This window comes from Glycine max, chromosome 8, assembly GCF_000004515.6.
Source record: "Glycine max cultivar Williams 82 chromosome 8, Glycine_max_v4.0, whole genome shotgun sequence".
Classification (NCBI taxonomy): Eukaryota; Viridiplantae; Streptophyta; class Magnoliopsida; order Fabales; family Fabaceae; genus Glycine; species Glycine max.
Window position 1 is genome coordinate 2,848,777 of NC_038244.2, and position 60,948 is coordinate 2,909,724.

The 60,948-nt window shown below is 30.6% G+C and overlaps 3 protein-coding genes and 2 pseudogenes across 5 annotated transcripts; 2 read left to right on the top strand and 3 right to left on the bottom strand.

The window, feature by feature from the left end:
- Positions 1–14,321: 14,321 nt before the first annotated feature.
- Positions 14,322–16,768, top strand: LOC102665312 (polyprotein of EF-Ts, chloroplastic). 2 transcript variants are annotated; one of them, XM_006584756.4, is made up of 2 exons: positions 14,322–14,427; positions 15,392–16,768. In XM_006584756.4, the coding sequence occupies exon 2, from the start codon at positions 15,777–15,779 to the stop codon at positions 16,566–16,568; it is 792 nt and encodes a 263-aa protein (XP_006584819.1). In that variant the 5' UTR covers positions 14,322–14,427; positions 15,392–15,776; the 3' UTR covers positions 16,569–16,768. The 2 variants fall into 2 exon arrangements, with proteins under 2 accessions (XP_006584819.1, XP_006584820.1); XM_006584757.4 differs by having other exon boundaries at positions 14,361–15,277.
- A 347-nt stretch (positions 16,769–17,115) lies between these two features.
- On the bottom strand, positions 17,116–20,249 carry LOC100795749 (auxin-responsive protein IAA27-like). 2 transcript variants are annotated; one of them, XM_006584509.3, is made up of 5 exons: positions 19,480–20,249; positions 18,453–18,682; positions 18,184–18,325; positions 18,013–18,074; positions 17,116–17,548 (listed from the first exon to the last, which is right to left on the bottom strand). In XM_006584509.3, exons 1-5 carry the CDS (start codon positions 20,079–20,081, stop codon positions 17,511–17,513), a joined length of 1,074 nt encoding a protein of 357 aa, XP_006584572.1. In that variant the 5' UTR covers positions 20,082–20,249; the 3' UTR covers positions 17,116–17,510.
- An 18,830-nt stretch (positions 20,250–39,079) lies between these two features.
- On the bottom strand, positions 39,080–41,961 carry LOC100818662 (embryonic abundant protein USP92). Its single transcript, XM_003530563.5, has 2 exons — positions 41,581–41,961; positions 39,080–39,774 (listed from the first exon to the last, which is right to left on the bottom strand). The coding sequence occupies exons 1-2, from the start codon at positions 41,625–41,627 to the stop codon at positions 39,324–39,326; spliced, it is 498 nt and encodes a 165-aa protein (XP_003530611.2). The 5' UTR covers positions 41,628–41,961; the 3' UTR covers positions 39,080–39,323.
- A 2,427-nt stretch (positions 41,962–44,388) lies between these two features.
- On the top strand, positions 44,389–45,907 carry LOC100794679 (unknown seed protein USP-like; annotated as a pseudogene).
- A 1,585-nt stretch (positions 45,908–47,492) lies between these two features.
- On the bottom strand, positions 47,493–51,619 carry LOC102665801 (NADPH:adrenodoxin oxidoreductase, mitochondrial-like; annotated as a pseudogene).
- Positions 51,620–60,948: the final 9,329 nt, after the last annotated feature.

Genomic DNA, 60,948 nt, shown 5'->3' on the forward strand with positions numbered 1-60,948 from the left:
ATATTCTATGAGTTGTTTGTGTGGTGGAAAGTGAGAATCCTCCAATTTGTTAGCCAGACATGTGAACCCATTCAAATTACAAGAAACCCCACTAATCCCCACAAAAAATATGTCATTAGTTCCTTAAGCAGAAAACAGATTGTAACATATAAAGTATTACAGTTAAAAAGAATACATATTTTAATTTAAAGAAAATATTATATATAATAACAATGTAAAGAATTTTTATACTATACTTTATTACATATTATTTCATACCATAAAATTTAAGACTTTTATTATAATATTCTTAAAAATTATACCTACTACCATATATAGTTTTCAATTGGTTAGTAACGTAATTTTTTATGATCTTAAAGCAATAATTAAATTTTTCATTTTTTGTGTTCTATTTTCTAATCTTTAAAAATTTTATAATTTTAAAGCAATAATTTTATTTTTGCTCATAATTTTTTTCTTTTCTTATCATTTATTGACAAAAAATCATTTTATATATTTTCATTTTTTTTTTTTACTTTTCCATGGACCAACCACTTGTTTGAGTTTTTACCCCTTTTTAACTTTAGTATATTTTTTAGTCCTAAATATTTTTTTTGACTGATTTTGACCTTTTAACTTTTTTTTAAAAAAAATTTACTTTTAGTCCTGAAACTAATTAAGACTGATACTAAGGACAAAAAATAAGTTAAGAAGAATACAAGTAAAAATGAAAAAAAGCCTTCGACCAGTGAAAATACTTAAAGGACTACAAATAAAAATTTAAAATGTTTAGGTGTTAAAAATATAGTAAATCCTAGGTTTTTTTTTTCTATTCTTCCATACCTAAGACTCAGTGAAAATTCATTAGACGATCTATTTTTTACTTATTATTTTAGAAGATTTGTATATTAAATATTTTTTATCTTCAAATAAATAAATTGTAAATTATTATAATGGGAGGTAATTATCTATTTCATTTTCAAAAAAATTATTAGAATTTTTGTTTATTTTTATTATTTTTTGTTTTATTTTAGCTAGTTAATAAAAGACTGAGTATTATATATTTATTAAATCAAGAAACAAGACCAAGAGTGAATTTGGATATTACTCAACGCGTGAATTAGTTTTTATAACACTAAATTAAAATACACCTTGCAAGAAGAGAATAAATAGTGTAAGAATATATACTAATGAACTCTCCAAGTTAAGAATTATATCAAGGAATGGAATAGTCACGGTACTCCATGTCTCCATGATCCATCAGTTAATTCACTATATTTATTTTTTTCTATTTTCCCCCCTTTGAGTGTGACTTTCCATCTCAATTCTTGAGAGTGGTAAATATAAATTCTTACGGTCCTTATCTTCACGTGATTTATTTTAATTTAAATTTGTTATCAATACAAATTAAATTTATCATTAATATAGTATTGTCTATATCATCTATTTATTTAAAATATATTAAAAACAAAAAATTATCAATAATATAGTAAAATGAATTTCTTATTATCTAATATTATTTACATGTTTTTATTTTATTTTATATTAAGTTATATACAATAAGAAAACAAATAATAAATTGAAGGTGTTAACAGGAAGCAATTAATAAACTCAATTATTAATTTTATATAATTTTTAATTGAGAAAATAAGAAAAAGAATAAATTGTGATGGTGATTTGATTTCCACAATTTTTAAATTTACTTTGAGATGTGTTGGTCTCCTAAGACTTGTTCCTTGGGGATTACTAGTAATGATTGTGATTATATTGTCCATGAAGCAATTGGATAAGATAAATTCTGTCTATTCACTCATGATTATGTTAAGGAAAGCATGTAATTAATTAAACCCAGTCGTGAAACAGATGACTCGCCACTCATGAGATAAGAATTAAAAAGCTACCGCATTTATAATGCTAGAGTGTGTCATAAGTTTAAGTTGCACTTTCTAATTTGTATTTATTAATCACCTATGTACAAAAGTTTATTCCGCGAGTTGAATCTGCAATTTTTATTGACATTATCAGATCGAAACAATTAAACCATAATGAAAATAGCTTTTTTCATGATAGAGTTCCGTACGTATTTGTCATATCCTTTAAATAAATTTTCACTTATATATATATATATATATATATATATATTTAAAAAAGCAAAAAAAAATTCATAATATTCTATTATGTAAAAATTTAATACCATGTTCATCGATTCTCAATTTTTAATGGATATTGGTTTAATTAGTAAAAAAGTTAATTAAAATACACTAGCAATATAATTTTATATTTTCATTTAACAATAAGTTAAAATATATTAAATTGTTTAGAATAAAGGGTTTTGAATAATAAATAACACAACCATAAAATTATTGTTAAATTAACATGTAGGTCCTGAACTATTTGATAATTCTTAAGTAAGTCCCTATGCAGAGGCCTAATTAAAAATAAATACAAATTTAGGAATCTAATTAAAAATAAGTTTAAAAATCTAATAAAAATTTAGCATCCCACATAATAATTAAACCTAAAATTAACAGCGAGCTATTGCAATAAATGAACTTGAGTTAATAATTAAAATTAAAAATCCACCCTTTGTAATATCAAATGTTTAAGCTTACAAAAAGAATAAGCATAATATATATATATATATATATAATGATTTCTGAAGAAAAACAATCTTAATAAATAATCTCTGGCTAAACCTTGTAGAAAGAAATTCTTATATTGTCAAATTAGTTTGGCAGGTCTAGTCACCCTTCTCCTAGCTTATAATGTAAGGCATTGAATAAGTCTATAATAAGAAAAAAATGCCCACATATCTTCATAATGAGCTGCCTCGATATGACATTGAACAATAGATAACGTGTGTGAAAAGGAACATAAAGTTCAAATTTCGGTTGAATACACGTAGCCTTAATTATTTTTTTAATAATAATATTAGTATTACAGTATTGAGCACATGATCTTCTGTTTCTCTATTTATTAAGTGAGCTATAGTGTTGTTTGATATTGTCATAAGAGAAATTAATAATAAATACAAATTCAGTCCACGCTAATTTCAGTAATATAATATAGTAAATTAAAATTGAAAGTTCATTATATATATGTTAGTGCAAAAAGGTTAATGGTTATCAAGGTCTAATTTGCTTTTATCATATATCAGCATGAAATCAGACTTAAATGATATAAGATCAATAATAAAAAATAAAAATTCTTCTAAGACATATATCAAGGAAAAAATTCATAAATTAATGTTTCAAAATATTAATTACAATAATATTCTATTAAAACACAACATTTTTCTTGTATGTTACAAAATTCATCTATAACTAAATCTATACTAAAATTTTTAATGTCTCGCTCAACGCACAACTCTCGCTCAGCGCAGGCTTAGCACGAGAAGGTCCACGAGGAAAATCCCAGTGTGCGCTTAGCGCGCAGATGCACGCTCATCGCGAAGTCAACGTGAAAAATAAGTTATTTCAAGCCTATAAAAGAAGTAGAAAAGGAAAAGACACATTGAGTCTCAGAGCTCTCCAGTGCAAAAATTCAAAGTCTGAGGCTCTCTCTTAGGGGAAATCTTCTTTCATTAGTCATCTCCCATTTTCTGATTACTAGTCATCCAACCCTTTCTTTCATTAGCCTCTGAAGTGTAAAACATTTCATGGTTATGGGAGGCTAAACACCCTCTATTAGAGCCTAGCAGTCAGTGCCCTTGTAATATAACTGTTCTTTTTATCTATTAATGTAATTTCAATTTCTATTGTTCTTTTTCTGTGTTTCATTGTTATTGTGTGGTTTGGTCATCCATGCATCTGTTTTTAAGGATTATTCATTGGGAAATGGTAATGTCTAAAGAATTGGAAAATGACATCTCAACATTGTATTACTAGGGATAGAGTGACTTTATTGTGCCTATACATGCATCTTTATACTTAATGTTGTTTATGATTTCATATTTGCAAAGGGATTTGGGAGAGAAAATACATAAATTAGGCTCTTCATCATGAGGGACCAGGGAAAAGCATATTAGTAGATGTGAATGGAAATTGAGAAAACCATTAATATTATATCAAAGGTAGTTAGGCATGTTAAGCCCCAACATAATTGCATTATGAACTCATCTTTTACATTTAAGCTATTGTTTAATTTTCTTATTATCTTTTTCTTTTGTCCTTTTACCCTCAAATTTTACACTTACAATTTCTTTCCTTTTCACCTTCTTCTATTGCTTACAAATTAGATATTTACCAATGCAAGTACAAAACAAAGTCCCTATGGACTCGACGCTCGATTTTCTGTTTAATCTTTATTACTTGTGATAAAATTGGTATACTTGTCAATCTGTTAACACTCTCCATCTGTTATTCAATTGTTTCTCTTGCTTCGCTTATTCCCCATTTTCTCTATTCAATTTTTCCATCACTTAATTTGCTTCTGATTATCACCAGTTTTAATATACAACAATTTTGAATCAATCCCCATTCCCAAATCCACAATCTTCTTAATTCTTCCCTAAACTGTATGTTTTATATTTGATTGGTCTGAATTGATTTATGTTAATTGCTTTTTATTGGAATTAAGGGGCTTGAACATTTGTTCATACATCATTCTTGGAACAATGTAATGTTTGCATCGAGAGTGTGTTGGTGAGAGCATAAAAGGAAACTAATCTTTGTCATGATTGTAGTCCTTCAAGTTTCTTGTTTAGTTTTTGGATTTGGGCATGTTGATGTTTTTGTCTGTTAGCTCAGCAAATGAGAATTAAGAGGGGATAGAATTGATTCAGTTGTTGACATTATCTCATATTTAATGGTGAAAATTCTGAGATTGGTGGTGTTTTTTTCCTTTTTGTTTATAATTTCTATATTCTTAATTGTGTAGCTTTTAAATTTCTTTAGCCTTGTAACCTTATGAGTTTGGTTTGGGTTGCCACTTGCTTGTAATTAGGATTTTGGAAAATATATATCCACTTTTAAATTGATATAGGGTCTTCCAAGAGCATATACTGAGGACATAGTTTTCAAAGCATATCCAAAATGTAAGATAATGCCATGTGAGGACTTTGAGACTTCATTCAAGGTCTCATTGCTTGTTTCTTAATTAGCATCTCTTTCTCTTTCTCCACACACCAACATAAGAAGCTCACCAATGCTCAGAGATCTGGTCTAAACCAGATATCCAATCAAAGATTTACACCATTGCTCACCAAGACATCTATTTACAGCAAGGATAATCTTTGAAGATATCCCTTATTCAAATATTCAGAGCTCACTTGTGGTAGAAGATCCATTAAAGTGTTGTTATGGATCTCTATCAGGTTTTGGATCAAGAGTTGGATGCTTTGGAGATTGAAACTATTAAGAAGGAATCAATCCAAGGAAAAGCTACAAAATAAATATTTCTTGTGTGGGCATTCTTCTCTTTGTTGCCTATAGATGGCCAATGTTAAAGCCTAGTCGTGTAGCTGAATCTAAGGATGTTTATGATCATAAGATAAGTAATAAGTATTGGATTGATGTTCAGCTGCGATGGGGTGATTATGACTCTCATGATATTGAGTGTTACACTCAAGCCAAATTTATGGACTACACAACATATAACATTTTGATTATGATGTTTTATATTGTAGTAACTTCAATTTTTATACTCTAAAAAATAGTTGCTACATAATTGTCATTTATTTGCTACTTGTAAAGTTATATGTAGTTTTGATTCTACAGCTTTCTATTTCCTTTTGGTATTTATGTCTTAAAACATGATGCATTCACACCTTTTGGTATTTATGTCTTAAAACATGATGCATTCACAGGTGGAGGTTGCATTAAGTGATCTTATAATATCAAATCATGCAAAGAAAAACAATGTGAATACTTCAGATTTGATTTAGTCTGATTTTCGTGATATTATACTTGGAGTTGAGATCACTCCACCTTTTCAACAATGACAACAGATTGCAAAGATCAAGAAACATGTTAAATTATTTTTTGCTTCTTCTTGGACATAATTCTTAAGATTATTTCCTCCCTTTTTATTCTTTTTCATTGCATAGACTTGATTTTCTCACTATTTTGTTGTTGAATTACTTACCTGACTTTTGTATTTATTATTTTGAAGGCTCATGAAGCAAATAAAGTGACAATAGTAACTCTTGCTATTATTATTATTATTATTTTGCAACAAACAACATCAGTTTTTTCATTATTGATGTAAAAAACACTTTAGAATACACAATATTGATCACATTTCTACATGAATTTCAACCAGAATCGATATGGATAATGATTTTTAACATTAATTTTAAAATTGATGTTAAAACTCCTAAATAACCAAAGTTAAAGCTCTTTTATGTAATGATGAATGTCTAAAACATGATGTGATGCCCCATATTTGGCCAATAACGTGAAGACAGTGTGTTTGACTAGCCTATCATATCATTTTATAGTACTTAGTTTAATTGCAAAAAAATTACAATGCAAATTAAAAATTAATTAATCAAAAGTTATATATATATATATATATATATATATATATATATATATGTTCCCCTCTTAATTGACTATTTATACATAATTTAAGGATGTACATATTTATAATTAAGAATTGTGATTCAATAGGTTTATCATATCGGTTTATTGTATATGTATTGATCATGTAAAATAATTTTAGGTAATTATTTGATAAAAAATTATCTTAAATTACTTTAAGATAATAATTTTAAAACTTTTAAAGATTCCAGAGCATAACCTTCTTTCTGTTAGTATATATCTTATCATGATGCATCGAAGACAAAAGAAAGTGGAAAAGGACGGTTGGGATATCTATTAGTGATTTGTGGACACATGCAGATCGACTTAGGTTATTCCACGCGATTCGCAGAGAAAAACGATCCCACGGAAAACGCTTGTGTAGAAGAAGAGAAGCCAAACAAAAGTTCCCCAGCACAACACAACCGGTTGGTCCCGGATCTACACAGAATCAGTCACAATCCCATATTATATTAGATTTTGCTTTATCTTTTTTTTAAAATTATTTTCATTCACACACGGGGACTTGAACCTACCTCTCGCCATCTCGCTGAGACTTCTCAATAATATATATTGTAGATATATAGAGGTTTTGTTACCGTAGAGTTCACTTCTCAATATTCAGATCACATTAATATTATACACACACGGGGACATGATTATTTTTAATTTGTTGACAAGAAAAGTAACTTAGTTAATTGACGTATCTTTGTATAAAATACAGTATTAGTCATCTTTTATATATATATATATATATATATATATATATATATATATATATATATGTGTGTGTGTGTGTGTGTGCAAGTGGCAAATGCATGCCTAGACTGAACATATTTAATAAACCTAAAACTGATGAGTTTGCTGTCACAATTAAGTACGTATAGTTTTGTAGCTACTTTGGAATTCCCAAAATAAATCCTGAACTTTAAAGTTGCGGCTACCTCATCTCATGACGACCTAGATCTCTAATTCTTGATAAATATTTTGATGCCCACGGAATACATGTTTTGCTTAGGTGGAAGATTTTCTTAACAATATAAAACTACAAGAAGTCTCTACGGATCATATATATAAATATGAATTAGCACAACTGTAAGGCGACCTTGGAAACTACGTAGGAAATGGTCCTGACCACCACATGCGAAGAGGAACTACAAAATTCAACACTTGGCTTGTCTTTGGATACGTAACCCTTATTATAAAAATTTTCAGTTTCATAAAGGTCCCAGTGATTACTTGGAAATGTGGCAATATTAATGGGATTGGTCCTCCTTGTCTCCTAACCGTATATTTTATTGATTCAGAAAACCAACATCCCAAGTGCTCTCATGATCTATCTTAGATATGGTTTGATACATTTGAGTATGATCATATCAGACATGATTGTATCTGATCTTAATTTCATTATTTGTTATATATGTGCACTGTATTCATTAGAGTACTGTCTGCTTTGTATCTTCCTATTGATCAATCATATGGTATTTCTATCTTTCCAGTGGAGGGCATCAGAATAAGATTCTCTTTTTACTTTAATTTAATTTTGGTTTGATGTATAACTGGAAAGATTCAATGGCACTGGTATATTGGTTATTGGCATCATAATCTTTCAGGGGAATTATAGTATTCCTTTTGCTGTAACAATGACATGAGCTTTTCAGAGCTTATGGCATCATATGATCAATTTATGTCATACTTAATTTTTGTCTTTCAAGAAATCTTAAGTTCCAAGATTGTATCAAACACACATATTGACGATCAATTAAGATATGTACGTGGTGGCTGCAGGTGCTTGCCAAGGGACCCCATATTAAACTATGAATCTTATGTATAATGCCGCATGGTAATAATATTTGGCCTGCTTCACCAATGATAGCTTGCAAGTTAATTTTGAATTACAAGTACATTGTTTTAGAAATAGGGCACACACATATGACATATAAGACGTAGTAATTATATAAACCAATTTTTTTTTTAATTCGTTAACTCTAAATCTTCCCTGTACATATGTACATATATTTATATAAATACTTGAATTTGTTTCCTAATATTTTAATTTTTGTATTATTTTTATATTGAGTTTTTAATAATTTTTTTTATTTGTTATTAGTCTTTTCTAAAGGAAGTAATAACAAATGAATTTTTTTTATGAAGAATCATATAAAAAAATTAATTTATAGGAACTAAAAAAATGTTTCAAGAAACAAAAATAAAATTATTATTTTATCACATAGCAAAAATAAAAAAATTATTAAAAAATAAACAAAAAATTAATATTTATTACGAATTATAAATATATTTTAGCTATTTGTTAAATTATATTAATTTGATCTTTTTCTTTTTTAATTAAACAAATAGTAGAAGTCATATTAATTAAAATAGCTACAATTAGTTAATGAATGTGCAAGTCTTGAATGAGTTGAATCATCAAGAGTCAGCCATACTGAGTCATCGATGACATATAATTCCTCTGCTTTTCACGTGTTATTGAGATTTCTTCTCAGAGTAATTTGGCTGTTTTTGAATAAAAGAGAGTATCTTCCGTTAAAGTTCTGTTTAAAGAACAGAGTTGGTGCTTGGACTATACTAGTTTAACGCAATCGATCTCTAGCACACCGATGATGTCATTCTCCTCAATCTTTAAATTATTACGGGAGTTTCACACATGCTCATCGATTATTTTATTGATTATGAGGTTGTTGAATTAATCCTTAGATTTACCTTACCCAACAAAACCAATGCATAACATCTCGTTTTTTTAAAACAAATTTAAAAAATATTTTATCTAAAAATAAATAAAATTTTAGAAAATAATGAGATTTTTGTAATTAAATAAATAAGGAGAAATAATTTTAAGGTAAATAAAATAAATATGTGTTTTTAGAAAATAAAAAGATGTTATATTCATTAATTTGATAGGAAAAAAATAAAGTTCATTTTTATGAAACAATAAAATAAATATAGTATATAATAGACTTAGAGTATATATTCTAATTATAAATAGACACATGTTATATTAAGAAGATATGTTTATATGCTCTTTTCTTCTCTCAAATTTATTCTCTCTTATTCTTCTTTCAAAACTTTCTTTTTTTCGTATACACTCAGATTTGTCCTAATAAAACTATGATACCAGAATCGTTAACAATTGGATCATTCTTAAATTTGGACACCAGGTTGGAAACTCATTTTTGCACATTTTTACCATTGAGATTTGTAAAATAATGTATGTAAGGAGAGAAACTCCTCTCACACGGAGATAGTGAAATTGAGGCTCTAATCTCCTTCTCTCTCATGCTTGGAAATCCTAGCAGAACAACCAGAGGAAAAACTTAAAGAATCTTAAGAAACCACTAGAGATACCACTATCGTTGTCGGACTACACACTTGAGTCCGCTTAGAGGTAAGAGATGAGTTATTCACGGTTGAGTGTAATGAGAATATGTGTAGAGATCCTTAGATGATCAATTTAGATGAATTTTGGGGTGTTTATGAAATTTTGATTCTATTTTTACAACTATAATTGTGACTTATATATGTTTGATGAACCAATTGATATCCCGATGCGAAATTGCTGTAAAATTGATATGTTCTTGTGTTGAGTGTGAACCCTAAAAATTGAGTTTTTTTTCTTCTAATTAGCATAAATTGATGAAATTAAGTAAGGAGAGATTTACTGTAATTGAGATATTGATTTTGTATTTTTTTTCCTTTTCGTGCTTTTTAGGGGTTTTTTTTTATATATAGTTTGGAATTAATATTATAATTTGGAATTAGAATAGGCTAACAGAATGACATTCTCGATTATTGTTTTAGCTTTAATATTTAGTATGAATTTATATATTGTTTCATACTGTTATTCTTTAAAATTGGTCAAAGTTTATTTAATTATAAGGTTCTTTGAAAGTTTTAGTGAATCCTTGGCATAGTTTTGTTTGATTATATTTTAGTTTGTAAATTCATGATTAGAATATTTGTGTGTTTAGTTATTTATATACCGTTTGTTTATACATGTAATACTATTTGTATATTATGAATTGTGATTGAGATTGAATATAAGTGACAAGTTGAACACGTGTTAATTTGTGAGATACTTGAGAATATGTGATAATGGATTATGACGTTGGGAGGTGTTAAATTGCGAACATGGGATATGGTTGTGAATAAGTGTGTGGTTAATACTTGATGTGATATTACTTGTGTGTTTGAGTTGTGAATTATACAATAACTCGACTAGTGTTTACCTTGAAAAAGGTGTTTATGCGCGAGATGTTAAAAGAAAAGTGTAGGGTTTCAAGTTAGAAACCTAAGGCATTAAATTGTAGCGTAATGTGTGAGGTATTAAAAGAAAAGTGTAGGGTTCCAAATTAAGAACTTGAGGTGTTAAATTGTAGCACATTGTGTTTTGAAAATAAGTGTGAGGTCGTGGGTATTATATAATTCATGAGCAATATTTGTATGTAAAAATTGTTTTAAGGGTTAGACCTGAATCAGGAAGGTGAGACCGTAACAGATTCTTCAAAGTCTAGGCATTAGGGTAAATACACTCAGTTTGAGTGCTCCTTTAAGCCTATGTTGATCCCATATGGTTGAAGCATTCTCGCAAAATAGAGTGATCCTAACTTATCACCTTATGATTTCACTTAATGAGAGTGACCTGACATACTCATTCTGTGGTGTGTCTTGTTATGTACTCCTAGGCGCCCTAGTGTTGTTTTTCATTAACATGATACCACATTGCATATATGATTGAGTCTTAGTGTATTTGTTGCATTGTAATGATCATTGTGACTTATTACGTAATAGTGGGTAATGAATTGTATGAGTGTGAGATGTTGTGTTGTACTAAAGATGTGTTGTTTTGAACACATGATTAATGTGAAAGTGTGAAATGTGATTTGTGATTAAATCCTTGGGGACAAGTGACGTTATGCAATAAGTGATAAAATGATGCAAACTGTGGTAAGTTGAGCTTGTTATACTTATATTATATGTATATACGTGCTTTCTTTTATCTCTATATGTTTAGGAATGTGATAACTCTCTCTGTGTGCTATTTGTGTTTAAATCATGTGGTAATCTCAAACCTTGTGTTCGTGGAAGCAGATGGATATGTGAATTATTTTAAGGAACCTCGTGCTGGAGAACGTCAGGACATAATGCTCTGATAGGATGTGACATTGGGACATGTGTTTCTATTTTAAACACATGATGTTCTGAATATGTTATTTTATTATGCTTCGTAACTTGAGTTTTTTTGTAAACTTGAACGACTTCGTTTTGAGTTGAAAATGTTTATGATAACAGTGAAACGAATATGAACCTTTTATTCAAGTGAACTCTTTTATACTTAGAAAATAAAGTCTTATTTTATGTAATTTCGTATTTTCATATATTTTATTATATAATATGTATACTTCTCATAAAGATTTGCTTCCATGCATCCATGTGATCTCACTATTATTAAATTTTCTAGCTTCCAATATCTTGTCTTGTAATTTGTTTATGTCGTTTCTCTTATATTGCATTGCATGTGGCTTAACCTTTTTTTAGCTGGGTAATTAAGAATGTGTTTGTGGGAGTTAAAAGTAAAATATTTTTCTAAAATGGTAGGAGAATGACAGAAAGTACCTCTAGTTACGTAAAATATATAATCGGAAACTGTTAATTGCTTCTTAAATTCAGTTAAGTGGGTTAGGTAAATCAATGAAAACCGAAACCAATAGTGTAGGAAGATGACAATATATATGGTTGGCTCGATCGACAGCATCCAGACCATCAGCCATGATACAAAATTTTGGGTTTGAATCTTACTAGCTATCTTTCATTAATGGATTATCTTAAAATAATATTCTATGGCTTTATCAAGTAAAATGAAAGGTTTTTCTCAGCCTTTTTATGACTGATTTATATTGCCAATAATGTTTGAAAGGGTTACAGTAGGTTTGGTAATTATACAGGACTGCACGATTTTTTTTTACCTATCCATGTTAGTCGTTAATTTTTGTTAGTGAAAAAAAATTCAAACTTACAATCTCTCTTATTCCTTTCACTAAGCTAACCTTATAGCTCCTCTAGGGTAATTGCTAGGATTCAGATTTATAACAGATACTTTGTTTATCCGGATTTTAAATTGATAGGAGTAGTTTTGTGACTTTTGTAACTGCAGCTTGGGAGGGAAAGGTTATATATTATTTTACTAATTTACCATATATGAGATATGGTACCCTTGTACCAAAGTAAATAAAATCTGTTTTTGCTGATAAAAAAAATATTTTCCATGGGATGGGACTTGGGAGCCAGATAAGCGACCAAGATTAGACCAAATATATGTTACATAAAAGTGAAAAGATCACCTAGTAAAAATTACGAGAAAAATTGAATTACTACTGAGACTAAGTAATGAGTTTATCTAATGAACACACAAGCATTGAAAAAAAAAATCACAAACTTAGAGAACATGGTATCCACGTCCCCGCGCCTCCCTTTACTTGCTCTTCTACCTCCCCTGAAGTTAGCCAATAAGAATTAGAAATGGAGACTTTTAAAAATTTGAGAGAGTATAGGCTTATCAAGGAGAAGAGTAGTGGGAAGATAACTCTTGCAACTGTTAGTGATTCTTACATTTTGTCTCGTTAAAAAGTGGGGAACTTCATTTCTATTTATACTTTGTACTTTGTAAATGTGAAGTACCATCACACATTGGTGAATAATTTTAATCATTTTTAGATGCTAGATATTTCTCTAAATTTGCTCTTTTTCCCATTAATTCTCATGTAATATTGAGCTATATCAAGTTTACTATTCAACATTCCCACTTAAAATCGATTTATCCATCCAAGTAAGCTTTTGATTCTAGCAAATTCTTTATGCGCTTGATTGGCTTTGCGACTTAGTCTACAATTTGATTGTTTAGCTTCATATAATTAACCTGTACTTCCTTTCTGATGATGCATTTGCTTATGAAATGGTGGGGTGTGTCGCTCTGTATACATCTATCTGAAGGTGACAAAATGTGTCAATATAGATGAGGGTATAGAATTGTGATTTGTGACCTCATGAAAAATTATAGCATGAAAATCAAAGCCAAGCTTGGTTGACCCATCCACCTCCTGCGTCCTACCTATGGAGGCTTCACCAACCAGCATTTATATCTCCCAAATAAAATAATCATAACATAGTAAGATACGTACTTATTTTATTTGATAATCAAGTTGTATAAAAACATTATGTATGATCAATAATTTATGAATGTTCTATTAGAACATTTATCAACTACTTGGCAAACCTCTTTTGTGCATGGCCAAGAAGAGCTCATTATGGTTCACAGATTGCTCAAGTCTCCTGGTCTTGAAAAAAACCATCAAATGTTAATTATAATATCACACATTCTATGATATTGAACTAGAGACAACAATTGTGTAGTGAAGACATACTATGTCAAAGGTTTTATCATGACAGTTCATATAAATTAAATTGTTATAATAATTACTTTAAAATCATTTCTAAAGTTCATTCGTGTATAGAAATTAAAAATATTCTTTTTATGGGAAGTGGTTATTAATGCTTTAATGATATTAGAGAAGTTATGGGGTGTGTTAAGTTAGAGTTTTACTTTTTACATAAAATTAAATATAGATAATAAAGGTTTAGCCCAAACATGAACCCAATCTATTTATGGGCTCAGCTATGTTTTGGGCTTCGAGCCCTACAAATCTTTACCCGCGGAAAGCTCAGTGTGGCTCGGCTCGGCTGTGAAGCGAGCCGAACAGTTTCATCATTGTTTTTGTTTGTGTCATTTGGAGTGGAGTGGCACAAGATAAGGATTTAAAGCCTCGTCTTTCATTTCCCTCCTTCCACGTTCCACTCTTTGTCGATAAGATAACATTTTTACCGTTTTTGTACCAAAGTTTTTTATGCCTCCGAGGTACATACTCTGCTTTGACGGTTCGACCAAACCAATTCTTGTATTGTTAGATAATTTGTAGAAATCTGTTATCCCTAGGTGTTTGAACTATTGGACTCACTTCTTCCTGTTACAAATTTCTTTTTGGAGCATTCTTGTTCCACCCTATGCTTGAATTGATTCATTGAAGTTAATTTTCCTTTAGACAATCCTCCTCCGTAATTTCAGCATGTGTTTCTTATAGTAGTATTACGTTACGTTGTGATTGAAATGCCAATACTCATAGGTTGAAATATTTTGTGTTCTAGAGTCTATAGACAATAATCTTGGTGACATTAAGATTAATGAAATCAAAATAAGATTGTTAAAATTTGCCGCAGAGTAGTTTTGCCAAAATGCCTACATAGAAATTTCAGCTCCTCTAAGCAAGGCGAGATAAATAATTGGGGTAAGGGCTGATAAATAATTGGGGTAAGGGCTTGAACACTTCTAATCAATGTGCATGAATGAAGTGATAAAATGAATAGAACCAATATGTGTAGTGGCCAGTGCGAGAGAGTAAACCATTTAGTTTATATCTTCATAAACAGCGTTCACTAAGTTAACCTGAGTACACTGAATGGAAATCCTGATTCATAATATGTTCCTGACATTTTTCATATATACTCCAATTCGTTGGCCATATTTGTCTGGGCAATTTTCATGAAGATGTGAACTTAGATGTGCACTATTTCTATTCTTATTGATAATATGAGAAATATTTTATTATGTTTCCTGATGAACTACGGATGTGTTTGTATGGACATTAATGCTGATATGAGGAGCAAATTGCATCATGTGATTCTTGTTTTTCCAAAAGTGTACATGCTAGGTGATTTCCTGTTTCTGTGCAAAATTATTGTGTATTTTTATATAGTGACCACTTAGGCGTATCTTGTTACTTACATGATCTGATTTTTTCTCATCTTTCATATGTTCTGTGAAGGTGACATGTGACGAACTCATTCGGGAATATAACAAAGTTTTGCATTTCAAGCCAACATGAATTCTGTTATACCATGCTCTGTTGGCAATGTTCCACTTGTTCCTGAAACTTGCTTTTTGAGAAGGAAAAGTAATTCTTTAACAACACCAAGTTTGTCAAGGAGCTCTGTAAAACATGGATCATCAACTCTTGTGAGATTTTTGTTTCCTCCATTTGTTGCCAGTGGACTATTTCCACATAACAAAAGGAGATACTGATTCATAAAAAAATATGTAGAACCTCTGCCACTTCAAAAACAACCACAGAAACAGAAGTAGCAGTGGAGGAACTAGACTCATCTCCTAAGTATGACGCCAGACGACCAAGATCTGCTAGGAGAAGTGAGATGGCTCCTGTAAAGAATGAAGATTTGATTCCTGGGGCAACTTTTACTGGGAAAGTAAAATCTATTCAACTATTTGGTGCCTTTATTGATTTTGGAGGTTTCACGGATGGCCTTGTTCATGTTTCTCAGTTGAGTGACGGCTATGTAAAAGATGTTGCTAGTGTTGTTTCTGTAGGACAAGAAGTGAAGGTGAAGCTAATTGAAGTCAACACTGAAACTCAGCGAATTTCTCTCTCTATGCGTGAAAATAATAATGACACTGTTAAGCCCGGTCCAAGGAAAGATGAGGTGAAGAAAAACACGAAATTTGTTGAAGGGCAGGACCTTAAGGGTACATTGAAGAATTTGGCAAGGTCTGGTTCTTTTATATCACTTCCTGATGGGGAGGAAGAATTTCTGCCCATATCTGAGGAATCTGATGAGGGATTTGAGAATTTTACAGGAATTTCATCATTGCAGGTTGGTCAACAAGTCAGTGTACAAGTTTTGCGTATCAATAGAGGGCAACTGACATTGACTATGAAGAAAGAAGATGTTGCAGCATTGGACTCTGAAATAGGCCAAGGGGTTGTCCATGTTGCAACAAACCCTTTTGCATTGGCTTTTCGCAAAAATAAGGATATTGCTACATTTTTGGAAGAGGGGAAGAAAATACATAATACAGTTGAAATATCATCGGCAGCTAGAACTTCAAAAGAAATTGTCAAGCAAGGGGAAATTGTATCAGATGTTTCTGATGCACAGGGTGAACCTGAAAGCAGCAAGGGTTTGGTTGACGATGCTTCCTTCTGAAGTACAAAAATAATGGCACAAGATGAAATTTCTGAGAAAGAGGTAGGTAGATATGGAGGCCAAATACAGTAGATGCTTGGAAATGAAAATGGATTCAATGATTTGAGAAAGAAAAATCAGTGACTTTCCTATATTTTTGCCATTAGATCAATTTAACAATATTAAACTTTTTTTAAAATAAAAAATACAAAATTTATTAAGATTTGAGTAGTATTAAAACATTTTTGACATACTATTAATAAAAGTTAAATTTATTTTATCTACCAACATTTTTATTAACAGTATGTCAAAATCCAAATTTTAAAATTTAAATTTAGCTTTTTTATTTATTATGATTAGAGCAATATTAAAGTTTAATTTATCTTACAAAGATAATTCTTTAATTTAATACAATATATCAAGATTTGAACTTTAAATCAAATTAAAATTGAAATTAAAAAAAAATATTTAAGGGAATAAGAATGACATAAAGGTAATCAAATTCTTTTTTTTAGGATAAAGATAATTCAAGTTCTTAAAACAAGAAAAGTGACAGTGAGAATGGAGATAATTTTTAAAATTTCTCTTAATTTAAAATAAATATTTAACTTTACATGTAAGAGTGAACATAAAGAAAGTATGATATTTCTTTTCTTAGCTTGCCATGACAAACAAAATGCTCGCTCACAGAAATGCAAAATTTACATACTACGGTAAGCCTTGATGACTGTAACTGAAGTGTGGGAGAACAACCTAAAACCTTAAACATCTACATCAATGATATAGACGGCTACTACAACAAACCTAATATGCTGTCATCAATATATATTGCCCACTAAAAAGTTTAGGACACCCCAATCTCGTATATAGAATTATACGTAAGAAATACTCAGGTATTATATGCTTAAATGTGGTCTTCCATCTTTCAGGATTAGAAGACAAAAGCATACAGCATTGCACTAGCTAGTAGCGACTTTTGCACTTTTCCATGGCTCTAGGTGCTGCAATAATCACAAATTTAGATGACTGTCATAATAAAGCTTTCAAAAAAGGAAAAAAAAATATAGAGACCATAAACTCTATAGTAGCAATTCTGGATATCTTTACCCCTTTCCCAACTTGAAATTATCATCTAGATATTTATTTGGATTTGAAGTCTGAACCAAGCATCGTCGTCAAGACCAATAATATATGCAACAAGACCATATTAATCTATTTTTTTTAACACAGTATATCAATTTAATGTTATATATATATACATAACTTGCCCTAAAAAAAATCGTAAAATTAAAGAAACATGAAACTAAAATCAAAGCATTAACAATTGAGTACAATTGTGTTTGTCAAACCAGGATTCTGTTTTCCAGTTTGAATGATGACTTTCCTGTTTTCTCAATTCTACATCTATATATGAATGAACGAAAGCAGAGTATAACAGATTAATTAAAACGAATGTTGGACCTACCTAGCCCAATTGCTTCAGAACTCTTCATTATCCTCAGCCTCTTGCAAGACTCAGTGAACATCCTAAAAAGAAGAATAAGATCATTTCAGATATGTCCTAGAAATGACTGTCTATCAAATTAGTGAAAATCCGAAACATTCTCCTTGAAATTAAGTGAGAAAATGCACTTACTCCCACGGAACATCACCAACTAGCATCCAATCTCCATCCTTGTCTTCATAGGTAAGAACATATTCTGAACCATGAAGGAGATCCATCAATCTACTTTCACTTAAATTTTCCCGACTAGAAACCCCATATGAGCCACATTGACCTGAACTTGTTAATAAAACATAATCAGAATAATACATGCATATTATTCAGTTATATGAGTCTATGCCATTGAAACACTATACAAACAAATTCATGCCACCAACCAAGAGCTAAACATAGGAACTTACTGAGTGTAAAACAACTAAACATCTTTTCAAGTGCCAAAGAGAGGTCCTTGTAAGTGGTAAAACTATTCAGATCCACTTTCCTCAAGTATGGGGCGCCTTCCATGCTGACTTTAACATAAAGGCATCCAGACTTGGCTTCTGCATCAGCAGCAGCATCATTCTTCTGAGGCTGAGAAGCCATTGAGTTCTTCCTGAATGAACGGATTGGTGGCCATCCCACAACTTGCGCCCTGATTCACATAACAACAATTCATTATTTAATTACTCTATTATAGGCACCAAATTCATAAAAACTTTCAATTTTCAGAGCCAGTGATTAAATTCTTCAAAACAAAGGAATCTAGCTAATAGAGATTTGTATCCTTATCTATAGGGTCAAAATCTTTTAGCATCAGGATCAGGAACCACAGAAAATGATAATTGGAGGAGCTCAAATCCCAAATCACATACCATAACAAGAAGATCATAGACAACCAAGACACAGGAGAAAAATAATGGAACAAACAAAGTAACTATACGATGATTAATAACATAGAAGGAATATCCTCTAAATTACAAAGAACACAAGTAATAACACTTTGTTTAACACTGGAGGCTAACATGAGAGTAATCAGCCTGAGTTGATTCATTTAAGTTTAAATTCCAACTGATAAAAATATAAACAACAACAACAAAGCAGCTTTATCCACTAGCTAAGGTCAGTTACATATTAGGCTCGATTAAAGACTAAACAAAAAGAGGAAAAAAAAAAAGGAACTTTCCTCTTCTTCTGAATCATCTGCATGCCTACCCAATCACTCAACACGAAAAGAAACATCTTGCTCCCAACTAGCTAAAAACACACAGAGAAACTATAAACACTAAATAGAGACAAGACAAATAAATAAAATACTTTCATGAAGGCAGAACCAACATCAACAACCTAAGAAGCTAAACAAAAGTAGACAAGAAAAACTAAATATGAAACACACACAGACACAGTCATCTAATACTACATAGCAAGGAGAAAGTGAAGTAAAGTATTTACTTTGCAGCTGGAGCAGAAATCTGGGGCTTATTCTCATGTAATGGTTTTGGAGAGTGTGGAACAGTTTCCTTGAGAACAGAAGCACCCAAAGCAGTTGGTTGGTTGGTGCAGTCTGTTGCAGTGAGAGTGAGAGACTTGGCAGCACTAACACTAACACTAACAGCACCCCTTGAAGTTGGAGAAAACAAGGCAGCGGCATCTTTTTCAGATCCTCCACCATTCCAGTTTCCATCAATGGCATCAGAGAAACCCCTCTTGGCCCCAGACACCACCACACTCTTAAACACACCCTCCCTCTCTGGTGACTCACACCCTGGCAACCCAAGCCTCAGCTCAGTAGCCTTCAGGTTCAACCCTTCTTCTTCACACCCTCCTTTCATTGAAGGAACAACCTCTTCCAATGCCTCAGACATCAAGACCACTTTTAACTGTTTCACAACACAAATCAAGAAAGAGAAAGAGAATATATGGTATTGAAGAATCACAACTACATTGAAGGAAGCTTTTCTCTTTGCTCTGTTATGTAGTGTTGGCCAATTACATTTAAGGGAGCTAAAAAAAATTATATATAAAAAAAAAAGAAGACAGGGAAGTGCTAACATTAAACAATGAACGAGGATGTGGTTTGCATAAGAAAATGCTCAACTGTTTCTGCTTTATTCTACATTAAAAAAAAAAAATCTTTGAAGGTTGTGATTCCTTTTTAGTTTTTTATAAATTTTGTGAATCTTTTTGTGGCCAACTACTCCGACAACCCACAGAAAGTACCCGGCATACTTTCCTTATTTTATCTATTTTTTCTTTAAAAATAGAAGATTGTATGTTACATGAAAATTAATTGTTAATAATGTAGAATTATTATAATTATAATTTACTATAAAATGATCATGCAGATTTTTAAACCCTAAGCTTTATCCATAATGATTTTATCCATCGATGCTTACTTTCAATGAATAACATTTGAAGTCTCTATGGAAAAAAGAAATATATATTAAAATAAATAATTAAAAAATAGCAAAACTAATACATTAGAAAATGTATAGTTAGAAAGAGAGACTATTAAATATAATTAGTCAAATTTGTAGACATTAATAATCAGTAAGTTAATATTTGACACATATATAATATTAAAAGAAAAAAAAAACTAAAACTGCGTATAATTTATATTTTTGCTATATATGCTTTGTAGAACGTGCTAGTGTGCGCCAAAAAGCTAAGATGCGCCTTTGGTAGCGCAGGGAAGGAAGGTGAGACAGTGAGGGTGGAAAGCGGGAGCATTAATCAAAGAAAATGATGGAACGAACAGTGTCTCTCAAAAAGCCAAATTTTCATGCGCCTAAAACAAAAAAGTAAAAAAAAAAAAACAGTGACCGTAACAAGTTCCAGATTTTCTTGGCTCTTATGCTGCTTTGCTTTCTTGGATTCTCGTGAAGAAAAGAAAAACAAAAAGTTGAAGATGCATTGGAGAGGCCAACAAAGAGAAAATTAACCAAGAATACCAAATACAACAAAAGTGACAACTTAAGAAAGATAAAGAAGAGATCTGCAAGGAAAAAACAAAAGTAAACGACAAAAAAAAAAATGAGAGAAAAAGAATTGAATCTATCTATTATCATACAATTAACTGCTAATTAGGTTCATGTCAGGTTTATGAGCTTTGTTTTTGTCATTAGTTAATTAATTGCAATTCCTATTATCATTATGGGTCTTGTAGTAGTAATATTACTTTTACTACTTGCCCTTGAAAGTTGAAACATTGCTTAATACTAGTAATAATAACGTATAAAAGCATAGGAAGAAAAAAAAAATATTCATGTTTTTGAAGGAAAAAACTTGGAAATATGATTACGCGTAAAAGGTTAAATGATTGTGCTGTATTTTTTTGGTTACAAAATGATTCATGAGTGTACTGTATAATAAAATTACAAAAATATCTACAGGAAAACGAAAAAAAAGAAGCTTATTAATAATAATAATATATATACAATAATAAATTTACACTCTTATTTAATCGTAATTATATATATTAAACTTATTAATTTTTATAATAATTGTCTTAGTCATATTAAGGATATTTTTAATTAATTAATAATATTTTTTTTATTAAACTTAAAAACATTCTATTGATTAGAGATTTTTCTTCTTCTTTTATATAATACATTGTAGAATTGTTGGATGTAGTCTTTTAATGAAAGGAATAATATACTAACCCAAAGGAAATCCGCGCGAAAAATATGGGTTGGTGGGAGACAAAACCCCGTTATGTGAGAGTGTGAGAAGTGAACGGTAGCTCTCTATATATGATAATTATTTTTTTTCAAAATTGTAATTTTTATCTTCTAATTTTTTAAATTTATCATTTTGGTCTCTTGAATTTTAATTATAATATTTTGTCTTCCTATTTTTATAAATTGGTGATTTTAATCATCCTATTAAATTATTAATAAATAATTCTAATTAATAAAAAGTTATAACTTTGGACCATATAATTATTTATGATTTGTTTAAATTGTAAGTTAATTAATATACATATATAACAGGGTGTTGAGATGGAATGAGTACAAATATCGGATACTTATTCAGTAATATTTAAGGAATTTGCAATTTGGTCCACGTATAAAAGCCACAGGTGGATGGTTTTGTAAATTTTATTTTGGTTTATTAGGGCAAAAGCGGTTCGAGGATGAAGATCGGAGCAAGGATTTTGTTTGATGTCGTGGAATATTGCTTTGAGCTGATACGATTGGCTTGAGGTGCGTGCCAATTTTGGGATTTTGACTTGGGTGGAGGTATTGGTTGTAAGTGTTTGGCTTCTAAATCTGATTATTGATTTGGGTAAGTGAAACCCTAAAAGAGAAGAAAGTCGTCGCAGATAGGTTGTTCACTGTTCACAGATTCAGCCCTTTTGCTCATCCGCCATCATCACGGCTAGTCATGGCTGTCGGCGGCAGGTCCGGAAGGTTACATGGGGGTAACCATCCCTCAAGGCACTTAACGGCGCCGTCAAGGGTTAATGTGTGAGCTGGTGCATAGTTCCTCTCACTGTCAAGTGTTGTTTCCACATCCCCCTTCCAAATGTCACCCGTCAAATACCAAATTGGGATGAAACGATTAAGGAAATTCTTATGTTTTTCAGGACTTGATTCAATGTTTAATAGGTGTCTCAGCTATGGGATTGAAAACCCCAATTTGGTCTACATCATTTGAATCAACTATGTGCAAAGATTATGATTTGTGTGTGTGTGTGTGTGGGGGGGGGGGGGGGGGGGGGGGGGGGTGTAACCTTTATTGAACTAACATACAGTGGGGCATGGCAATTGTTCTTCTTAAAATCGCTTTCCTCTTTTTAATGTAATAAACTGTCTTGTGAATGGTTTGGATGAAACTGATTCATGAATTTTATTTCTTATCATTCAAGTGTTTATCGATGAATTCAAAAAACAGGACATAAAGCTACTGTTAAGTGTTATGTGAGAAGAAGATAAAATTAAATGACAGTTTTGGAGGATGAATGCAGCAACATAAGCTAAGAAAGCATAGCATACATGCACAGTTTTAAAACTTATCTAAAAAAAATCAGCTTAGGAGGAATGTAAGAATGGGTATGAAGGGTTGGAAGAAACAAATGACAGAAACTGAGAAGGGGAGAGACGAAGAGCGATGTTGAACTGTTGAAGGACATGGGACCATTTTGCAAATTTTGAAAACTTTTTTAATATTGTAGCAAACTGGTAAGCGCCATGTTTACCTACAATACCAGGTCATTTGGCAGTCCACCACAGAATTCGCCGAGATATAAAGTTGGGTTTGATTAAAGAAAAAAAAAAGTGAGATTTGATTTTTCCACTAAAAAAATTTAATAAATTAACGACTGATAAAAAAATAATACGTATATAACATGATTATCAAAATCCTATCGAACCGGCCTATCATTTGGTCTTAATAACCCTCAAAACAGCTTTGATTGATAACCATTCTTGAACCGGAAAAATTGGTCAAGAACCAAATGAACATACTAAAATCGCTCGTACAGTTTGGGAGAAGAATGTGATCATTTCATTTGCTTGGTAACATATAAATATTTTTTTTTACTTAAGAATATATTTTAATTTTTAATATTTAATATATATTTAACATTGTTAAATGTGTTACCAAAATAAAGGATAATAATACCTATAATTAACCATCTTATGACCTTTTAAAAAAAAAAACATCTTATGATCACAGTTATTAATTCTTGAAAAGTCAAGGGGTACGTATATAAGAAGTTGTCTATTTTGACCTACGTACATATACTCTCTCTCTCTCTCTTTTTTTTTTTCTGTGCACCATAGCGTAAGTTTAATTTTTTTTAAGGCATAAAATATATTCAAATAATTTCATTCTTTTCCATAAAACATTTTTCGCATATATTGTAAAGAATTCAACCCTTACTAATATTCTTGTGTGTGATTATGGAATCGATTTGTGACCCATGCATATTGAAAAAAAATATTAAAAAAATTAATTCTTTAAATAAATATCAATATTTCAAAAAATTAATCATTAATTTTCATTAAAAAATATTCCCGTGCAGACTTTTTTAACGGTAGGATAAACAGTTGTTAAGGTAATGGAGAAAATGCTGTCTCCTAAGTCTCTGACAATGAGCCTCCACTTAAGTACTATTTTTCGCACAAATCATAGTTATACAAAAAGCAATCAAAATCTATTTGGATTTCTTGTTATTTGAATTAGTTAGAAGTTTATGATTTTAAATATTTTTTTTTTATTAAGCACTTTGTCTTAAAAAAATAAATAAATTAACGGTTACAGAATCGCGAGTCAAAATTCGGGGACCTCGGATGTTAAATAAAATAATCGTTCTTTCAAATAAAACAGAACAAAATAATCTTACACTAACAAATACTATTCTTTTGTAAATAATCGTTGCAAAACTATCGTTGATACTGAAAAGTATTTATACGTTATAAACATAATGCAATGCTCAGAAACTTTTTTATTAATTCAAAACTAGTTTAAAATATTTAATATATCTTTAAATTAGTGTAATTTAATAACTTCAAAGGAAGATAAAATCTCAAACGTCTAACAAGTAATTTTTTTATAAAAAAAGAATAATATATATAAAAGTAACTTGACAGCTATCAAGTTATTGAATGATCAGTAACGTGTAGGGTATAACTTAATTTTTTTTTATAAAAAAAAACACTTATTCTTTTGAATATTGTAGTATTGCCATGTGTATAGAGTTGACATAAAATGTCACACTCCCATTACTGAGTATTTTCACTACTCATTTGTTAATGAGTGAAGATGGGTATCATGGTACCCTTATTTACGGGTATATGTTACTCAGTAATATTAAAATACTAAAATAGTTTTATATGTATATTTTATTTATACTTATTTTTTGGAATATAATTTTTTGGACTTATATCTTCGTATAATTTTAGTTGAGTTTATATTTTGGAGGATAATTTTGTTTGGAGCTCACAATAAAATTGTTATTTTTTATATTTTTTAAGAATTATTCATGGATATTTCTAATTGTGTAGAATATTTGAGTATTTTTTGTTGGAAATATTAAAACTAGTTTTTTAAAATAAAATAATAGAATAAATAAAAATTATAATAAAAATATTTTTAAACTGTTTTAAAACTTTTTTTTATTTTTTAATATTCACAGAAACACGCGGATATAAAAAATAAAAAAAAAATCTGTAGGTTATCTATTTAAGAGTACCTGCACAGGTAATGGGCGCGCAAATGATTACTACTCGTATCCGTTCTGTTCGTTTTCATCCGTAAGTGTGTATCTAGTTTACATAGGTTTAAAGTGTATCAACTCTCTTCTCTTATGTGACTAAGATGTCATGGGCAAAAGTTAAATACCTGCCAAAGATATTAATTTGAAGATTAAGTTGACAATGATTTTACCAAAGTGATCATGTGTAATAAATGTGTACTTAAAATTATATTTTTTTTGTACGTTTCAAAATTATTTTTTTATTAAACTGCATTACTCTTTACTAGAAAAAACAAAAAGGCATGAAGCTAGTGAATGAAATTAACAAAACAATGTTCAAAGAAAGAATTCATATCCCTCGATGGGTCCTATTATTGAAAAATGAAAATTCTTTCTTGTAATGTAGTTGATGGGTCCCAAGAACAGCAGTGCTAACAACAACATTGTAATCGTTTCAGGCTTGTTCAGTGCTTCGATTTCTCTCACTTTCTTTCCCTTCTCCTCTAATCAAAACTATGATGGCACTCCACTATTGTTGCATTCGATGTGTTAGTAAGAAGAGGCTTTTTTTTTGGTTGTGGGTTAGTTAGGCCAAGCCCAACTATATCCTAATCACAATCCTATGTTCGATGGTTGTGTCAATTTGTGGGGTCCAATTTGTCATGCATTTTCCCTACAATCAAGCCACAGTGCTAACTGGATAATGAGATAAGGTTCAGCTTTTTAACTCGCACTTATGAGGATTCTAATCTTTTTCCTCAGTACTCAATGCACGCATCCCATCCAATTTGTGTATGGAATATTAGAATAATGAACTGTGCAACTGCTAATCCTCATTGATTATATATAATTTTAGTTCTATTTGCCAATGGTTGATTTCTATGTTAGGCCTTGTTCGAATCTACAAAATAGTATCTATCTAATCTCTCATGCTACCCAATTGCATGGTACCAACTACGAATGCTGGGACAGATCGATTTGTTTAAACTTATGCATTTCATTAGCATCTATTTATCAACAAATTTTGCAGACTATTGCAAATTATAACCAACACTTATTTTTTTACAGAATTATAATCATCACTTTAGTCTAATAACCAGTGAGGACTTCAGTTTCCTTTAAATATTTATCGTTCGATCACAAGTTGAATTCAAATCTTATAATTTTCAACTTGTTAGAATTTTAGATAATTTTCAAATAAAAAGTTTACTGTTGAGAAAGTATTAACACCTTCAACTCTAGTAAGTTCTTTCAGTTTAATTCACAAAGGTATTCTCGATTGAAACTAGTGTGAGGCATAACTCTCTATCAGCTAGAATGCTAAATTAATAATTTTTTTTCCTCTATTGTGGAGTCGTCTGATGAAAATACATTACTTTTTTATCAGTTGAAAATACATTAATTTGTATAATCTATTATTTTTCTTTAATAAAAAAAACACTCACGAATTAAATCTTTTTGAGACAATAGCAAATGATTAAGTAGAGTAATAATTTTGTTCCTAAAAAAAGTAGAGTAATAATTTTGACAGTTACACCCTTTTACCTATCTCACATGCAGTTGGATATTCTATAAAATTACAAGTTTTGTTTTGTTTTTAATCAGTAAAAAAAAGAGGCCAAAATCCAGCCAAAAAGAACGGCCAGGAACAACACCAAATAATGAAAACTTAAAAAGCGTAAAAAAATTTACAGCTCCCAAACAGGTACTTGAATAAAGTTTAACTCAAGCATATCAAATGGTTGTCATAATCGAACCAAAGACTTTCTAGTAAAGGGTACAAGACAGCATCAATCTCCAAAATAACACTCCCTTGACCCCATCAAGAATTTGATAAAACACAAGTGGAGTCCCAACCTACTTTTTTTTTAATTTTATAGTCCTAAATGGACAATCATATTCCTGTATGAACATTAGCACAGTCTGCACGTCTGATGCACTAGATCAGAGAAACCAGGCCCCACAATTTCAGTTGCTTGCTAAGATTCTCCTTACTGAAATAAGTAAAAACCACACACACACACACATATATATCATGTGAGTGGACTTAAATATATATCACCTTATATATCACCTCTACGTGATCACAATTTATAATTATAATTAGTTACAACTATAGCTGTTAAAATGCAATGGTAATTAAGCATACTTTTAAGTTTTTCTTTTGGTAAATAGTTATTAGATTAAGGTAGGTAAAGTGAACCATCTTCTTTCCACGTCAATCAGAGATCACATCTTAACTTTTCATCATTCGTATGGGTCTTTGGTTTGTTTTTTCAATCGGGGGAGGGGTTTTTATTTGTGAATCAAAAATATTGTCAGTAACATCTTAAGAATAGGTGCGGTTAGAAGAATCAATTAATATGCAAAAGTGAAAAAGTCCTATCATGCAAAGGTGTGTCTTCTTTCTCGTGTATGGAGTAGTGGTTAGATTGCGCATGGATGGAGTACAAAGATAAAAAGACTCTGTAGCTATAATGCAGAGAAGTGTTGAACGTTAGAGAGAGGCATATTGGATTCATGTTGAAATACTAGCTAAAGTAATTTTACATAAATTTTTATACCTTTGGTCACACGTCGAAGAATTGAAGAATCAATTATGAGTTTAAAATTGATTTTAAGTTAAGTAATGTTGGTTAAAAAAATTTAATAGTGTATGTTTGAATGTAAAATTACTTGGTATCACATCAGTGTTTTCACATGCAGCGTAACCAAATATGCTGATAGTATTATACTACTAATTAACTTGTTTTTAGAATAAAAACGTTTAAATATAAATTACTTTAGGAAATTTAATTTTAAGCAAAATCAATATTAGAAAATAAATTCAACTTTCACCCAAACACACATTAAATAGGTGTGAGTCTTAAAGGCTATGCTAATTCAAGACCAACATCCATTACTGTAAAACCTTTACGAAAAACTATGTGAAACCATGCACTGCAATGGTTACTGGTCACTGGTCAGTACATACAGGGACAGGAACCAAATACTTAAAAACTAAAGGTTACTACAGTTTTTGGTATTTCCTTTAGTAACTTGGAGCAACCATCTTGGCAATGATCTAAGGTTAGCACTATAGCGTTGAAAAAATCAGTAGTAAAAATGTCATCAAGACTACAAGGAAAGACAAATAGAGATTCAAAATTTAAGCCTGTATATATGTTACCACCCCACATCACTTTAATTAGGAGTTGCAACAAACGTCCTCTTTCCATTCTGAAATAATTACTTCATGACCATATAGGAAAGATTGAAAGTTACACAATATATTGTGAGTGCAATCCAAGCACACCACTACCCTAAGTCAGGTCTTATTTGTGCTAAATGGAATTCCTATTCACCTTTACTAGCTAGAGGAGCGAGTCATATCATATCAACGTCCTTAATCTTGTCACCTAGCACAGCTGAATTGTGGGATATAATTCAAAAAGCCTGCAGATTGTAATGTATTCCAACTAGCTAAGGGCCCCTGAATTATTGGCCCTGCATGCGTCTCACTCCATCTACTATGATTTAATTTGAACCTTATTCATCACCGCCATTCACCACCCTTCTATTGTAGCATGCATAAACAAAATCAGGACATTGGTATTTCACAGTGCTGCTGTAACACTGGACCCATAGGCTTTTTTTCTTTTTTTTTCCAACCACAGTAACTTGTGTGCAACCATGATGATATGCCAGCTGGGAGATTAATTAGTTATCAATGTGAACTTGAGAAAGTGAAGAATGTGACGAGAGGGAAATACATTGCTCTTTACCAAGGTAAATCTCACATTTCTGTCTCATCACTAATCAGCATCTTGAAGTAGACAAGCACCCTTTATCTTGTGCACATGCATAGAAGTAACATAACAAGGTCCTCAATCTAAATTATATGCTAATTAAGATAATTAAGTTTGGCTATCTTCAATTTGGATGGACCGTGGACGGTGGCATGGAGTAGTAGGATATAGGTAGGGTAACTAGGAAGAAAATTTTATATCTTGGAATATTTAGTGATTTTTGTGAATTACTTGATTTTGTTCGAAAATTCTGCTTTAACTTTGTTTTAATTTCATTAATTTTGCTTTATCAATTGGGTAGTGCGGTACCAGTGTACCGTGATACCGTACAAGAACAGAATGTTAGCCACATTAAAGCTGATCGTATCCACTAACACCGGTTCTGCCGAAAAGAGAGCTTTTAGTGATAAAAAGACTTTCTGCCAAGCCAATTAGTTTCGGACGCATGCATATTGCGTAGACACATGCACACAAGACATCAATTGAATCATAACTATTTCACATACAAAGGATGTAGGCATCACAGGTCACGCTCTGAAAAATAAAATGAAATGAAATTAGAGTCTATGAAAAAGTGAAATAAAATTAGGGGTCTACGAAAATTTTGAAAAAATAAATAAATTACCCGATGCAATAATCAATCGACATTGAATTAAATCAGGTCAGTTTTGACATTTTCTTCTTATTAACCGCATCTAATACAAATTGCTGAAGTTGAGTTAGATTTGGTTGGGTGATTAGATTATACATATTTAGGGCCTGTTTGGGTGTAAGCTTCTCTAGAAGTACTTCTAGAAGAAGAAAATAAGAAGAAAAAGATGAAATGAAATTCTCCATTAGCTAAAATGAGTTTTCCATTAGCTAATTTGTAGAGGTCATCTCATCTTTTAGAGAAGCTATAGGTGAGCTTCTAAAAATTAACTCATGGAGAACTTATTTTTGCTTATGGAAAAGTTCATCTCATCTTTTTTCTTCTTATTTTCTTCTTTTAGAAGTGCTTCTAAAGAAGCTTAGGCAAACAGGCCCTTAATCTTTTACTTTTAAAAAATATTGTTTTATTGAAAATGAATTTTAAAGAAGTAAGATTTTATCATTTTTAAAATCATATTCTTAAAAGTTTAAAATAAAACTTAAAGAAAGAGTTTTTTAAAGAATAAATACATGTTTAGGACAAGTCAAATTAGATTAAATTCAATACATACAATTCAAAAAAGAAAAATTAACTCAATCTAATTCCATTCAACCCAATCAAAATATAGCATGTCATTTTTTTATATCGTATTACTTATTACATTTATATTTTTTTTCTTTCTAAATATATATTAGCATTAGGCGTTCAGGGATCATTTTTGTATCATATGTAGATCCTAGAACTAAAACTGGATCTCATACTCCAAATTGTCGTGTGGGTATGATAATGTATTACATGCTGCATCATTTCATAGCCCAAAACAATTTGGAATCTTATATTGATTATGATACAATTTACTGTATTATCTTTGAAAGAGATCAGAATTCTCCTGATAACGAACTTCTTGTTAAATGGGCTGTGAACTTGGAGAAGAGTACATCATGCAAGTTGATAGTTTCTTTTTTCTTTTTTTCTCAACCGTAAAAAAGCCCTCCGAAAGTCTTGAAATTGAATGACAAGCTTGATTTAGCTATTTGGGTTTATTGAATCTTATTAATGATTAATATAGAACAATGAAAAAGGTCATCTTAGCTTGCTGATGGATTGAAAAGACATTTACTTTGAGACACTGTTAATATCTGATTGACGTGATCATAATTCACCGTGAATAGGCATTTTGTAAAATTTGAAAAATGATATTCAGAGAAGATAGTTGGAGAAGTGCATGTAGATAACATTAACCCTCTATATATGTAAATTATTGGCCACTGTTAAAATAGTAAAACAAGAAACTTTAGTAACACTAGATGAAATATCAGTTACACGTTCGCTATATTATTGATTCAATATGGCTGTAAGCATGTTAGAGAGTTGTATGCGTTAAATTTCAAAATGTATATAGAGACAGATGACAGCTAACAGAATTCCTATCTACACATGCACATTCATGAATCTGTAATAGCTAGCTAGGTAGATAACCAATAAATAAAATTTTAATGAAGAAGTAACCATCAAAATGATCGATATAACCAAGATTGTATAAATTGAATCGAAAATCATGACATATAACAGCAAGATCGGTCAATTTTTTAAAATGTATATAGAAAGTTGTATGAGTTACATAGCGCAAACAACTTTATTAGTGATCCTTAATTTAAGAAAATGTCAAACGTGATCAACGCATCAAAAGTAAAATATTCCCATATTCCCTTAGTTCATCACAGAGCCAACTTTAACCGATTTTGGTATTATTTCAATTCTACTACACAATTGTGAAGTAACATCCACACCATTATTTTCCAAGAAAAGGAAACCATTTTTTCACTAAAAGGAAATATAGCAATTATTCATGTTTTTCTGGGGTCTTCTCCCTAAGAATATTTGAAAAGCATTGAATGACATACTGATGTGACTGTAGAAGACTTTGAGAATTCTGTATTGGAAGACTTGGAGACGACTTGAGTAGTCACTTGAACGTATGAAGAAATTCTAGCAAGTGCTAATTTGACTTTGGAGACAATTGACATGGCATAGAAGCAAATAATTAACTAGCTATGGCTCCTAGTCTACTAATCACATTAAAATTCTATCTATATAATATACCAAAAACGGAAAGAGTGGAAAACTTTGAGTTACAAGTGAAGCTAATATTTTTTTCTTAAATTAAAAAATGCTAATGTTTGACATAAATAATAAAATATGGGAAGGAGCAAGGCAACTAAACTACTAAAGCATCAAACATTGTATTTCAAAAAGAAGTGAGAAAGACATGCCTCCACTTCCTCCTCTATTTTTAATAACCTATAGAGTATAGCTAGCTTGGCATAATGATAGAACAGGTGATTAAACAAGATAATTATTAAATTCATTTGTAAATGCTTGTTTAACAAGATTAGTCTCAGGAATAATAGACCACAAGAAGTGACTCAATTGACAATTTATATTATCAGACTAAGAGCACCATATATCAGCATCAAATGCCGAAACAGGGATTAGTCACACATAGTTAAGGTGTAGAAACACTTGATAGGAGGGGGAAAAAAGAGTCTGAATAGGAAGGGAGCTTTTGAGTGTGTATACATTGTAGTCTACATGCAGTGACAGTTGTTGATTTGAGACCAATAGCTCATGATAACAAGTATCACTAATATTTCTTCCTATTGATGACAGGCTTAAAGAAAACCTATATTATACCAACCTCTTTTTTTTTTCTTTTTCTTTTCATATCTTGATGTCTGAATCCTTACATTTTGTTAATCAAAAGCTCATAATCCAAAATCCTACCAAACAGACAAAAAGTGAACCACTTGATAGGCCTAAATGATCAACTCAGTTTACAGCCGTGGAAAGAGGACATTGCAGGAATGAGGAATCCCATTTTTTATACAATGGTTACATAAATTAAACCATGTTCCCCTTATTTCACCTCAACCAATCAATCAGCTGTAATAAAAATCATTACTACCATGACAACAATTTTATTATCTCCCTTGAAAATAAAACACAAATTGAATATATGCCATTGGATTAAGTACAGAAAGATATAAACCGTTTGATGTGTTACACTCAGAATATTAAGAATCACTCTTTTTTACATAACATGTATTTACAGTCTGTGGTGGAGCACCGGCCACCAAAACGTGATCCTAACAAAATCAATGTGTGTGGCTAACGAGGGTCACACCATAAGAAGTCAAATGTTTCAGGCAATAAAAGATATACTGCAGAGACAATAATTTCAACTTGCAATTGACCCTTCGAGGATAGCCTACACCAGTTTGTTTGAACTTTCAAGCTAAAATCTCCCTGCATCATATCTTGCTGAATTGAGTCCTAGTTTTGTGTTATCTCCCCATCCCCGTTGCTCTGCAGAGTTTGTACTGGGAGCAAACAATGCAATCACAGCATCACTATAGAAATGGTAGTTTAATACTCAAGAAAAATGTTAGCAAAATACTCTCTAACTATCTAACACACTCTCTACTATTGACTAAATTTTATCGAAAATCTTAAAATTTGGTAGCTAAGAGATCAAAATATTAATGAAAAGCTAAAACATGCAGTTTGAATACCATCATTCCATATCTCCATTACTATTGCCATTTTTTTTCAAACCAATTAACTAACTAAAATATCATTAACTTTATGTCTAATTTATCTTCTTTCTTACTTGTATAATATAAAATGGTATTCATATTTATTCTAAAAAAATATTCATATTTTAAAGAAAATTTAATAGCATTCTCTTTTTAGCACTATTTGTTTTGACTAAAATTTATTCTGATCGATCATAAAATTACGTGAGACTGTATTTTAATAAATCTCAATCAAGAGTAAAAAGTGTAATAAGAAAGGTGCAAGAGAATGTCTTGCTAAAATTACTTAAATTTAACAACTTTTTTTATAATTTCTTTTTAAAACTACTCAGTCAATTTTGAGATCAAATTTTAGCTATAGCACATTCTCAACAAATGGAAAATATTCTTCACCTGTTTATTGGCTCATTAGCCCGACAATGAGTACTAATCTATTTATAATATATAAAAGTTGAGCTATTCCATATAAGTTATCACGTCAGCAAAAATGATGAGGTGGAAGAAGAATAGTATTCTTTTATTGAGTGATACTCACAATCTTCCAAAACCTTATACAATACATTTCAATTGAGTGATACTCACCTTCAAATGCCCCAGTCTTCAGCATGCCCTTCTATGTACCTGTTCTTCATCTCAAGGTTTTTCACATACAACTTCGTCCTCTCCCAGATCTTCGGCGCAGAAGAATCTTCTGAAATTCGATCACTTCATTCATTCGTGTTTCACTTTCTTTAGATTTTCGTCAATATTAGAGATTCTACGTTCGCGATTATGATGATGATGCTATAGCAGCAATATTTCGTGAACCATATTCACATCAAAGGCCGAATTGCAGGGTCTCCAATCACATATGGGCAATCGAGGATAACCTCAATCAGACGAATTTGGGGTTGTGTGAGCCTCTTCGCATCAAACCCTGGATCACATGACACTCCATGAAACCTCGGTCAGATCCTCCAAATTGCACGACACTCGATGAAAGCTCGGTGAAATGAATTTGGGGATGTGCAAGCATCTTCACATGAAAGACCGAATCGCAGAACATTCTCCCAATCGCAGACACTTCATGAAACCTTAGTCAAACCCTTCAAATCGCACGACACTCCATGAAACCTCGGTTAGACCCTTCGAATCGCGCGACACTCAATGAAAATTAGGTCAAACGAATTTGGGGATGTGCAAGCATCTTCACATGAAAGACTGAATCGCAGGATACTCTCCCAATCGCAGACACTCCATGAAACCTCAGTCAGACCCTCTGAATCGTGTGACACTCGATGAAAACTCGGTCAAACGAATTTGGGGATGTGCAAGCATCTTCACATGAAAGACCGAATCACAGGACACTCCCCCAATCGCATACTGCATTGTATAGTAAGAGCCTTTCCACAATCGCATACTTCAAAGTTTTGGTCCTACACACAGGCAAGACTTTTAATACTGAGTTTTGTTATTTTTATCTTCACTTTTGTGATATATTTATTTTTCTAATGTGTAGATTTTCCAGTTGTAAAAAATAATTCTACTAAAAAATATTCAAAAGATATGTGCAAAAATATGAAAAGGGGGTAGACAATGCAAAAGCACAATGTAACTTGGAAAGAAAAAGGAGATTAGCAGAGAGGTGCATCCAAATGATGGTATGTAAACAATTTATATTTCTTCATATGCAAATTGCTTTTTGTATTAAATTCAAATTAGTCATTGGAATTTAAATTCAAATCTAATAGACAGGTGTTTGATTTCTATCCTCTTCTTTAATATTGACATTTTATAAGTCAGAAACCAAATGCACAGACACGCACACACACTTGTGTGAAAGTTGAACTTTTATATAATTTTAAGTAAATGTGAATTTTTGTTAGGCTTAATTAACAAGGTTGATGAATTTGTGTCTTCGGAATGTTCCTTTGTTTAAATAATCACATTGTCTCACTTTAGGGATACATGTAGGCATTTTAAAATATATTGTTAGTCCTTGGTTAACAGCAACAAAACATATCCTAGAGAAAAATAAGCATAAGAGTTAGGGTTATAACTCAAAGGCATCATTTGAACGTGTATCACCCAAAAACTTAAAATATGCTAATTTTAACAAATAAAGTCATTATATATTTTTGTTAATTTATTTATCTCCATATTTGTTAATTTATACTCATGCTTATTATATATGTTGCTTCATGAAATTTTATTTCACCTCAAGAGTTGAAGGAGTTGGTTATGAATATCACAATCTTTTCTCAATATTAAGATAATTGACCAACCTGACAGAGGTTTCATAAATTCTAATAATAGGTCCAAATGTAACAACACAACTTTGTCTCTTCTAAGCACATTATACAATCATGGTTTGGAGCAAACACCATTGCCTGTAGGATCAGATGTTTCAAGTCTTGGAAGCAGTTGTAGTGTACCACTATCCAATGAAGCAACATGGAATTTGAGGGTATGATTTTCACACTAGATTAATTCTCAGCAGGAAAGATAGACCTTCAGGTCCTTCTCTAAGATTTACCAGTAGTTCTATGTCTAACAAATGTCTGCATAAGCTCTTGCTTCAGTTGTCTGGTCACTAGGAATGAAGCATTGGCTTTTTAGAAAGTTCTCCAGATCATCTTATCTTTCCCTTCTTCTTCTCATACTCTTGTTTCAATTCTTCTAAACGATAGGATATCTGATGCAAACCATAATGCAGATGTAAAATTATATCTGACTTGAATAAATATTACATAGTCTAGTAACATCATAGTCATGCATTATTGTAATGGCCATTATTGAAAAAATATGTATGCATCATGGTGTCTACCAAGAAGGTAAAAGAGTAGGGACACTGCCAAATAAAAAAGTCAAGTCCAACTATCTTGGCATGGAAACTGCCAAATTAAAAGGGTATATAGGCCATGCTCTATATTTGAGCTGCATGTTCAAGATAATAAATGTTTAATCCCTAGTCCAACTATTTGACAAAGGTAAAAGAGTAGCTACAATGATCAAGGTAAAACAAATGTTTGGCCCATTGCCCACTAAAACCTTTTTTGCTCAGACTGTGCAAAAAACTATGTGGAGACACATTTTTTACTCACAGATTTAATGCAGTTAAGAGAATGTATCAGTAATACAGTTATCACTTGATTAATCACATCAATAAATCAATAAATACGAGATTTAAAAGTAACAAATTATGTAACATTCAAGTTTGAAAGTAACTTTGAGTTTGACAAAAAAAATGTATGTAGAAGTTATTAAGTGAAGGAAAATGTGCATCTTGCTCCAATTCATATCATTCATAGTCCGTAACAAGGAGTTAGAGAAAGGAAGAGGACCTAGATAGAATAAGCTAGTGGTAACAATGTATCTGGATTTATTGCATCCTCGGGGAAGTTTTTCAAAGCATGTATGAGTTTTTCAAAAGGTAGTTTAATCTGATAAACAATTAAAACCACAAACAAACAACATAAATTTGCTTTGGTTTATAATATATAGAGGAATTGCTGTACCAAAGGCAACCCTGCCTGTAGTCAAAATACAGTAATTTTGCTATGAGAGTTATTATCATCAAAGAGTATATAATATTAACAAGAAACATGCAATTTAATACATATCCATTTCTTTCCTCATAGAATATGTATCTTTATAAGGTAGGGATAATACGTTGACACCATCAATAATCAAAACAAATAAATCTGGGAAACAAAATAGTTACCGGATACAAGACCTCCATTGGAGCATGAACAACTCCTTTTAACAAATTCAAAAGTTGATAGATGAACTTAAATCATTGAAGATATCTAAAGCAATAAGAAAATACTAGTAAATACATTGATAAATCATATGAACAACTCCATTGGTTCAGAAATACTACTAAATACTACTAAACACTTAACTATAATGTTCATTCTTTCATAAAAAAATCAAAAGTATGACCAAGAGGTTCAACATGGGTAGAAAATACTACTAAATACTACTACATAATACTAAATACTTTGATAAAAGGATAAAGTGTTCTTCCTACAATTTCACATAGGTTCAGCATTGTTCAGAAATACTACTAAATACAAGCCCATACATCATTCAAGGAGATAGAATGTAGCAATGCCACTATGACCAAGAGTCTAAGATAGTTTCGAAAATCAAAACAGTTAGAAGAATCTAGATTATTCCAAATACAGAAGAGAGTGTAATACCGAGATACTATTTGCTTGTCAAGGTCTATCTTCAGCAGAAAAGCACTTCCATACAAATTTAATTGACCATATACATTGCCTCTACATCACTTCATTTCTCCCTCTTGCCTAAAAATAACAAAGAAATGCAAAATTGTTGGAGGGTTGAGCGGAAAACGGACCTGAAATTGACTCCAAAACAATTCGAATAAAAAATAAATCAGCTTCATGAACATCAAATTTTAATAATTTCTTTAAAATCACAAGAAGTAGTTTGTTTTCTTCTTTGTCTTTTTTCAATAAAAGAATGAAAACGAAAAATAACTACAAATGTCAAAGAGGGACAAAAAATAAAGCTTACAACAAAACTAGGGTTCAGTTTAGGCAAACACGCGGGGAAGGGGTGACCTGAGTCACGATAGGCTAGGGGTGCGCCACCACGGAAGGAGTGACCTGAGTCACGATGACCACCGTAAGTCGGGGTGACAAAGGAGTGACGATGACTGAGGAATGGAGAGAGCTGAGTCACGATGCGAACTGAGTGACGAGAGTGTTGTTCAACTAATCTTCACATAGCTAGGGCGCACAACTAAGTCTTCTGAGGTCATGAGAGTGTTGTTCCAGTCACGTGACTATAATGTCGTGCCAAACACAACGGTGTTCATCAAAGCAACGTCGTCAAAGTAGTGTTTCTGCAATTCAAAGACCAGTTTGTATATCACCGTCTTCGTTTTCTAACTTTACAATTATGAAATTGGCACTGCTTATTATACCACATCGGTTTAGGAGGACCGATGTGGTTACTGTGTCGTAGAAACCAATTTTTTTAGTAGTGTGCGGAAATTGACATTCGGACTTTTGAGTCTTTACTATTTAGACATTTTGGTACACTTGCCAAACAATCAACATATAATGAAAGGATTTTTTTTTTCATTTTTAATCTAATTCTTTCAATTTGAAAGAGTCAATTATCCTAAAAAAAATTGTAGTCCTGTATATTGCAATATTTTAAGCATGCACATGCATGATGGAAGAAAGTTTGAGATAAATAATGCTATAAGAAGCCTCACTCTTTATTAAACTGTGTTTGGTCTATATAACTCATAGTAGTATTAAAGAAATAATCCATTAAGCAAGAGCTTTTAAAAATAAGTGTTTTTTCTTTGAACTTAAAACATTTCTAAGCAAAAAGCATTCAACTAATTAATTAAAGAAAGATACAAGCTTACTAGGAAAAGAGCTGAAAGAAAACCTAGCTGACGAAACTCCATTATTTAAGGCTGGTTGGATACCAGAAGAACATCTGACTCTGAAAGATTTAATAAGATAAATAATTTATAGAGACTTCCAGCTTCTCTCAGTGTGCTTAGTCCAGAAAAGAGGACTCCAACTCTGGATTTTTTTTTACTCCTTTTATATGTTCCTTTCATTCTATTAATTAATATTCTGATACTTTTGGTATGTATTCTTTTTTAATATAATTTTTTTTGAAAAATAAAAATATTAAATCAAATATATATTTTTTATGCTGAATTGCAATGAAGAAAAGAGATGCCTAAAGCATCAGCTATTAGACTCTATTGAACATCCATATAGGAGGGTTGATAAGAATCATCAAAAGATTAAGATCAATTTTTATATTAAATCAAATATATTAGGGAGAGAAAAAAGTATTAGAACATGAAACACGGTACATTTTTATTGCATTATTAATGATCACAACATCATGAAAGCATGTCGATCACGAGATGAATCATGCTTCGGTGGGGTACCAAACTAACAACAGTACACGTAGGTTCGTAGCTCCATTTCCAGCTCTAAGCTAAAAAGGGTAGTGCCGGCGGGCAGAAATACACAACATCACATTATAATTTATTTATAATACACACATTTCTGATGGTGCCCAAGATGCACTAATTAAACAACAATTTTAGTCTGAGAGGCACCCTCCGTGGCTAAATTGGGAACCCACAAAATGGACTTGTTTCCAAGGAAATGGCAAAGAGGGTTAGTTCCAGGATCAACTTTCATTATTTGACGGAACAATTCAAAGTTCAAGACCGAAGTATCAAAGTGGCAAACAGCAAGTGCCTGAGTTTTGGTTCCATCACCGGCAAGCAATGGAACCATGAAAGCTGTTGTTTCATGGACTTCATGGCAGTAAAACACAGCCTTTTGGAAATTCAACCTATGACACATCACTGCTTTGCCTCCAAGATTATGCACTCCCTCCACTGTGTATTCCTCTTGCTTACTCAAGAAGGAGCTTGAAAATGCCTGAACGTTCTTTCCAAGCTTTGAAATGACAAAGTTCATTAGGGTTTCCAAGGATTCTGCACAGTATTTGTCTTCTCCCTTGGGTCCTTCCCTTAAACAAAAAAATTAAAATAATGCATTTTATCTAGACCTTTATCTCGTTAAAACAATGAATAAAATATGTTTTGCATGAACCACGAGCTAGACATGATTAGTTGCATACTTGCATTTTTTTAAGGAATCAAATGATTTATTTTGTCTAAAACAAAAAAATTAAAATAATGCATTTTATCTAGACCTTTATCTCGTTAAAACAATGAATAAAATATGTTTGCATGAACCACGAGCTAGACATGATTAGTTGCATACTTTCATTTTTTTAAGAAATCAAATAATTTATTTTGTCTAAAACAAAAAAATTAAAATAATGCATTTTATCTAGACCTTTAATTATCTCGTTAAAACAATAAATAAAATATATTTTGCATGAACCACCACCTAGGCATGATTACATATTTTATTATTATACATTCTCTTACCTGGTCATCTAGAATGGTCCTCCTAAATTCAAATCCAACTCCACTCTCAAGTAGAGTGGAAATAGGCCAGGCCGGTCTACAAGGGCCTACGTCCTGACCTACATAAAGTCTGGTCTAAACTGACATATTTAATTAAAAGATTAGGTTCAGACTTTTTTAAAAGTTTATTAAATTAAATAGACGAGACTTAAACTTGTTAAAAAGTCTTATAAGCTTGATAGGTTGGCCTATATATATTTGGTACCAATTTATACTATATTATTTTTTGGATACAATTATTTTTACTTGATTACATATTATTGCTCCATAACTTTTATTCCTATAATCAAGTAAGATTTTAATTACAATTTAGGTGTCTGTATATTACTGCTTTCCCTCTGGTTAACGTTTCCTTTTTCATTAACTTTCCTATTTTTCTATCCCAAAGCAAACAAATATAAAAAGGCTATCAGGTCAGGCTAAACTTTTAAAAAGGTCAGGTCGAACTAAAATAAAAGTCTTTGATTTGATAGGCTATAGGTCAGGCTCAGGCCTAAAAAATTCATCATAGGCTAGGCTCAAATTTTTTAAAGCCTGATCTGACATATTTCTACCCCTACTCTCAAGATAAAAAATACACCAAGTAACAAGATAGGAAAAGAGACAAAATTATGTCATCATATCCTAATGGTACAATAAATAATAGATTATAACATGCATGGACGTAACCAAAATAAATTATTCGGGGAAGGCTAAAACTAAAGTACTAAACACATTATAATCAAAATCAACAAATGACTAATTTTTATTATTAAAAGTTATCTAAAATTAGTTTAGTAAAAAATTAACTAGTATATATCTTATGAAATTAAATATAATAATAAACTAAAATCATTGATTCTTTCTTTTTAAGAGGTCATTCATCAAGTTTATAAGTTTGTGGTAAAATTTCTAAAGTTTGTGACACGAAAGTAAATAATAAAAAAAAAGAGTTCTTTAGGTTGTCATATTTCAACTACATTCAAAATTTAATTTATCTACCCAATTCTAAATATTATAAAACCTTAGTTACTAAATAGAATTAACGGTAAAACAAACTAAAAGCAATTTGAAACAAAATCATTGTTTAAAGTACGTACTCTCTCCCGTTTTTTATTTATAAAGTTGGTGACTCATTTATGCTTAACTATTAAAAAATTGGTTAAATTTGGGTATTAACATTAAATTTATTCTTAACATTATTGATGAGATTAACATTATTGATGAGAGTTTATTTATCTTCTCCGATCTCCATGTAGAAGTGAAAAAGAGACAATTCATGACATTTAATTTAGTAAAAAAATATTTAATGCAGAAAATGATTGAAATAAAATCTTATAAAAAAGGGTAATTATATTTACTTGCATCTTGGTCCGATTTGATGAGATTGCTTGTGTTTCAGGACCATTTTCAGAAGTCCCTTCCTTGTTCTGCGCCAAGTACAAGCTCCCAATTCATTATCTAATGATGTTGGCGCATGCAAACGGTCAAATAGATGCTTGCAATCTATTTCAAAAAGTACAACTCCTTAGCCCACAAAATGGCTTCTAGCAAGGAGGATGCTTCTGCTTCAACTACTGGTGGCATACCAGTATTTACAGACGTTCTTGCAGCAACATAAGCACCCTCTGAATTTCAAATACAAGCACCATGACCAAATGCCTTTGCAGCAACATAAGCTCCCTCTGAATTTCAAATACAAGCACCATGACCAAATGCCTTTTCTGCCTGGAAAAGGGACCCGTCAGTATTGCATTTTACATATCCTCAATTGGATTTTGTCCATCATGAATTGTTGTGTTGTGGTCAAAATAAAAAGTAACTCTGAATAGAATAAGTGAATCTTTCCTCTTCTCTCTACATACATATTATTGTGGCTGTTACTAGCTAACACTAAAAAAAACAACTATGGACTTATGTTTTTGTGAGGAGATAGAAAAAAAAAATCTTAATCACTAAAGTTAAAATTATAGGTTATTTATTGCTTTAAATTATTTCATATATTAGATTTTATCTTAATTATTTAAAAAATTTATTTTTCTTATTTAACAAATAATAAAACAAGCTTGCAGTACTCTCTCTACTTATTTTTTAAAAACTTTTGGAAAATTTCTGTTCCACTCAAAGTGCTTCCGCTCAACAAATTGTTTTAGATAAATTAAAAAAATAGCACATTATAATTTTATGAGAATGAAAAATATATTAAAATTTTTATGAATTTTATGATAAGAATAAATATATTTAAGTATGAAATTTATAATTATGTAACCTTTATTTGTTTTTTTTATCAGCCATGTTTGTTTGTTGTTGTCTTGTTGAGGCTTGCAGCTTGGAGAGAGACAGTGGAAGCAGTTTCCTTACGTAACGAGATCCACTCAAAACGTTATCGTATCCTCCCTACCCAAATGTGCCAATATAAAACTTGAAATGATTGCTTATCCTTCTTCTTCTTCTTTTCTTTTTTTGTTTCCTTTTCACGCCGCTGCAGATTTGGGATAGTTTCAGAAACTCGATGAAATTGACCCATTTTAATTCATATTTTATACACATAATGGCGTCCTGTATTTGTTCACTTTCATCAATACATTTCTTTGCGATGGATTTGGTTATGCAGACCACGCGAGGTCCAATTCTGAATCTAGAATCAATTTTCCAACACCAAATTAAATATGAACAGGCCCAAGCCATTGCTCAATCAAGATCTAAAATGATAGTACGTAACTTAATAAACATTGTAAAACTTCATTGTATGCTTAGTAAGGATACTAGAGAAATAAGGGTGACATGCAATTGAGCTACACTTATGGGAACTTTGCAGTGGCAGCACCCATGCCATAGGCGTAGTACGTACTACTATCTTGTTGTCGAGCATTCTGCAACATATAATTAACGTTGCTATTTTGTCACTATATACATTTCTTTACTACCCCTACCTATTTGTTTATGCAAACAGAGTGACTCTTGTAATATTAATTAATTTAAATGCAGGACACGAGAAACGACACTAGAGGCATACTAAGAGTGACTCATATATTAATTTATATAATTAAATATTTTTTTAGTCTTTGAATTGAAAAATATAAATATTTGTTTTGTATATAATAAGAAATATATGACAAATAAATATTTTTAATTATAAATTTTATTATGATTAAAATATATTAAGATATATATACTTTTAAATATATAAATTATATTTAAATTTCTAATAAACATTTTAAACTATGATATAAGATTATTTTTAATTATTGATATTTTTAAAAATAAATATTGAAATTTGAAACTAAATATAAAAATAAAGATAAAATAGGGTATATTAAAAGTGATTGAAAGTTACGAAGATAAAGTTGAGAGAACGATAAAGTTAAGATAGTTGAGAGATTTTTTATAATTTGTAAGAATAATGTATAAATAGATACACCATTAAGTACTTAGTATATAGATAAAGATATCTAATTATGGTAGTTTGAAGTTATTGAGAGGAAAATATTTTTATTATTTTATAAAGATTCCAAATCAAGTAGGATTACTATAAATAATGAAATTATTTTTGAATAATTACATATTTAAAATTCACATGATTGATTTTAAACCTCATATTAAAAAATATAAAAAAATTATTTTTGAAAATATATAAAATATATGTTATATTTTATATATTAAAAAAAATATATATTTTATATATAAAAAACATTAAAAAATGAATACTAATTATTACTAAAGTATATTTTTAATTTAAATAAATAAACAGTAGTTAATTAAATGAAAATTAATAATACAGAAAAAAACACTTAATTAATGGACAATTTATTGTTTTCCATCTTTTTTAAACTTGAATAAATAAAGTAATACATTCTTTTTCAATTTTACAATTTAATTTGTTTAAGAAAGTGTTAAAAGTCAATAGATCTAACTCATTAGTTGAGAATAATTTATAAATTATTATAAATCTTTTAATATTATTTTTAATTTTTACGGATAAAAAATATTTAAAAATCCTAGAATTTAAGGTATATTTTATATGGAATCTAGTTTTCTAATTAAACATCCCTTTTCAAAATAAAATAACATAAAACTAGTCTTCCGAGCGTCCACTCTAATATTTTTCAAGAGCTAACAATCCAAACCTAGCCACTATATATGTCATCATCCCTGCAGGAGTTGGGATCACAAATTTTCCGCTATCCCTCATTTATTGCAAAAATGGAACTTCATTTCTTAGTGATCTCTATTTCTGTTCTCTTCGCTGTAATTAGTGTTAATTAGGGCTATGAAGCCTTTTATTTTCAATTTTCATGCCCTTGTCAACTTTAACTACTTTTTCTAACGTGATCAGAAACTTAAACAACAAGTATATATAAGAATTAGTATAAATTTCTAAATACCTGAGTTGGATTATTTTCTATGAATAAAAAAAATCAACATTATGCTCTATTTCTATCATTCCATGTGCCAGTACAATGATATTGTTAAGACATGAGACTTATGCTAATGTATATATGTTGTAGCAGCTTGCTCTTGCAAGAGAATGCCATGCCCAATCATCGCTCCCAGACGAAGATTTTTGGCATGCTGTTTAGCCAAACACTCCCATTCCCAGTGCACTTAGAGACCTTGTAAAGCCTGGCCCTGAAGGTTTGTTGCATCTTGATGAATCATCAACTCTAGATGATTGATTCTTGTTTATTTGTTCTTAGCGTGTTAGAATGTCAGGTTTGGTTTGTGTTGCATGTGATTGCGAAGTAGCAAACACGAGAAGAAAAATAGATATATATATTTTTTATTATTATTACGATACAGGTGTTGAAATTGATAATCTCCCCATGCAAATTGTTGATACGCAGTACCCGAAAACCTTCTTCTATGAAGAGGACCTTCATCCCGAGAAAACAATGAATGTACAATTCAGCAAGAGTCCCTTTACACAACCTTTTACTGTATTCGCATGGTTAAAGGGCTTGGAAATCAAAGACATAGAAAAAGGACACACTTTTGCTGATATATGCATGATGAGAGAGCACGTTGAGGGAGAACGCAAGTTTTTGTGCAAAATCCTTGAGAGCATTAATCGGTTTCGCCATTTCAAAGCTGGGAAAGAACATTCAAGTACTTTCAAGTTCCCTTTGTGGACAAGCAAGAGCAATACACTGTGGAAGGAGTGCAAAATCTTGGAGGCAAAGCAGTGATGTGTCATAGGCTCAATTTCAGAACGGCAGTGTTTTATTGCCATGTAGTCCATGGAACAACAGCTTTCATTGTTCCAATGGTGGCTGGTGATGGAACCAAAACTAGGACACTGTCGTTTGCCACTCGGATACTTCGACCATGAATCAGTAAATGCTTCGTGAAACCATGGGAGTTGATCCTGAAATTAACCCTGTTTGCCATTTCCTTGGCAGCAAGGCCATTTTGTGGGTACCCAATTTAGCTGTGGACAGGACACTGCCTATCAGACTGACGTTGTTGTTTAATTAGTCCATGCATCTTAGGCACCATGAAAATGAGATTGTGTATAAAATAAATAATCATTTACTTGTGTTGTGAAAGTAATGTGTTAGGGTCTGCTACCCAAAAGGAGCATCATCCTGTGATCAGCAGCGTGCTATGATGATGCTTTGATGCAATAAATATATTTGCAGTGTTCTTCGTTCTTAAAAGGAACTAAAAAGGAAAAAAGTTTTTTCATTGGAAAGCATAACATTGCGTTATTTATGATTATTTTTTGTGTTCTTTTATAATTTTTACATTAAAAATTTTCTTTTTTTAATTTTTTAATCAGTACCGACAGGAACTTTCATTCTTCCATCGGGCTTGTAATTAAATATTGGAAAGCACACATCTTATAAATATACTATTTGAGATAGGCTCGATTGATTTTACCAGTACTGATGCATATTGATCAATTTGGGAAGAATGCTTCCTCTTAAATTGACATTTTCAAAGAGTTTTTGATTGCCTGATTTATTTTACTAAGCATAAATAGTTGATAAATCAATTAATAAAACTTCAGATGGATTAAATAGTAGAAATGTAACTTATTTTGCAAGCGGATGCATGTGCCAACAAAAACTTGATAGGAAAGATCGCGATTAAGATTTTGAAAATCATAATTGTGTCTGCAACTGCATAAAAAGTATTTTACATCAACAGCTAGCTAGATGTACGTATAAGACATGTATATGTTAATTAATATTAAGTTCGTATTTTGAGTAACGAGCAACATATATAACTTCCTCATCTAGCCTGTAGCATATATGGAGATACTTGTTTTGTTGATGGAACAAAAGAAGAAACTCCTTTGGATATATAATGCAGGGCATCTATTTATAATATATAAAAGGTGACCTATTCCATATTACATCGTCACGTCAGCGAAAATGATGATGTGGAAGAAGAAGAGCATTCTTTTATTGAGTGATACTTACCATCTTCCAAAATTCTATACAATACATTTCAATTGAGTGATATTCACTTCCAAATGCCTCAGTCTTCTGCATTCCTTTTTACACATACGACTTCGTCCTTTTTCAGATCTTCGACGCAGAAGAACCTTCTAAAATTTGATCGCTTTATTCATTCACGTTTCACTTTCTTTAGATTTTCATCAATATTAGAGTTCTACGTTCGAGATTATGATGATGATGTTATAGAAGCAGTATTTTGTGAACCATATTCACATCAAAGACCGAATTGCAGGACCTCCAATTTGGGATCGTGCGAGCCTCTTTGCATCAAATCCCGAATCGCACAACATTCCATGAAACCTCGGTCAAACCCTCTGAATCGCGCGACACTCGACGAAAACTCGTTCAAACAAATTTGGGGATGTGCAAGCATCTTCACATGAAAGACCGAATCGCAGACACTCCATGAAACCTCAGTTAGACCCTCTGAATCGCGCAACACTTCGCATCAAACCCCAAATCGCACAACACTCCATGAAACTCAGTCAGACCCTCCACATCGTGCGACACTCGACGAAAACTCGGTCAAACAAATTTGGGGATGTGTAAGCATCTTCACATGAAAGACCGAATCACAGGACACTCTCCCAATCGCAGACACTCCATGAAACCTCGGTCAAACCCTTCGAATCGCGCGACACTCGACGGAAACTCGATCAAACAAATTTGGGGATGTGCAAGCATCTTCACATGAAAGACTGAATTGCATGACACTCCCTCAATCACATACTGCATTGTATAGTGAAAGCCTCTCCACAATCGCATACTTCAAAGTTTTGGTCCTACATAGCAAGACTTTTGATACTGAGTTTTGTTGATTTTTATTTTCACTTTTATGATATATTTATTTGTCTGATGCGTAGATTTTCCCGTTGTAAAAAATAATTCGGCTGAAAAATATTCAAAAGATAGATGCAAATATGTGAAAAGATGATAGACACTGCAAAAACATAATATAACTTGGAAAAAAGAAGGAGATTAACGGAGAGGTGCATCCAAATGATGGTATGTAAACAATTTATATTTCTTCATATACAAATTGTTTTTTTGTATTACATTGATATTCAAATTCAAATTAGTCATTGGAATTTAAATTCAAATCTAATAGACATAAGTGTTTGATTTTTGTCATCTTCTTTAATATTGACATTTTATAAGCCAAAAACTAAATGCACAGGCACGCACACACACTTGTGTGAAAGTTGAACTATTAGTGTTTTATATAATTTAAAGTGAATGTGAACTTTTGTTAGGCTTAATTAATAAGGTTGATTAATTTGTGTCTTTCGAACGTTCCTTTGTTTAAATAATCACATTGCCTCACTTTAGGGATACATGTAGACATTTTAAAATATATTGTTAGTCCTTGGTTGACAGCAATAGAACATGGTCCTAGAGAAAAAGAACATGGTCCTAGAGAAAAAGAAGCATAAGAGTTAGAGATATAACTCAAAGGCATCAGACCAACATTTGAACGTGTATCTCCCAGAAACTTAAAATACGCTAATTTTAACAAATAAAATCATTATATATTTTTGTTAATTTATTTATCTTCATATTTGTTAATGTATACGCATGCTATATATGTTGTTTCATGAAATTTTATTTCACCTCCAAGAGTTGAAGGAGTTGGTTATGAATATCACAATTTTTTCTCAATATTAAAGGTTTCATAAATTCTAATAATAGGTCCAAATGTAGCGACACAACTTTATCTCTTCCAAGGAAATTATACAATCATAGTTACTTAAGGCTCGCCTTCCTCTTTTAGATGAAAATGCTCTTAATATAGACTTGCAACTACAATCTACAAGGAAGTTTTTTTCTAACTCAACTTTATAGTTAAACAATATTTTTCACAATTTATGAATAAATTTTAACTTAAATAAGATATGTTTAATTGTTCATTACCTATAGGTAAAAAAAAAAAAAAAAGACTTCAAGGAGTTGATTATGAATATCACATTTTTTTCCAATATTAAAATAATTGGCCAATATGACAGAGGTCTTGGAAATATTTGATCATTTGGTTAGCCAACGGCAGAAGCATAAAGAGGAAAAATAGTTGTGAAAATAATTAGATGGAACACCTGTTTAAGAAATTAATCTTCTCTCATCTTGTAGCCAAAGCATGACTGGCAATATTAGTTGTTGCTAACTCTGTAGTAGGTCATAAAAGAATCCTTGCAACATCTAAAGCAACATTTCCCTGAAATTAAACAAAATCATAAATCCAAGTTAAAAATTATATCTATATATTCGGGAAGCTCATCTTCACAGCACAAGTATGTTCTTTAGTCTAACATTCATCACAGGTGTCTTTTCTTAGAAAGAAACTAATACAGTATTGCTCAACTAAGTCTCACTATAAAATTTGGGCATGTAGGAAGTAGGAACACAATAGGTTAAGTTACCTGGCCAAGGATTACAGCTGTATCAGTGCTCTTTAGGTCTGGCTCAAGATTTTGTCCATATGGGTGCCCATTATACCACCAAACAAACTCTCTAGCTGAATGTATCCCTTTCAAGTTCTGAGAAGGAAAGGAATATTAAGAAAAATTGAAATAAGAGTAACTAAAACTATCAGTTAATGCATAGCCATCACAAAATAAATAAGCATTAAGTCATTGCTTACACCACAGGCAAAACCAATGAAACACAAAAATTCTAGCAAATTCAGGAAAAGCACATAATGAATCAAGCTTACCTCCCCTGGAATACCAAGACTTCTATCACTTTCAGCACCAAATGCAAGGACAACCTGCTCGAGTTCATAAACTAAAAGATGGTACAACTGACAAATATCTGCATTAACATGTTAGTATGTTACCATCAACAAAAAAAATCCCGAACCAGAGCGCCTCACCGCGTGATACAGCTCGTGTAATTCAGAGAGAGAAATGCTGGATCCAAGGGTCACATTCCCCAAAAATGAGCATCGTTCATGTTGTGCCACCTTTGAAAACTGGTTGATGACAATTTGTTGCAAGTTTTCTGGTAAACTAAGCTCAACAGTGTTACTCTCACCAAAGAAAATATATTGAAACCCCCGGTAGCACCAAAAAAGTAAAAATTGAAGTTTTGAAATATTTCTTCAAGTAAACCTCAAAATCCATCCTTGAAAAAATTGGCAGCAGACACGATAGTTCCTACAAATGCAAAAATCCCCACTCTAGTCCCTAAGAACCCCAAATATTAGATATATTAGCCCTGACACACCAGACAAATTAGTCCCACAAAAGCCTGGACACTACTGAATGTCGTGTCCACGTGTCGGACGCGTTTTTGCCGTGTCCAATTTCTTTTTTTGGACTTGGACACACCATGACACTTCTCCAAATAGTTGGATATGCAGTGGGCACTTCTATGGATATACAATGGACACTTCTCTGATTTTTCTTTATCAATTTTTTTAAAAATCAACCTAAAAGATTAGATTATAAAAAATTATTTTTAAAATTTACTTATTTTGATAACCTCTTTCATGCAACGTTCTACCTTCTTATCTTCTATTTACATTTGCGGTTTGTCCCTTTTGCATGACATCCATTCATGTTCTTGAGTACGCTAGTGTCATTGGTTATTTTACATTTGTCATTGCCTCATCGGCGGCATCTGGTCATCTTGCTTGGCTAACTTCGCATTTGTGGTTCCTCTATTCGTCACTTCTACTTGTTTTTCTTTTCTAGTTTGTTGACTTCTTCTTTCGTGCATTTTTTATACACCCTTTGTTTGTCTTGATATAAATCTTAATCATCAATTTACATTTTTGTCATGTTGATAATATATATATATATATATATATATATATATATATATATATATATATATGTCGTATTCCCATGTCCTATGTTTTAGATTTAGCCATGTCCCGTGTCCGAGTTTCATAGATTAGTCCCTCACAAGACCAAAGGCATAGACATCACAGATCCATATTGCTGCAGTGGTGAGAATCACACATTCATGCAGACAACGTATTGGAACCATTGGAAAAAGATTGGACAGCTCATATTGTATCTCATAATTGGAACTTAAAACATGCATTTGAGACTTGAGTTGTCCGTTCTTCAACCAACAGAATCCAATTTACTGATTGTGTGAACGCGTGATCCTCACAACTGCAACCAATTCAGTTTGACAACATGTGTGGTTCTCAGGGACTAGGTTGAATTTTTTTGCATTTTAGGGACTTGTGTGACCTGGGGTTTTTACTCTATTTCTTGTTCTATACAACTAGCCAGAACACAACTAAGAAGTTCAATTTTGCAAATAACAAGAAAAGACCTTGGTTTCAGGGTGATCGGGTGCAACAACGGAGCGAACCAACCCAAAAGCCGTGGGCAACCTGTCAATGATATCAACTTGTGCTTGTTGGTGAGCCTTCAACATCTACAAACCAAACAACCCAATTCGGTTACAGTTATCTATCCATTTTCAAATTTGAAGCGTAAAGAATAGAGCTTTACCTTCTCGGCAGTGTAGAAACCAGCAGGACCACTTCCAACAACACACACCCGCAATGGACTTGAAGAAATGCTCCTACAGAGCCAACTTCTAGCCCCCAAAATTCCCATTTTTTGCATTTTATAATCTGAGAGAACAAAAAATAAAGAATATATAATATGGGAGAAGAAATACACGAGTGCAATGTTGGGACTTGGGAGGAAATCACATTCACAAACATCCAAGCGATCCCACTTTATTAGCTTCGGGTCTGGATTGGTATGTTGGATAGGTCGTTTTGGGCTGACAAGTCCAATTGAATTGGGCCTATCTGTGACCCAAAACTTCATTGTCGTTGCCCAATCTTTAGAGTTTAGAATTTTTTTTTTTTTTTTAAGTAGGATATCCTTCGGTAAAACCCATATAACATATGTTTAAGTTAGCACTTAGCAACCATTTCATATCTTGTTGGTTGTTTAGAGTTTAGACTAAAATCAAACAACTCAAGACGAAGAATCACAACAAGAAGTCATTTAGAATTTGGATAGGTTTTAATTTAACTTTTAACTAAAAGAAATCCTAAATTAATTAACCATTTAAATTTGTGTTAAAATCTTAACCAGCCCAATTAAAGGACCCGCATGCTTAATGATGCAGAGAAACCTACGAACAACTACCATTATAGCACAGCATATTGGCATCTCCACAGTCACTACATGCAATGAAAAGGATTGCCTTGTTTCCCGGTCAACGCACACTAACCTTGCAAGAAAATGTCACATACACGACTCAAGTCACAGGGTTGCAAAATATTAAAATTGTTGGCAAGGACTTCTACATAAATATTTATTAGAGGATAAAATAAATTGAGTTTCTATTGTAGACTCAAATTAACTCAGACACTTTAACAGAAATTATTTTTATTTAACTTTTACTTTTCTAATAGATTTTTTTATGTGAATGGGAGGGACAAAGTCCCAAGAAAATAACTAGAAATCACGTGAAAAAACTAATACGCTTATATCTGCGAAAACAACGTTTGAAATAAAATGAGGAACAACCTCAAAGATCCTTAACTGTCTATCGAAGGACAAGTCATTTAGCAAGCCTATCAACTTTTGTAATAGATAAAGTGCATAAGTTAATTTTAACTAAAAAAATTAACGACATTTTATCTTCTAATTTTCTTTTCCTCAATTTATTTAGACTCTACTTATTTCAACAGTTTTAACCTTTTAGCGGGCTTGGAATCTTCTTTGCAATGTATACTTTTGTGTCACTTGAGCTTTTCCATAATGAAAGAAAAGTTATTCCATTTAGGAAAGATAATTAAATCTGAAAAGCAAGTGCACGGGTTTAACGGTAGCATATATATTGCCTTTAGCAATGTTAATTAAAAAGGTTCTTATACGTAGGTTACCCGAGAATGAGATTGTTGAAGTTAACAAATTCAATCTTTTTCTTTTACCAATTACTGACCTTCTAAAGTCAATTTAAGTTGCAAGATAAAATGATCGTATAAAATGCATCCTTTTTTTTTTTGCTGAATTTATAAAATACATTATTCTCCCACTTTAAAGTAAATATAAAGTGCACACACGTATATACCTTCAAGAAGCTATATAACCTCTTTTGTAACTTGTAAGCACATTGTCTTGACTTCAATTGTTGCGGATGCATTATGGTTTCGCAAGTTTATGACTTTGTGTTTAGATATAAAAAAAAGTTCATAAATATTTATAGGAGAAAAAAAGTTCATAAATAATTAATGAGGTTTAAAAAAATTACGTTCAATTAATAATATGTATAAAAAAAAAACACGTTTAAGTCAAGGAGATATAACTTACCTATTTGAACATGATATGTAAATTATAGTAAATTTTTTAATATTATTTTTAATTCCTACAGATAAAATTATATAAAATAATACAGTTAAATAAATAATTGAAAAAGTAAAAAAAAAATATTTATCTATCATTTTTCATCATTTTTTTTTGGGTTTTGAAACTATTTAGAGATTTTTCCAAAATTAAAATAAAGTGGTAGGCATAAATATTAATAAAAATACAAATTACAATAAAAAGTAATAAAAAAATACACTTTAAATTAGCTTTTTAGTTAATTTATTGATACAATGAAATTCTTTCTATTTTATCTTCTAACTATTTGGAGGGTTGCGTGATATTAAGAAAAAAACTTTAAAATAAATACAGAATCACATAAAGTCACGCGTAAGATAAATAATATTTCTCTTGACGTTTATTTAAAATTTTAATATCTAAATCTAAATTAAAATTGAAGGAAAGTAATTTTTTTTAGGGGAAGGAAAGTAATTAATTAATTAAAAAATACTTCAGGGGAATTAACGAAAAAGAATGCAAAATTGCAACAAACAAAATGTATAGTTTACGTATTAAATTAAGTGATTGGCGGGTCGGGTTAATGAGGGAATGTGAGAGGTCACAAATGACGTACGGATGACGTAGTAATTTGCATGTTTAAAAACTACTATAAATCAATAATTTGTGGCTGTGAAATTTAAGAGTAAAAAACGAAAAAGCAAGAGAAATAATTAGAGCATGGACCCGATGTTGATTTTGGAACAGAGAAATTTTATTTTATTCTTTAGAAAAAGGGAGAGGGAAAAAGAAGTGTCATTTTTGGCTTTTTGCTTTATATGTATAGGAAACGAGACAAAGTGGGCCATGTAATAGGGCCCACACCAATACGATTGAGTAGTTGTATCCAAAAAACACTGAAAAGCCCAAATAGAAAGGAGTTCCCTTTGTATAGAACTCTTTCGGACTACTACAGCCAACCCGGACCCACAAACCGTCTGTCTGACCTCCTTAACTAATTTTCAGGTCAATCTCTCTCCACTTTCAAAAAAGAAAAAAAAAATTCTATACTTTATAATCAAGACATTGCTAGTATTATACTACTACATTTTCCCATTATCAACCTAATTAAGAAAAAAGAAAAATTGTGATTTTTGGCTTTCATAAGTTCTTGATTAGTGTTAAACTGTCTTTTTCATAACTTTTGATTAGACAATAGTAGGAATATTGTTTTGGAGTATTATTAGGGTCTCCTGAGGTATTATCCACTTAGGTGCTTATTAGGTGTCACAGTATTATTTTTGTAAAAGACACCTTGGTAGATTAAAAGGAAATAGTGTTTATAAATAATCTGTGATCTCAATTTTTAAGCAATGTGAGACTTTATGATTACTAAAACAGATCTCTTAACATCAAATTACAGGTTTAATTTTCTTTCATCTTAAAAATGATTGTGAAAGATAATTAAGAAATGATCTGACCACCAAACCCTTGAAAACTAGATCAAGGTATCAATCATTCAACAAAGTTGTGCCCGAATAAAAGAATTTCTTATGTGTTATTTCTTTTTAGTTATAAGGTCCACCAAAACTGATATATGAAAAATCAAAATGTTAAATGTATATATGACTTTTATCGTGTTGTATGGAGTAGTGACAAATCAATTTATTTATGCCATTCATCCAATCCATTCATTCCAAATAAAAAGTTCAAATGAATTAGATTTAATCCATCTATTTAATTTTATGAATGATTAATGATATATGCATTATTTTTTAAAATCCATTGAATTCTCCAATCAATACTTAATGGATTAGAATCAATCCAACATACATTTTTCATATTTAAATCATTCTTAAATTTATTTTGAAAAAATTGTTCAAAAACTATATGTTGATACAAATTTTAAAAAAAAAATATTTTGGTCAACATAAATTGGAACTACTTTTTAAATTTTTATCCAAAGGATCTTTGATGGATCAAATTTTCTAAATAATTTTTTGAAGAGTTAAAATGGATTAATGAATTGTTTTAATGAAATCTATTTTAATTCAAATTAAAGTTTATCAGATTCATTCATTTTGTCACCTCGAATTATATGTAGTGTTTTTAAATTTTGAATAGTGGTGTCTTGATGCTAAGGCTCAAGTGGTGTGTAATGATTAACTCTAAAGATACTATTTTATATAAATGAGAAATGATCAATTTATTTTAGGAGTAATTTTTTTTCATCATCACCATTTATTTTCTCAAGATCTAATAATTCTAATAAGTAATTAATTTTACTCATTATGAAAAGAAATCAATTTACTCAAAGACAAGAATAACATTTTTAAAAATTACTCTTCATTATAATCATTCATTTTTTTGAAATCTAATCATTAATGATTATTAGATTTCAAGAAAATAAATAATTAAGATGAAAAATAATTATAAAAGAATTACTCTTAGAATAACTTGACCATTCCTCTATACTAAAAAATAATAAAAGTTACTGAAAATTAACAACATTCATAATATAACTCAACTAGTGCTGGAAGGTGTCCTACAAGATATTAGAAGGAAGATACATAAATTGTAAACCAAACTCCCGTGCATTAGGACAATTAAACTATCTCCTTTCTACAATCTACTGTCGGCTCTATTTCAAATAATGCCCATTTTCTTAACCTAAAAAGCAATAAACTTAAAAGAATGAGACATATGTCTCAGTTGCTGTTCTAAAGAACCTAAGGATGACTCTCTTATTCTAGTGATCCATATCTTAGTTCTAATGGTTTTACTCATCGCTCAAACTCTAGTAAACACTTTTATCTACGGTGAAGTCCACACTAATCACTTATGATAATTCATTGTATCTGTATTCTGTCCCATGCCTCATGTAGTAGTTCTTGTGAAAAACTGAAAATTACTGGGAAAAAAAACTGATTCTCCATGGTATGCATTGTGATGATTTTTCTTGGCAAAGATTGTAACCAGGTCCCTTATTTTGTTATTCAAGGAAAAAGAAAACAACCTCAATCTTATGGTGTCATAATCAACACCACTTTAATTTCCTTCACTGGATATCATAGATCTCCAACAATGTATCTAAATGTACCTAGATGTAGGCATTTATTTTTCATTATAGGGAATGCATTACTCCTCACCAAGTTTAGAAGTGCAAGATGAATATCAAATGTGGAGGTAAGATGGATACATGCATGTTGGTGTCCTACTATCAGGACTAAGCAAATTTTCAGTTTGTCTGTTAGACATTGGAGAAGTTCGATAGCTCTCTTCGCTTTATGTAGATTCTTGTATAGTATTTTACCTCCCTTGTATTCCTAACAGTAAGAACTATAAATTGAAATAGTTTGTGTAAAATAAAACAATTAAGTTCTTGCATTTCTAAAGAGAGAGAGAGAGAGAGAGAAAACTAAAAGAAAAAAGAATGAAAGAGAAAAAAATAAAAGAAAAGAAAGAAAAAAGATTTAATTGAAAAAAAATCACAATAGATTTATATATATATATATATATATATATTATCAAAACTATATTTTAAGATATAATATATTATTAATAGCAAAAATCACAATATGAAGGAAATATAAGAGTGGAAAATTAATTGAAAAAATAATATTATAATTACCAAAACTATATTTTTATCCATAAAACAAAATAAATTTTTACATAAAATATCATGTAAACATGTTTATTTTCATTATTTTATTTTTATCAATTATTTTAATAAAAAATTATCTTCTCTCAATTTTTTATTATCAAATACTTATAATTCAATAAATTAGTTTATTATCTTTCAAACTTTTAATTAGTAACTTTTAGTAATGTATTGTATTTTGAGGTTTTTACTTTATTTTTCTGCTTGTACTTAACTTTTAAAAGATACTTCCTGGTCACACCAAAAAATCTTGAGCATCATAGAATCAATTTATTTTTTTATTTATTTATTTATTATTATTATTATTATTATTATTATTATTATTATTATTATTATTATTATTATTATTATTATTATTATTATTATTCACAATCACTTGAGAGCAATGAGGAGCAATAATGATACTCCGCCTTGATTTAACACCCCCAAAATTCCGAATAATTAAAAACATGAATAAATTATCCTTTAACAAAAATAAAAAATATTAAGTAAATGATAAATTATGTTTTTTTTTTTACATAAACATCACCTCTTTTTCGAGGATAGAACTGAATGATTATACATTAGTGCCAAGATTAGTTCAAATAAATTTATTAATTAATTTTTCACTCGTTTGACTTTGTTTCTCTTTGATCACTTTCACTTTTGACACATGGGAGGCTAGAGAAAAAGCAATGAGGAAAATTAGCATCCTTCATATGTATGTACATCATTTAAAAATTGATGTAGTCTCCAAGGCTGCAATTAAAAAATAGAAAGTGTGAATTATTTTCCATAAGATATATAAAAGGACAAAAGAACTCAAGATAGTAGGGGTAAGAAACCATTATGCAAATGCCATTGGAATTTGTATTTAAAGTATTACGTATAAAATATTAGAAATATTGCTATCATTTTCCTACTCAGAATGATTGAAGGTGTTTATTTATAATCTACTTAGATATTGCCTTTTGCTTGTCTGCCAACATTATTCCCTTTCCACATTTTTTAAGTTACTAAACAATTCAGTAATTTGGTCATATATATATAATAGATTATTCATTTGACAATGAGTTTTACGTTGATCTCATCAAGCATCACGCAACACATTTAATTATTTATAGCTGTCATTATCAACGGAATTTGTTCAATTACAGGTTACAGCTTTGATAATCTTTTTTTTTTTTTTTGTTCTTACGAAAGAAGTTAATATTTGGAAGAACTTTTATATCGTCTCACGTTATATAAAAGGAAAAAATGAAAAAAAGGAAAAGATTGAGGAATAAAACAAAGAAATTAGGCACAAAATATACTTCATTTCTAAACGCCAAAAGATAATACGCTTCATTTGAACGAGAAGTGAGAACATATATATGCATAATAATTTATTAGAATGCGATCGGGTGCGTAAGAGTAAAATAAATACTAGATTTTATTATAAAGATTAAAAAATATAATATATTTCTCGCCCTTTCAATTATTTTGACGTATTAATTTTAGTTCCTATAATAAAAATTGATGCATTCTTAGTTGTTATATTTACCAAAATTTTAGTCCTTGGACTAAAAATGTATTGATTTTTTTAATAGGGATTAAAACCTAGTTACCTTTTAATATATTTTGAGGGACAAAAATATAATTTATCTTAATTAAAATTAAAATATAAAAATTATAGTATATTAATTGAAAATCCATGTAATTTTTAAATAATGATTTAAATTTAATTATTTATGTATTTTTTACATTCTCGTGTATAAACAAAAATGATGTTTGGATAAGATTAATTGGATGCCTTGAAATGCGTGCACGCAACGCTAAGAAAAGAAGAGCAATTTTGTCAAGTTCATGTAGCTAGCTTAGCCAGATCATCATTTTCTCTCAAAACACCTTTGAGACAATTCGTTTTAAATTCTGGGCCTTTTGGTGGAGAGATAGTGCATAATCCCCACATAATTAAGTATTGTCCGCATGTTCTACTGATTAAACAGAATTCTTAATATTAATCATACATACATATTCACCATCAATTCACAAGTATAGCCGGTGATGATGACTTTATTTTCACCTTTATGTGTGTACACGTTCTAATTCACCGGTACCAAACACCAATTGTAAGTTCTGTTTAACTTTTATCAAATAGAGTACCTAATAAACTATATAAGGATGTATTTGAAATATTTTATTTAAACTTATATTGTGGTTTATGATATTTTTATACATAGCTTTTAAATTTATTCCAATGCATTCTTTTGTAAAACGTATTAAAATATTTTTTTAACTTATTCCAAAAACTTTATTATGAAACTTGTAATAAACTTTCGTTTAATAAAAGTTTATTTTACTTAATTAAGCTATTGATATTACGAAAATTCTTATTTCGTTTCTTATTTGGTTATAAAAAGATTAACTATACAATGACAAATTCATGTAATATTTTGCGGATGTATTTTGTGAGAGAAAATATTTTATATAAAAATGAGATGATTAAATTTGAATCGTTTAAATATATATAAAGTATTAAGATTTAATATTAAAAAATAAAAAAAATAATTATATGACATTAAATCTTAACGATTCATATTTGATTATATGATTTAAATTTAATAATTATCTCATTCATATATATATATATATATATAAATGAATTAGGTCTCGACTTTATTAGAACAGATTTTACATCTCAATAAATATTTATAAAGATTCTTATAAATTATCAACCAATAAAATTTTTTATATCGACAATAAAAATTAAATTCATTTATTTTAAATATGAATTTATTTCTTATCAATAGAATGAATTTTTATGTATTATTTTGTATATATAATTAGAGCTACACAAAATTTTTATAAAGGTTTTTAATTAATAAAGGGGTTAAACATCTCTTTCCTTATAAATAGAAATATTCACTTGTTATTTTCTCTTTCAAAATCATTAACTTTTGGTCCTCCATTTTAGAAATGTGTTATTTAAACTCCACTTATTAAATCTATCAATGCAATCAACGATGATGCCCAGTTAATACTGCAAACGTGGGTGACTATTGGCTGCCATGTGACAAGTATTTTTTCTTTTGTCTCGAAATTTTTTCGAAGTTTCAATTTATTACCTATAAAATTTAAAGTTTAATTTTTATCCCCGTAAAGTTTAAAGTTTAGTTTTAGTTTTCATAAAATTCAAAAGTTCATATTTAAATTCTATAAATTTTCTAGTTACCATAAATTCAAAATTTGATTTTAAAAAATTGTTTATATAGGGTTACCTTCTGAAATAGTACGTACTGTTTAAATTTATTGTTAACATTTTATTATTAACTTTATTCAATTTCAAATTTTTAACAGGGGGATAAATAACAAGCCAAAAATGTCAATTTACCGATCTTTTTATTCTTTCTCTAAGCTAAGTTTTATAATATTTAATTTTATTTACATATTGTGGCTATTATTTAATATTGAAAGATTGTTTTCTGACATTAATTTTACATTTTTTTTCCACTTTCAACTGTTGAAATAATACAAAAGACTTAAAGGAGGATATACATAATAAAAGACTTCTACTTCTACTTTATTACTAAAACAATTAAACTCCTATCTTTATTTGATTTATTTTTATAATTTATCATTTTCATTTTTTCTCTTTACCGTATATATTTATTCATTTTTTATTTTTCTTACAGGTACCACCTCACCGCGCTAGGGAACTCGATATACAAAATAAGTGATCACGAGTGGGAGATAGATTGGTGTGGAGATCAAATTGAAGAACACCTCCGAATCAAGTATTAAAATTAATCACATTAATGATACATTTAAAATAAGTGTTTCTCCTGAATAAAAATTACAAATTAAAAATAACGTATAAGGATTAAAATATAAAAAATTTCCTAAAATCTAAAAATACTTTAAGATCGACTAAATTATTCTTTTATTATTTGCGCCTAATCTAACTAGAACACACACACACACAAAGGAGGTCCGTACGATTGATGAGTAGTGGAACTCATAGGATATCACAATTGAAATGATGCGAAGGCATGCATATCACAATACCATCTTGTGTGCTTCTTTTATTTCTAACCTAAGAAAACAACCAATTTTATGGGATAGTATTCAAATTCAAATTGCCCTTTACCTTTCTTTCTATTTCACCTTTTTGAGGAGGGGGAGGGAGTTATTGTAGGGTTGTCTTTTAAAATAAGATATGAAAGTAGGAGTAGGGAAACCGCTAGCTTTTCTGGTATCGTATTAACCTATATTTATTTATATACTTTATTGTTGTTAACTAAGCCGTCTTATATGAATGATGGTATTCTGGTGTCACACTATAATAATCGTTTTAGGTGATTT

Coding starts and splice junctions, on each gene's coding strand:
- LOC102665312 (XM_006584756.4), top strand. CDS start 15,777: ATGGCTCCTGTAAAGAATGAAGATTTGATTCCTGGGGCAACTTTTACT.
- LOC100795749 (XM_006584509.3), bottom strand. CDS start 20,081: ATGTTAGCACTTCCCTGTCTTCTTTTTTTTTTATATATAATTTTTTTT. Junction 18,326..18,452: donor GTTTAGTTGTTTTACACTCA/GTAAGTTCCTAT, acceptor TAACAAGTTCAG/GTCAATGTGGCTCATATGGG. Junction 18,075..18,183: donor GTTGGTGATGTTCCGTGGGA/GTAAGTGCATTT, acceptor TCTTCTTTTTAG/GATGTTCACTGAGTCTTGCA.
- LOC100818662 (XM_003530563.5), bottom strand. CDS start 41,627: ATGGTCCTGAAACACAAGCAATCTCATCAAATCGGACCAAGATGCAA. Junction 39,775..41,580: donor CAAATCGGACCAAGATGCAA/GTAAATATAATT, acceptor TTTTTGTTTAAG/GGAAGGACCCAAGGGAGAAG.